This window comes from Abrus precatorius, unplaced genomic scaffold (assembly GCF_003935025.1).
Source record: "Abrus precatorius isolate BTA unplaced genomic scaffold, Abrus_2018 Scaffold5, whole genome shotgun sequence".
NCBI classification, from domain to species: Eukaryota; Viridiplantae; Streptophyta; class Magnoliopsida; order Fabales; family Fabaceae; genus Abrus; species Abrus precatorius.
Genome location: NW_020874395.1, coordinates 4,374,703 through 4,446,791, shown reverse-complemented (window position 1 = coordinate 4,446,791; position 72,089 = coordinate 4,374,703). Strand labels below are relative to the sequence as shown.

The 72,089-nt window shown below is 29.6% G+C and overlaps 4 protein-coding genes, 1 non-coding gene and 1 pseudogene across 8 annotated transcripts; 3 read left to right on the top strand and 3 right to left on the bottom strand.

Moving 5' to 3' along the window:
* The window catches only part of LOC113866532, a 4,380-nt pseudogene extending 4,113 nt beyond the window's left edge, over nucleotides 1-267 (bottom strand).
* Nucleotides 268-4,875: 4,608 nt separating this feature from the next.
* LOC113867145 (caffeoylshikimate esterase) lies at nucleotides 4,876-10,158 on the bottom strand. The gene is made up of 9 exons (XM_027502215.1): nucleotides 9,959-10,158; nucleotides 9,571-9,770; nucleotides 8,016-8,045; nucleotides 7,747-7,873; nucleotides 7,503-7,649; nucleotides 6,549-6,679; nucleotides 6,330-6,467; nucleotides 6,053-6,151; nucleotides 4,876-5,305 (listed from the first exon to the last, which is right to left on the bottom strand). The coding sequence occupies exons 1-9, from the start codon at nucleotides 10,026-10,028 to the stop codon at nucleotides 5,072-5,074; spliced, it is 1,176 nt and encodes a 391-aa protein (XP_027358016.1). The 5' UTR covers nucleotides 10,029-10,158; the 3' UTR covers nucleotides 4,876-5,071.
* Nucleotides 10,159-21,870: 11,712 nt separating this feature from the next.
* LOC113868245 lies at nucleotides 21,871-21,977 on the top strand. Its single transcript, XR_003505267.1, has one exon. It is a non-coding gene; the product is annotated as a small nucleolar RNA R71 (small nucleolar RNA).
* A 14,788-nt stretch (nucleotides 21,978-36,765) lies between these two features.
* Nucleotides 36,766-38,995, top strand: LOC113867480. Its single transcript, XM_027502840.1, has 4 exons — nucleotides 36,766-36,840; nucleotides 37,569-37,762; nucleotides 37,872-37,935; nucleotides 38,351-38,995. Exons 2-4 carry the CDS (start codon nucleotides 37,602-37,604, stop codon nucleotides 38,645-38,647), a joined length of 522 nt encoding a protein of 173 aa, XP_027358641.1. The 5' UTR covers nucleotides 36,766-36,840; nucleotides 37,569-37,601; the 3' UTR covers nucleotides 38,648-38,995.
* Nucleotides 38,996-45,377: 6,382 nt separating this feature from the next.
* On the bottom strand, nucleotides 45,378-46,857 carry LOC113868182 (ribulose bisphosphate carboxylase small chain, chloroplastic). 4 transcript variants are annotated; one of them, XM_027503784.1, is made up of 3 exons: nucleotides 46,496-46,857; nucleotides 46,184-46,318; nucleotides 45,378-45,873 (listed from the first exon to the last, which is right to left on the bottom strand). In XM_027503784.1, the coding sequence occupies exons 1-3, from the start codon at nucleotides 46,676-46,678 to the stop codon at nucleotides 45,643-45,645; spliced, it is 549 nt and encodes a 182-aa protein (XP_027359585.1). In that variant the 5' UTR covers nucleotides 46,679-46,857; the 3' UTR covers nucleotides 45,378-45,642. The 4 variants fall into 4 exon arrangements, with proteins under 4 accessions (XP_027359585.1, XP_027359586.1, XP_027359587.1 ...); XM_027503785.1 differs by having other exon boundaries at nucleotides 46,172-46,318; nucleotides 46,496-46,731; XM_027503786.1 differs by having other exon boundaries at nucleotides 45,378-45,852; nucleotides 46,496-46,731.
* A 12,596-nt stretch (nucleotides 46,858-59,453) lies between these two features.
* On the top strand, nucleotides 59,454-59,966 carry LOC113866531. The gene has a single exon (XM_027501360.1). The coding sequence runs from the start codon at nucleotides 59,454-59,456 to the stop codon at nucleotides 59,964-59,966; it is 513 nt and encodes a 170-aa protein (XP_027357161.1).
* Nucleotides 59,967-72,089: the final 12,123 nt, after the last annotated feature.

The following is a 72,089-nucleotide window of genomic DNA, read 5'->3' as shown; positions in this document are numbered from 1 at the left end:
AGAACGACAAAGATCTATCTCAAAAATCAAAAGGTGCACAAATATCAATTTTAGATCTATCTCAAAAATCAAAAGGTACACAAATATCAATTTTAGTAAAGTCACATTCACTCAAGTTCAAAACTTCCAAGATAAAAATAGAAAAAAAAAATTGGAGATGACAATAAAAGAACTGAGAGGATATTAAACACTGGGAACTATACCTTCAATGCTAATGGAGAATGACAAAAGAAAGAAGTAAAAGCCATGATTGAAGCAAAAATAACTGGGACACTGAATTTTTCATCAACAATGACGACTTCATAAATATATATAATGCACATAAGATAACGGTGACAAGACTTTCCACTTAGAAACAAGGTAGAAAGACAGACCCAAAAGAAGAAGAAAAAAGGGTAAGTGTCCACTAATTGGAAAGTGTTAAGAGTTGTATGGAAGACAGGGCACGTAGCACCAAAAAGTTTGCTAAACAACAGGACAATATTTTATTTTATTACGTCTAAATCATACTCTTTTACAAGAGAGAATTTTATTTGAGCAAAAATAATCACAGCATGCTAGAATAAAATTTTCTAATAAATATTTTTCATACATATATAAAACTCAAACTTGAAACTTTATTTAAAAAAAATAATTAAATATCATTTAAATTAAGAGGAGTGTTAGAATAATACGCTGTGATATATTTTTTATTTTTATGTGATATTTAATAATAATATATACCGAATGAGATTTTTAAAAAAATTACAGAGAACTAAAAAATTGTTAATAATACAGATATAAATGTTCTAAAAATCTTTAAAATACTAAAACTTACTATTGAAAAATTTTCAAAAAATTATAAAAATTTTTGAAGGATCATTTTATTTTATTTTTCATATTCTCCTAATTTTTTAAAAATTTTCATATTTTAGAATTTAATAAATTTTTCTCACAGAAACATTTACAGTTATTTTGACTAAAATTTATTATATTACAAAATATAAAGAAGCATAATTAAATTAAAAAAAAAAATAAGACTCATATAATCTTTAATAAATTTTAATTAATAAATTAAAAATATATATATATAAAAAAGGGTGTAATAAAGTAACATTTATTTTTAATTCAACAACATACGTCTTCGGCTCCACTTTCATCATCTTCTTTGTGTTGCTTTATTTGTGGGTCTTATAATTCAGTTCTTTATTGGATGGTTACGTATCTGAAGTTGACCGACTCAACAAAGTGGGTCATTTTACCAATTATCTGTTTATTTAAATAATAAAAAATTAAAGTTTTTTGATAATTTTTTTTATGATAAAAAAGAAATTAAAGTTTTTAATATTATAAATAACTAAACTTTCATAAATTTACATTTACATGTTTATTGTATTCTCTTATACAAGTTATTTTACAATTCTTTAGTGTCTATGTAAGTTGTTTGGAAAAAGACAAAAGTATATAAGTATGTCATATAAGTTAGGGAGAAGTTGGGACTGGGATTCTCTGCAGTATATTTTTATATAATTTTTTTTTATCTTGTCTCTTTAATTGAGTTTGCTTAGATAATTGAATTATAATTATTTAAAAATAATGTAATTTATGAATTTAAAATGGGGTCTTCATATTATATACTTCAAAATTATAAACAAATAAATTACAATTACTTTTTTGGTCATGATATGAAATTTGTATTTAAGATATAAATGTATATTTTTACTTGTACATAACTACACATAAGCTTGAATGAAGGGTTTGGTAAGTGTGCCTAAGAATAAAAATACATGTGTTTAATAAAAATATAAAACATGATTATTACCTTAATTTAATATCAATTTCATCAAATTACAAAGATTGCCTCTATCATTTATCTATCCCAAAATGTCAATCTTCAATTTTCTTTCAATATCAAAATTAATATACTCAAATATTGTGCATGTTATAAAAATTTTGAATTTTATGAATGAATCAATTTATGATGCTTATGTTAAATTGATATTGTATATTATTAAACACATGAATCAACTAGTGTAAAATTATTCTATTTTAATACTTAGTCTTAACTTTGAATTTCAGTTAATATAATTGTGTTAAATATTTAAAGAGAGAAATTTACCATATATAATAGTCCTACTTCATAAAATATCATTTGTAAATGATATAAATAAAAAAAATTAAAATATACTTTTTCATTGCTTAGTATGCAATATTTATTATATTTGATGATTTATTTCTCTAGTTTAACTAAGTAAAAATAAATTAACATGTAATGTTAATCACATTAAGACAATCTTAAATTTATTTTAGCATTAACATAACGGTAGTTAATTTATTCTAAAGGACTTTAAGGAGGGTCTTAGGATACTAATTAAAAAATAAAAAAAATTATATAAAAAGTACTATACATACTTTATTTAGTATTTTTTTAATTTTAAGATATCATCGTCAACTTTTTTTCCTTTCATTTGACTAAGATAACTTAAATATTGTATTTACATGAAGTAATTTTGTCAGTACTATTGCAATTTCCTAAATATATTAGAAATTAAGCTCATTCAAAATCAAGTATACAAACATTTAGGAATAGCAACGGATATGGTATGCGGATGGGTATTATACCCATATTTTTAAGAAAATATTGGTACCTAACTCCATACTTATGTGGGTATAAACATTAATCCTTACACCTGTATCCGTGCTTATTTGAAAAAAAAAATTTATAAAAAAAAAATACGCTTATATAACTTTATATAAATATTATAATAATACAAAAATTTAATACGTAGTTATCGAATAAAGTACAAGCATAGATAGAAAATAAATATTCAAAAATTGTAAGTGTTAATTGTATTTTAATACAATAATTTTTTAAACTAAAATTCTTAGAAATCATAAGCAAAATTAAACATTCAAGTTATTTGTCAGCAATGAGGGTCTTATGTGAGATCCGACCGAACGACAACAGCAGAGCGATGACGAGATAGATCTCTACAATGAGTGGCCTCTCATATGGGATTACTTGGTGACCTCTTGTGACGACATTGACAACTACCTCTAATAAATAGCGATTCATGGTTGCTGCAATTGGTTTGAATGAGACAGACATTGAGAATGAGAATAGAAACAGATAAGCTTAAGTACTAAATGACAAAGAGAAGTTGACATATAATACAATTTTTTTTAAAACTTTTAAATTAAAATTGTAAAAAAAAAATAGATTTAATTAAAATAATATAATATAATTAATAATATACATATATATATATATATATTAATACTAGTATTTTAGCTTATGTACTACACAAAAGTATTTTGTCAAAAATACAAATTTTTAAAAAATTATTTTAATGAATTAAATATTTATAATGTATATAAATTTTAAAAGAAAAAATTTGAATAAAAGATAAATGGTCACAGTAAAATTTTATAATAAAAAAAATTATACTTTTTTATCTGAAAAAATTAACAAATAAGAATTAACAATATTTTTTTATATTTTATTTCTTTCCAAAAAGTTCTTTGAATATAAATAAATGGTAAGAATAATATTATTTAGATTCAATAAATTGTAGTTGTACTTGTAATGTACATGTTGCATAGGAAAATATTATTTTAAATTAAAATAAAAAATAAAATTTAAATATTATTAATAAATAATAAACTTACGGTGATAATAGGTAATTATAAAATTTATAAAATATTTACAATATGATTTATCATTCACTTTATGATTTAAATATCAATATGATTTTATTAACGAAAATATTTGTGTGAAAAATATTTTATATGTACATCATGTATAAATAATATTTTTAAAAAAGTCAATCTCATATCAACTATATAATAATTAAATTGTATTAGTCTAATTAAATAATATAAAATAGTAAATAAATTTTTTTATTAAAAATATGAACTAAAATAATTTTTTTGGTTTACTTTATTATTGAATATATTTTTATATTTATCTTATATAATTTCATATAAGTAGTATAATAATACAAAAATTCAATACATAGTTGCAAAACAAAGTTTAAGTATAAACCAATATATATATATATATATATATATATATATATATGTGTGTGTGTGTGTGTGTGTGTATCCCTGCGCGAGCGTGTATGTATGCTAGTATGAGACGAGTACTTAGATACTCATATCTACACCTATCCCCATTAAAATTTATAGATATTTATCTATACCTATACCTATACTCATATAGCATATAAATACCCAACTTGTTGCGAATAAATTTTGCAAATGTCGATCAAGTCCTTTACTCATTGTCATCCTTACAATTATTCAATTAAATACACACAAAAGATTTCCTCATAAGTGTTTATTCCAAAGTTTCTAACTTTAATTTTTTCTTTGCAAATGTTGCTTGATTAGCACCAAGGCTAACCTTTTGTAGCTAAAAATATATTGATTAATTAAATTGAAGGTCATTAGGATACTAATTAAAGAATTAAAAAAAGGTGTTATACATACTTTATTTATTATTTTTAATTAATATATTCAAGATATCCATTAAAGACTTTTATTTTCTTCATTTGGCTAGAACAACTGAAATATTGCATTTGCATCAAGTAAATTCCGTTACCCCTGTTGTAATTCCTTAAAGACTAGCACGAAGAGATTCTCCACACAAGTGCATATTCCAAGTTTGAACTTTAATTCTTCTTTTACGAAGTACTTGTAGGTGAAAAAATATTGATTAATTTTTAAATATAAGCTATTTTGGATATAATAACATAATCCAAACTCACATGTGAATTGATAGCTGCTTGGTAAGTCACAGACCAAGAATGTGCAGAATACTTAAAGGGAAAAGGCAATAACATGCAGTCACATGACTCATCTACACCATGCCAAACAAGGCAGCATAATAGCCATTACTTTTGTGTTTCCTCTATATTTCTCTTTTTTTCCACTTTATTATATAAGATATAAACATCATATGTTATTCACATGAAACAAGGTTATGATCTAATAACTTCTATAGAAGCAATAGCAACTTTCTATTTTCCTTTGCTTACAACAATCTGAGTGAATATTCTTTTGAATCAATAGATAGCAAAAGTAATCAGTATTAATAGAAAAAATGATTCTGTTTCAAGCTGTGCTCATCAAGCCAAGAAATGATGTCACCAAAAACTTGAATTATAATTTCATCAGGCTCACCCTCAAGAAGAGAATGGTAAGCATCCTTATAAAGCTTAAGCTTCTTATCAGAACAGTTTGCTTTCTCATGCAAGACTTTGCTCACTGATGGATCAGTCACAGTGTCAGCCTCCCCATGAAGGATTAATAATGGTAGAGAAACCTGTAATCACAGCCATTGCATGAGAAGATGAATAAATTTCATTGCACTTATAGAATACCTCAGGGGAAAGAGTAAAATTTCAGATTTAACAACAGTTCTAAAATTGAACACTCAATCACAAAAACACAATCACTCTACAGTTACAATCTATTAAAGCTCCAAGATATACTGTCATGCAGAGAATGACACCATTTATAGTGCTGTTAGACATAGTATGGGCATTGTATAAGAAGTTTCTCACATTTGAGCATAGTAGCATCTGCTACAGTACCATAGTTAGCTCATGTTTAGAGAGATGAATTATTCTAAGTAGATTGATATGTTGTAAGAAGTATGTAGGTATATTTATTGCCTACTTAACAATGAAAATGGGCCAATTAAGCTTACTGTAATTAAGAGAGGAAGACCAACAGAAATGTCCTATTTATGCAGTAGAGCGGTGTCTTAAGAAGCCAGAGCAAAAAGTAGTCATAAAAGGATCACTGTTTCTACAGTAACCTCAAGACATTCTTAAACATCTAGAAATTTCTAAGGGTCTTCTCTAGACACAGTTTTAGGGTTTGTAGCTCTTAGATTAGAATTTATATGCACTAGTTTCAACTATTGAACTAGGTATGGATGAAATATTATCCTATTCTAGCATCTTTCCCACCATAAACTAATGATTCTTTTGAACCTATGACCTTGGCCAAAATTTCCACTAACTTCAACCACCTAGTTTAGATGAATCAGAATATCAGAACATACTTCCTCCAATCGCTGTTCTATTTCTTGAGTAGTTTTAAGCATTTCTACGGCAGTCCGCAAGCGTGGTTTATCCTTGTAAGCAATAACATTATAGGCAGCCTGCAGAGACATTACAAAGATGTCATACCAACACACAGATTACCAATATGAAATGCATGATAAGGATTGGACAAAATTGGAGTCAATAGCAATAGGAGGTGTGGAAGGAAAAAGATGGATCTTTGGATTCACATTAGCAAACCAAAAATAAAATTTTGTCTGATTAAAAATTACAAACCTGTTCCTTCTTCTTCAAATCTCTGAAAGCTGCCTCTGCTAAATCCTTTTGTGGAACCAACTTATGCCTAGGAAGAACATTGGCTATGCCAATCAGGATATGAGTGAGCAACTTTGGTGGAACCATGTCATCTGCAATCTACACAGGTTTTCAGGTCAAAGGGAGATCAAAGGAAAGCCCATGAGAACTCTTAGCATGATTGTGTTTGAGAAAACATACCTTACACATAGGTGCAACAAGAATGGCACCATCCCATGCCTTAGGTTGTTTCAGGTGTACTTTTAATGCAACAGCTCCACCCATGGACTGTCCAAATAGGAAGCTGGGAAGAGATTGGAACGGTGGATTTTCTGCAATAGAAAAAACCAATTTTTTTGCATGAATACAGTAGTATCATACTCCCTTGGGATTATGTTATTCAACTCGTTTCCAATGTAAAATGAAAATACATGTAACATTTACAATTTGTGAAGAATGAACTTTCAGTGTTTCCATGTTATAGCCACAATTCTTGTTTCTTGGCATTGTAGAATATTTGACAGCCAAGCTACCCACATTTCTTTGAGCACATAATGAGACTTGTAAGAGACAGTTGAGGTATTTCCTTCATCAGAAACAACTTAAAGCTTTGCAACCCATCATGAGAAGAGTTCACTGATAATTCGCAGTAATTTTATTTGCAAAATGTCTATTTGAGACATGCACTTTAGCTACTACCTAAATTGGAAGATATATTAGCTTCATAGCTTGAACAAAAAATGAGATGAAAAATTTCAAGCTGATGAATTTGAATTTTCATAAAGCTCAATAGTTTCCCTTTTCAAATGTGTAATAATAATTAATCTCATGTCCCCCTTAGTTTGCTTTTCAGAAAAAAATTCCATGAGAGCTCTCTAAAACATTTTGATGTCTATTCTAGCTATCCTCCTACCCAATACCACTGCAACACACAACTTATTAGTTAACTCTCATTTTTTTGGATATTCTCCATGCATCTTTCTATTATGGAACATTATTTCATATATAGATGTAGACTGCTTTCAGAAGGAAAACTTCAAATACTTTAAACAACATAAGTAAATACTAGTTCACAGACCGCCAGGATTCAGCATAGTATTGCATTCCATGATGACTGAGAATTTCGTGACTGGGGGTTGATGGGAGTATCAGTACCTTTGATTTTTGTGTAGTGTTCAATGACATCATCAACGAGCCCGTCAAAACTGTGAATATAGGCATGGAGACCTTCTGAAAGACCAAATCCTGGATAATCCATGGCAAAAACTCCATATCCAGATAAAGCCAGTTTTCTAGCTATTCCTGCAAATAATTTCCATGATATGATTGAGTTGCTAATCCTTAAGGTTACTGAATGTAGGTACTAAATAGCTACCAGTTCTTAATACCAGCTACATGCCTTCAAAGAAAAAAGTGCAAGTGTCTCCATAACCATGACAGTAAAATACTGCTGCTTTTGGCCTAGATGCACCAGGAAGCCAACTTTTGCAGAAGATTTCAACGCCCTTTGAGTTTTTCTCATATGACTGTTGCATATCACACACATCAAGTGATCATCACATACAAACAACAAAACAGGACAATAACAAGTTGGCATTCATGATGATTCATAGCTATAGTTAGACGAAACATAAATGGCATGAAAACATTTTAGACTAAACTTCTTACCTCTTCCATTTTTATTCCACCAGATGGAGTCTGCAAAACAGCAAAGCATAAAAGAATTGATATTAACATTTAAAGGAAATCAAATTTTAGTTAAAGTGAAATAGAACATCAGATAAAATGATCACTGCACCATGTACCCTAAAAAAACTGATCCCTTCACCAAAGTGTAAATACCAAAAGCCAAGACTCTGGAGATGTCTACAAATTGATGGATTTGAAACAGCAAGGAGAGAAAAAAAAAAATAGTACCAATTTCATTGTATATGATAGTGTGTGAAGCAAAATGAGTAAGAAAGAATGAGCAGGCCACAATACTAGAGTCAAAAGGAGAAAAACCAAAATAAAAAAATAAGTTTAACGAGTATCATTCACTCAACTGTCTTAGGTATCATAAGTTCTCACAGATTGTTGAGCAGTCTATTAAATATAAGCGAAATGCTACAAATACACTTTAAGAAATTGGGTCATGTTTCAAATTTGCATTGGAAATTGGAGCAATTCTAATGCAAGTACAGTGCTCACAACTATAAAAAACTTGGACTAAGATTAAGATAACTTCAGCATCGCATTTGCCATGCTCATGCAAGAATTGTTCCAATTATTATTTTAAGGATCTTGTTAAGTTTTTAATTCCTTAAATAGTACCCTTAAGACGTTGGTTAACATTGGTTTAATTTTATTATCTTAAACATTTGATTGATTGTATCTATTAGCACTATATTTATGCAAATAATTACTCTAGAAATTGACCCTTTTTTATTTAATTATTGAGTAGCTGTGAAACATGATCACATAATAATACACTAAAAAGTGTTTAAAAGAGTGTTTTCCTAGGATTTCGCCTCTTACATTGTAATTGTATTAAAGTAAAGAAGTTGCAACTCAACTACATTCTTCTTTATCATTTTTGTTAATTTCAGTCTTTTTAAGATTGAGTTTAAGCATCTGATATATATTATGAAAGATACAAAAGTATAATATATTTTTTTTTTCTAATAAAAGCTTCATGAGTACTTTTAGATGCTTAATTCCATTCATTTCAGTAACAAAACCGTTTTTCCTTGAACCAAGTCAGCTACATTTAATAGCTTGAACAGAACACCTCCCTAACCCGCCGGCTTTACCAAAGAAGAAGAAGAAACAGAAAAGAGACTTTCCCTCTTTAAAGTTTTAACCCTCTATTAGAAATCTCAAAGTCAATGTTTTAAATCCACGTAACCATGTTAAGCCAGGTCTCAACAACCATCTATTATACCAATTAATGTCCCCAGAACTATAGAAAGAGAAAAGAAGACATCTTTTTGCTACATATCCCCTGGAAAATTACAGTGAAAAATCTGCAAAAGTAAATCTATTGTAAAATTCAAAACTAATAATATTAAAATAAACGTGAATCTATGAACATTTAAACAAAAATCAAAACACGTGAACAAAAATTTACTCAGAAAACAAAACCAAACAACTATTTTTAAAACAAAACACCGACAAATAGTAGATTGATTTCATCAACTCCTCAAACAACGACAACATAAAAGAAACAAAACCAAAGACAAACCTTAAACAGTATATGGTCAATCCCAAGCTGAACATCCTTGAAGGCCTCACGAGCACGCCTTCTAGCATCCACTCCATCCATCTTAGTATTCAAAATCTTGTGCAATTCATCATCAACCCCTGGTAGCCTCATTCTTGATACCCTTATCACCTCTCTCCTAATATTCTTCTTCTTATGGATACAAAATGCTTCTCTGAATTCTAAAGCACCCCAAACACTTTGATTTAAAGACCCAGAAACAGAATCAAAGGAAACAGACTTTGACACCAAAGCCCATAAGATAAATACGTATAATATATTAAATTAACAGAAACAAACAAAGGTAATGGGAATAGAATATTAAAAAAATCAACTTTGTATTTCACTTTTAGATTTTTAATGTACCCACCATTCAAAGGGTGGCGCATGCATCTGTAATGCTTTGTTGTGGGTCTTAGTGCAAATATGGATTTAATCATTACTTTATTGGAAACAAAATGAAATAGGATCCGCAAAATATGGAAAATCTGACTCAGGGAAACAAGGATAACGACAGCGAAAATATATTAAAAAAAATGCGATGAAAAAATAATTAGCTAAGGAAAAAAATTAAGAAAAAAACATAAAATAAGAGAAAAAAAAGTATTTTCTTTTTGGCTTTCATTTGGAATTTGCCTCACTAACGTTAGAAAATTATTTACTAAGAGAGAGATGAGATTTTTCTTAGGGTGGAAGGATTTGACTAAAGTTAAAAAGTTGAAATGGGTTTGTTTGTTTGATTATGAAATTGAATTTGAATACGTTAGCTAAGGTTAAGATTGGGAAGTGGTGGGTAGAAGGTTCTATTCCAAGACTGATGAAAGAAGAAGATGGTGGCGTCTCAGATGACGCCACTCAGAACGAGAAATTAAATCATTTTTTTTTTCAATTCAAATATAGACTTGTTAACCAGTGTCTCATTAAGAATTTGATGAAAATTTTATTATAAATTATATCAAAATATATTTTTAAAATATGAATATAAATATAATTTTTTGATAAAATATTTTACTTTTTATTTCTTAACTAATGTCCTAATTTTTTTTTTTGTTAAAATATAAGTATTTAAAGACACAACTTATCCGTATATTGTACAGATTTTAATATTATAATTATAAAATATATTAAAATATTTAATAAATTTTTTATTAATATTAATAAATATTTATTTAATTAAATAAAAATGAATTAAAGAGATTAAATTTTTAAAATAAAAATATTTAAATTATCCTTTGATAAGATAATGAAATTTTACGTTAGTATGCTGTAAATAAATCAAAGAACATATAAAAAGCAAAATTTAAAAGTTTAAATTATTTTAAATAAATAGATCGAATTTAAATTCAATTTCTCTAATTAAACACATACATTAAAATTTTAATATAATATCATAACTTAGATCTAAAAAATTAAAAATATCCAAATTAATAAAAAGGGTCAAGTAAAAATATATATATAAAAAAAGTACAAGCTCAAGTAATAAAATAAATGAATTTTTTTTATAGGCAAAACATATATTATTAAAGTAAGTTTAAGTGTAATTCAAAACTCATATATATAGAGAAAAAAAAATTAGCACTTACACAAAAAAATAAAAAGACAAAAATACACTCATGCTAAATTAAGGCAGATACAATTTCTTAAGTTCAATATCAATCAACTAACAAAATAGCTTCTCCTTTACTAACAAGTGATAACCACTTTCAGGATCTCAAAATAATAGAATCTACGACTTCCTTCTCATCTAAAACACTATTAGAAAACATCATTTTATTTCTATATAGTTACAAAGATCACATTGTACTTATTCAGACAATTAATAAACATATCACTTCTATTTTACTACAACTAACACCAACCCAAGTAAGTAAGTAAGTCGATAAATATGAAGGCAAAACCAGATTTGATATGAAATTGAGCATGTTAAAAATAAATGACTTGGAAGTTCCTTCAAATCATGGTAGAAGCAACAAGTTACATCATCAATTTGAACACCACAATCAATCAGTAAACATTTACAAGGAAGTACTTTTAACAGTAATTGCCAAGAAAATACTACACTTAAGTAGGACTTTTCCGCTCCATGACCTCTGCAAGGCATCCGTCGTAACTAATCAATACTATTAGGACCACCAAAAAGTTTAAATAGTCATAAATATGCTGATTACACTAAATAATAGCATGAAGAATCTGCCATCTATACCCATTTATCTTCTTGTAGCACCTTAATACAAATCTCATCAACAAGCTCCAACAAAAGATTAAAACTTGAGATCTCATGTTGAAAGAATCCTCTGCGCCAACTAACATCTCAAACCCACCTTGTGTCATCATGAAAACCATTTTTCAATATATAAGATTCAACATTCCTCGCTACCGCAAATAATCGCGAAAATGCCTCATACAATCACACCCCGCCTACCTACTTATCTCTCCAAAAAAAGGTATACAAACTTGCACTCACACTCCTATCCAACTTCTCATCCAAGCATGAATTCCCTTGATGAATAATCTCCAACAAATCACGCCACCACAAAGAAAATATGTTGTATATTGATAGATGTTGAATAGAAGAAGCTAATCTGCCATATTGTTTGTAGGCAAATGTACCTATCAAAAAATAATAAAAGGTTTTCAAATTAATAGTTCCCAAGTTATCGTCTTACCGAGATTATTTTCAAGTACCAAGAATAACTTAATTTGATTGTTTAAAAGTAACAGAATTGTAATGGATAAAAAACATAGCTTAATTTTAACAATAAATTAAAATAACAGTAATACAATGTATGAGAGAGATCAGATGAGATGAGCATAGAACTTATCACCTACTACACTTCTTTATGTTCTAATTAATTTAACCTGATATTGGTATTCAAATATTTGTCAATCACTCATAATTAGTTCTATTAACACCCAATGATTACGTAATGTCAATATTAATTAGTCGAGAAACCATGAAGATACTATGAGTTTGTTAATTCAATAACGATTAAAAGAAAGGAATTGAATGTGATTAACCTAGTCCCTTATCTTGTTTTATCCTATAGTTCCGTAATTACATGTAGTATGATCGCCTACAATACAACTAACTATGAGATGATAAGGGTGATTTGTAACATTCTAAATCTTTTAAATTTTAAAAGCTGCTTATTTCATTTATACAACTAAGGATACTGTATAAATATTTCATATATGAAAAATATTGTCAGTATAAATAGATAAAATATCTATTTGTAATTAATATCCTTTACAAGATTTAATAATACAAAAATTATTAAATAAATAATAGTAAGCATAAATTATAATTACTCGAAATAAATTTTTACAATAATGGTACAAAACCTGCAGTATTACATGTTTCCTATAATAATTTACAAACTGTTTGGTAAAACAAGTGGGACTCAAAATAATATGTACATGCCCAAAATTAATACATCTCAAAGACAATTTAAGTCCCAGAGCAGCCCCAAAATATATTCCAACACTAAGAATTCAGTACTAGTCGATTCCATGCCAGATTTCTATATCTGCCAAGTCTTTAGAATCGAGATCACCATTTAATCCAAGATAAAGATCGCTTAGATCAGTTGTAACTTCAGTACCAGTAAATCTTTCAAAAGTTCATTTGGATGGTCTTCCAAGATAGTCATGATCGTGATAAGTAAATAGATATGTGATGGCTGCCGGGGTTCTAACAGTACCACTATACATATAAATACACAAGGTCTTATGTATTCTATTCCTAGGAAAATCAAACGGAATACTACAAAAGAAATCCATTTTTAATGAAACAAGAATTCTAGGTTCAGTTTCTACCAAAATAACAAATTTAAAGTAACACAGTCGTTGATATTCATTAAATACATAATTTAACCTATAATGTACTGAACTATCTACTAGTCTAACTCTTTTCTGAGGCGCTGTCATCCTGATATCCTAAAAATATTAGTAAGGATGAGCTTTTATTTTATCATTTAAACACAATATTAATTTAAAGACCAACATTATAGCACGATCACAATCATAGAACACAAGGTAAGGAATCATAAAATCATGAATCTCAAAGCAATATATATCACATATACATATATTACATCACAACTCCTTACATTTCTCTCTTTCGGATATGCACTCTTAGTGCACTGTAATCACAGATATACGATGCCTTAGCAGTTCTTGAGGTCTTACACAACTAAGTAAATAGTTGCCAGTTAGCTCATGCATACGGATACAACATATACAATAACGGTCCCCTTAACAAAGGTATAGCCAGGAGTCTAGTCAGGAAACGAGTGTGAAGTCATGTGACGCATTCGCTTTCAGAAAGAATGTGTACATATGCGTGAATGTCGCTCACCACCTTACATTTTTCCCAGATTTTCTATCGTCTATAGACTCTATAACCCCAGTGTATCTCTGTAACTATTCACACTAGATCCATTCAGCTTTTTACACTTATCTCATACTTTCCTTCATACTAAACTCGTTATTCAAGTAAGAGATTTGTGCTTAGTAAAGCACTTTCAGACTAAGTTCCAAATAATAGACTACTCAAACATATCATTAACACCCAAAATCAGTCAAACATATCTTCATAACAATTCAATGTCAATCAATCATTAGAATCATACAAGAACTTATACATAGAGTACTCTCATGATTACAAAATAGTTATTATGCTTAAAATCACAAAATAAAGCCCTCCTTACCTTGAAAGAAGGTTTGTGAGGGGTTTTGGTGAAAGGACCAAGATCTTCCTAGATATCACAAAAGAGAACATTTTGAGAAGGGAGAAACTTAGAAAACAATCAAAAAGAGAAAACAAAGCTCCAAGAACTTACTTGGAGTTGATTGATGTAGTTCCCAAACTAGGATTTGAAAGAAAGTTGAGGTTATAGGGAGATTTTCTGAGAATGAAGGGTTAGAGGTCAAGAGAACGGAGGAAGAGCTCAAAACTTGGATTGTAATTCAAGTTTTCTAACTTGAAAACCCTTAAATATCTCTTGACTCGCGACAATCTCGCTGCAGCAAGTTATTCCTCGCTACAACGAAAAATTAGACAAAATTGCACTTTGCTGTCTGTCATTCTAGCTACATCAAGAGCTCCTCGCTACAACGAGAGCATTCTCGCTACGACGAGAAGATCCTCGCTACAGCGAGAGAGTATTAGAATGCTTGATTTCTAAACGCTCTTTCTCGCCACAACGAGATATCCTGCAATTTACATTATTTAAACTCTCTAAAATTCAAATAACTTCACAAATACACCCAACATTCAATGTTATAATAATAAATATAAAAATGAGGATGTTACAACTCTCTCACCCTTTAAAGAATTTTGCCCCTAAAATTCGCTAGCTTAAGAAAAGATGAGGGTAGACTTCTTTCATTTTGTCCTCAAGCTCCCAAGTAGCATCCCTTTCATTATTTGCATTCCATATTATCTTCACTAACGAAATGTCTTTACCCCTTAGTTGTTTGATTCGGCGATCAACAACCTTTATTGAAAAAACATCATATGACAGATTCTCTCGGACTTGGATCAGATTGAGTTCAATTATATGAGAAGGATCAAGAATGTATTTTCTGAGTTGAGACACATGGAAGACTGGGTGCAAATTTGAAAGACTTGGAGGTAAGGCAAGCTAATAGGCTACAGGGCCAATTCTATTCAGGATTTCAAAGAGTCCAATGAACTTAGGAGATAACTTTCTAGATTTCAAAACTTTACTAACTCCAGTAATAGGCGAAACCCTTAAGAACACATGGTCGCCAAATTGAAACTCTATAGGCTTTCTCCGTTGATTATAAAAACTCTTTTGCCTATCTTGTGTGATCTTTATCTTTTCTCAATTCACCTTAACTTGGTCATTTTGTTTCTGAACTATATCCGGTGTGTAGAGAATTGCTTCTCTAGCATCATACCAGCACAATGGTGTTTTGCATTTCCTCTCATATAATGCCTCATATGTGCCATCTTGATACTAGTGTGATAACTATTATTGTAAGTGAATTCTACCAAAGGTAGACATTCATCCCAAGCTCCCTGTTGCTCCATCATGCAAGCTCGTAACAAATCCTCCAATGATTGGATGGTCCATTCTGTTTGCCTGAGCTAAGCATCAACTTAGTTCCTAAAGCTCTTGGTAGACTCTCCCAAAATTTTGTTGTAAACCTTAGATCTTTGTCTGATACAAAGCTCGTGGGTACTTCATGCAATTTGACTATCTCCTTTATATACACCTCTGCCAATTTCTCCAACTTGTACCGCATATGGATAGGAATGAAGTGAGTAGTCTTAGTCAAGCGATCCACAATCACCCATACTGCATCATGATTGTTCTTGGTTCTTGGTAGACCGATTACGAAATTCATGGAGATATTATCCCACTTCTATTCGCAAATTTGCAATGGTTGCAATTCTCCTGGCATACGCTGATGCTCTGCCTTTAACTTTCGACAGGTTAGACATTTTGTGACGTATTTTGCTATCTCTTTCTTCATTCCATTCCACCAAAAGTCTTTTCATAGATCTTGATACATCTTTGTTGTTCCTGGATGAAAACTCAGCTTGCTCTTATGTGCTTCCTCCAATATCATTTGTTTCAACTCTGCATCTTGGGGAATACATACCCGATCCTTGTATCTTATTAGTCCACTTGCATAATGACAAAAATCTGAGCTCTTTCCCTCATTGGAGTAATGATTTTTATATTTTCACTTTCTTTACTCCTCTTTTCTTTCATTCTAATATAACCTTTTTTTTTCTTTTCCTTTTTACTATATTTTTCCTTTTGCAACTTACACACACCTTTTTTTTCTTTTCTTTTTTTATTTTCACATAAGAGATATAGAGAAGAATTTTTCTAACAATTCAACTTAATTGCTCCAGTTACAAACCCAAGGTCAATAAAATATTTCATAATTTTAATATAAAGGACCAAGAAAAATCAATAAAGTTCAAAGTAGGCAACTAGTTGTTTATCTTTCTCAAACATGCTGAAGGCCAAAAAAAATAATCCTAATATGCTTCAATCATATTTAAAATGCAATCAAAAGGAGTAGTCTCAAATCAAGTTCTAGAACATAAATCTTAAGGGAACAATCACATAAAGTAATGAAGAAATGGGGTATCATTAATTAATTTAGGAAATAAAAATTCCTATAAAGGCTCAAAACTCACATACGTAGGTTAAAGTTTAATGTATAATAAAAAGCTAGATATCTCAATTATATATATATATATATATATATATATATATATATATATTCTAATGACTCCTAAACTCAATGGAAATTACTCAATCATGTTCTTATAATTTTAAAAAAAACTGGGTTCCTTAGGATAAAATTTTCAAAATTTTCTCAGAATAGAGGCACAAGAAATTACTTGAGAACAAGTAATGAGACAAGTAATAATGGAACTCCCCTCATACTTAAAGCAAAACATTGTCCTCAATGTTTAGAGGGAAAAAAATAGAGATGAAGATGACAAGAGAAATAAAGAGTAAGATACTCCCTGAATGTGAGACAAATTGCGTAGAAAAGCCACCCTGTTCTAAAAAAACAAGAACACTAAATAAATAAAAGTGAAAAATAAAACACAGGTTGCCTCCTGTGAGCGCTTATTTTACGTCACGAGCCTGACGTCCTATTAGACTATTGTAAGAACGTAGTTTGTTGGGTGAAGGTCACTCCATCTGTGTCTAGCTTGGCCCTCTGACCATTGACTTGAAACGTCTCTCTCCCAGCTATAAAAACTTCTAAGACCTCATAAGGAAGGACCTTGAGTACTGTATAAAGGCCATTGCACCTGGACTTTAGTTTTGCAAGGAATAATCGCAGTCGTGAGTTGTAGACTAACATTTTTTCTCCTTCATAGAACTTACGATGTAAGATATGCTTGTCATGCTACTTCTTAGTGTGCTCCTTGTACAACTTGGCATTCTCGTATGCCGTAAGGTGCATCTCATCGAGCTCATTCAGCTCTAATAGTCTTTTCTCACCTGCAGCCTGCAAATCAAAATTAAAGAACTTCAACAGGTAAGTGACAAGCTTTTCCACAAATCAAACGATAAAGAGACATGCCAATAAGAGTTTTATAGGCAGTATGATAAGCCCAAAGTGCATCATTTAATTTTATAAACCAATCTTTTCTAAAACTATTAAATGTGCGCTCCAAAAAAATTTTCAACTCCCTGTTAGATACCTCAACTTGTCCACTGGTTTAAGAGTAGTAAGGAGTAGTGACCTTGTGGGTAACACCATATTTTTATAAGAGATTATCAAAAAGTTTATTACAAAAATAAGTACCTTCATTGCTAATAATTGCCCTAGGGGTTCCAAACCGAGAAAAAATATTTTTTTTAAGAAATTTAGTAACCACCCTAGCATCATTAGTTGGTAAAGCAGCCACTTCCACCCACCTAGAGACATCATCCACAACAACCAATATGTATTCATTATTAAAAGACTTAGGAAAAGGTCTCATAAAATCAATACCCCAAACATCAAATATTTCACAAACTAAAATATTGTCGAGGGGCATATCATGTCTTCTAGAAATATTACCACTCCTTTGACATTCATCACATGATTTCACAAAACCATAAGCATCTTTAAAAATTGTAGGCCAATAAAAACCACTTTGCAAAACCTTATGAGCAGTTTTAGTGAGGCCAAAGTGGCCTCCCACCTCTCTAGAGTGACAATGCTCAAGAATTGCAATAAATTCACTTTCAGGAACACATCGTCTAATTAAATTATCCCCACAAACTTTGAACAAATAAGGCTCTTCCCACAAGTAGTATTTATCATCAGATAAAAATTTTCTCTTTTGTGAGGATGAGAGTCCACGAGGAAAGATTTTACCAACCAAGAAATTTACCAAATCCGCATACTAAGGTGCCCTAAAAATATTAAAAATTCTCTCATCAGGGAATGTCTCTTTAATTTCTACCTTGGTGCTCTTCCTCACCGAGGGGTCTAATCTGGATAAGTGATCAGCAATAAAGTTTTTACTCCCTTTTTTATCTCAGATCTCTACATTAAACTCTTGTAGCAAGAGAATCCATCGAATAATCCTTGGCTTAGCATCCTGTTTAGCCATCAAATATCTAAGAGCAGAATGGTCAGTATAAACAATGACTTTAGACATAATTAAATAAGGGCAAAATTTATCAAATGCAGGTATCACAGCTAGCATCTCCTTCTCAGTAGTGGTATAGTTCCGTTGTACTCCATCCAAAGTTCTACTCGCATAATAAATGGCTTGAAAAATCTTGTCCTTCCTCTGGCCCAGAACTACTCCAACAGTTGTGTCACTAGCATCACATATAAGCTCAAAGGGTAAAGACGAATCAGGAGAAATAACCACAGGAGCATCAATTAACTTACTCTTAAGGGTATTAAAAGCATATAAACAAGCATCATTAAATTTAAACAATATACCCTTAGCCAACAAATTAGAAAAAGGTTTTGTATTTTTTTAAAATCTTTAATAAACCTTCTATAAAACTTTGCATGCCCTAAGAAACTCCTAACAAATTTGACACATGTGGAAGGGGGAAGTTTAGCAATAACTTCTACCTTAGCAGGGTCTACCTCTATATCCCTACTAGAAATTTTATGCTCCAAAACAATGCATTCATCAACCATAAACTGACATTTTTCCCAATTTAAAACAAAATTGGCCTTTTTACATCTTTGTAAAATCAAATCAAGGCTATACAAACAATTATCAAAAGTATTACCGTAAACAGAGAAATCATCCATAAAAATCTCAATACAATTTCCAATAAATCAAAAAATAAGGCCATCATGCATCTCTGAAATGTCGCGGGGGGCATTACACAAACTAAATGCCATCCGTTTATATGCAAAAGTACCATAAGGGCATGTAAAAGTAGTCTTTTCTTGGTCTCTAGTGCGAAAGGTGTTTGCATGTAACTCGAATAACCATCCAAACAACAATAAAATTCATGCTCCGTTTATTTTTCTAACATCTGATCAATAAAAAGAAGGGAAAAATGGTCTTTCCAGGTGGCCTCATTGAGCTTCCTGTAGTTTATGCATATTCGCCACCCAGTTACTTTCTTTACGGCAATAAGTTCCTATTGCTCATTCTCCATAATTGTGGTTCCTTCTTTCTTTGGTACAACCTGCACAGAACTCACCCAAGGACTATCAGAAATAGAAAAAATAATGCCAGCATCTAATAACTTAATTAACTCCTTTTTTTACTACTTCCTTTAGACTGGGGTTAAGTTTCCTTTGAGGTTGAACCTTGGGTTTGGATTCCTCCTCCAAGTGAATCCAGTGGGTGCAAATGGAAGGACTAAGACCCTTAATATCATGAATGCTCCATCCAAAGGCCTCCTTGTTCTCCCTCAAGACTCTCATCAATTTCTCCTCCATAATATCTGTCAATTTAGAAGAAATTATTACAGGAAGAGAAGAGGGAGGAGATAGAAAATTATATTTAAGATTAGAGGGAAGAGGTTTGAGCTCTAATTCAGGGGGTTCTTCAATGGATGATTTAGGAATTTGAATATCTCGTGTTCCCAAGCTTTCAAAATACCTAGACGCCAACCATCAACTTCAATTCCCGCTCTCCAAAGTTAAAATTTCATCTATTACTTCCTTTGTTTCTATTAGAGCATCTTTCTCAAGTGTGAGAATTTTCTCTAGAGTATCATCCCTCAACCTATCAATTAATTGTACAGAGTCTAAAGAGGAAAAATAATCATTTAAAGAAATAAAATTACAAGAATAAAAACTATAAGGGTGTTTAAGAGAATCAAAAACTTTAAAAATAACTTCTTCATCATATAGCCTCAATGTGAGCTTCCCTTGCTAGACGTCTATAATGGTCTTTTCAGTGGCTAAGAATGTTCTCCCCAGAATAATGGGAACCTCATTATCCTCCTCCATATCTAGTACAATAAAATTTGCAGGGAAGATGAATTTGTCTACTTTACCAAGACATCTTCTATTATATCCCTTGGGTAAGTGATGGATCTATCTGCTAATTGTAAAGAAATAGAGGTAGGTTTGGGTTCTTGCATACCTAACCTTCTAAAAACAGAGAGAAACATTAAATTTATGCTAACTCCTAAATTACATAGAGCTTTATCAAAATAAGAGCTACCTATAGTATAAGGAATAGTAAAACTCCCTGGGTCTTTAAGTTTTGGGGTAGCTTTTTCAAAACGATTGCGGAACATTCCTCATTAAGCCTTATAGTTTCAAATTCCTCTAACCTTTTTTTATTGCTTAATATTTCCTTGAGAAACTTAGCATATTTAGGCATTTGAGAAATGGCCTCCACAAAGGGTATGTTGATATGCAACTTCTTTAAAATTTCAAAGAATTTGTTGAACTGTGGGTCCCTCTGACTGCTTCTCAACCTCTGCGAAAAAAGGATTTGAAGTTCTTAAGGCCTAGACATTGTTGATGGTGCTTCTTTCTTTTCTAGTTCTATTTCTATGATGTCAGCGTGACCATGTATATGAGAGAGCACAGGCGTACATATAGTGGTATTTTGTGACTTTGGCATGTTTTCAGGCAATGTCTTTCCATTTCTCAATGTAATTGCCTTGGCATGTTCTTTGGAATTAGGCTCAGGCTGGGAGGGCAATGTCCCTAGCGCTCTTTGAGTCAACAAATTTGTAAGTTGTCCCAGTTGTGATTTTATCTCGAGTGTTTTAGAGCTTATTTCTGAAAACTTCTTGTCCATTGTTCGGGCTTATTGCTCTATCTAAAGACTTTGTTGTTCCATTTAGGACTCAAGCTTTGAAATCCTCTACTCTAATTGAAAGGTTTAGGGCTCTCTCCTTTCTTTAGTCCTTGAGATTGCATATAGAGAGACTAATAAGCATTTGAATTTTGACCTCCTTGACTATTCTCCCATATGAGTTCGTGGGTTTGCTATGCCATCTAGAATTATAACTGTTGCCCAAAAAGTTAGCCTCCTTGGTCTCTAGAGATTTTGTTGATTGATCTTGGGCCCTTAGTAAGAATTCTATTTGCTTTGACAGAGTTTCCAGCTTATTTGTAATTGAATCACTACTTTCTGCCAGGTAGATTGAAGCGACTTCCTTCTTTTTGCTTCTATAATAGTCTGTATGCCATTGAAAATTACTAGATGCTATCTTTTCTATCAATGTATGAGCTGTAGTTGGCCCCTTGCATAAAAAGGATCCTTCAACAACTGCATCGATTGTAGCTTTATTAGAAGATGAGAGTCCAGCATAGAAAATTTGCATTTACTTCTACACAAGGAAACTATAATGTGGACATCTCTTTAGAAGTTCGCCAAAGCGCTCATATGTCTCAAATAGAGATTTAGACTCACATTGTTGAAAATTAGATATCTCTGTCATTAGTTTCGTAGTGAGTGATGGTGGAAAATATTTAGCCAAGAACTACTGGGTTAGGCCATCCCACGTTGTAATTGAATTTGATGGAAGTTTAGAGAACCATGCGTTCACCCTTTCTGTGACAGAGAATGGAAAGAGGCGAAGCCTTATAGCATCTTTGGTGACACCGTTGTATTTGATGATATTCGTGAGTCGGAAAAAATTTTCAGATAAAGGCGGGGTCTTCATTAGGTCACCCCGAAAACAGTGTGGAGTTCTGAACTAGATTGATCAAGGCCAACTTTAATTAAAAATTATTGGCCTCTATGTCAGGTGCTACAATGCTCTCGGCATCACCCTCAGCAGATGTCATATACTCCAAGATTGGTCGTTCTTCTGCCATCTTTTTCTTTTCTCTATAGTCCTTCCTTAGCCTACATGCAGTCTTCCTGATTTCTGGATCAAAAGCGAGTTCTGCAATAGGTTTAGAACGAGTGAGCATAAAACAAAATAAAAATAAAAATGTTTAAATCAACTAAATACTTGATTATTTTTTATATTGAAAACTAATTTCCGACAATGGCGCCAAAAACGTGTTCGTAGGCAAGTGTACCTATCAAAAAGTAATAAAGGATTTTTGAATTAATAGTTTCCAAATTATCATCTCACAGAGATTATTTTCAAATACAAATAATAACTTAATTTGATTGTTTAAATGTAACGGATCAAAAATAGAGCTTAATTTTAATAATAAATTAAAATAATAGTAATACAATGTATAAGAAAGATCGGATGAGATGAGCCTAGAACTTATAGGTTCACTTACTACACTTCTTTATATTCTATTAACACCCAATGATTATGCAATGTCAATATATTTTTTCCTAAGCAAACACCCCCAATGATCATGCAAGGTAATTGGTCGAGAAGGCATAAAGATTCTATGACTTTGTTAATTCAATAACGACTAAAAGAAATGAATTAAGTGTGATTAACCTAGTCCCTTATCTCGTTTTATCCTATAGTTTCGTTAATTACACGTGGTATGATCGCCTATAATGCAACTAACTATGAGATGCTAAGGGTGATCAAATCTTAACATACACAATATAATCCAATAGAATAAAACCAAATATTAAAGGAAAACCAATACCAACATTAAAGTAAAAATCACATAAAGTTTGTAGTAGGATTTACCATAGCCCTAGCTATAGGTTTAGTTTCTCATAAAAAATAAACTACGAAGAACGTGTTAAATAAACCCATAACCACAAAGGAAAACTCAAACAAAAGAAATTCAAAAAGGTAGAAGATGAAGAAAGTTCTCGTTCTCCGAAGGGGCGCTTAATCACTTACTTGGACTCCAAGGGAAAACTCATCGTCCCTGCCAATGGTCTCCAATGATTCTCAAAGATGAGTTTGATTAGAACTAAAAAAAGGAAGAAGGTGTGTAGAGAAGTAGAAGTGTCTCAAATGTGAAGCATAAGGCCTCTTTATATATGTTGTGCCTTGAGTTTCCAGTCGGTTGAGCTCTATTTTTCAAATCAATTTTATCCATAATCAGAATCGCTCCAAATCGTCATATCTAAGTTAAAATTTTAAATTCAAAATTCAAATTCACATAGCACTGTCAAGGACTAAAAATATCTAATTTTTATCCAAAATATCTCCATAATACACTAGTAATAACTTTAAGCTAAACTGCAATAATTGCATATATATATATATATATATATATATATATATAAATAGAGTTTAAGTGTATAAATATAAGTCATAAAATATATCAAAATATGAATTTATCACATACTTAGCTTCCAACACTCGCACCCACAGTGAATGTAACATCCTACTTTTAATTTTTTAAAAATAGATAATAATTTGTTATGAAATAAAGGGATAAACGGATTTTACTTAAATTATGTAATATATTCACAAATTTACACAATATAATAATCAAAATGTAGCTATAATTTGATAATTATACTTATAGTAAAATAATATAAAGTGTGCAAATACCAAATCTAAGTTATACGAGAAAGTATACCTTTTACAAACTATTAACAAGTACATCTTAGATTTAGAATACATAATTACAAGTCAAAATAAGAAAAGTTTTAAGAGCAATTGTGATCTATGGTCAAAACACTGAGAGTCTGATCTTAATCATCATTCATGTTCCTTGAAATATTTGTAAGGATGAGTTCCTTTCTCATCATTAAAACATAAACAACATATATACATAAATCTATTTACAACTTCATGTTTATATAAAATCAATTAAAATACCATATCATTAGTATGACTCAGCACATCAGCACTTTACATGTATTAGTAATATAACAAATTCACTTCATTCTCAATTAAACAATTTTTCATACATTGTGATCATAGTTCATAGTTACCTCCAACATTTCCTGAGGTCTTATACAATGGGTAAATAACTGCTGGTTAGCCTATGCATACAGATACAATGTACATACTTATAAGGTCCCTTAGCAAAAGTATAGTCAGACGTGTTAGTCAGGAAACTAATGTGTGGCCATGTGATGCATTCGTGTAACACCTTAAATTAATTTTTAAGTAATAATTTAGCAAAATGGGAGTAATAAAATTTTTATTTAAATAAAAAGATCTCATCATAGAGTTTCATAAAACAGTTCAAAACAATAAAGGATTACAAATTTAGATCAAGGACTAATTCAGTTACATCATAATTTCAAAATACAATCTAAGTCCTATAGCAGTTCATCCTTCCTTCACTAAGCCTGATCCTTTCCCCTAATTTTTAACCACAGAGCCATATGATCTGACTTTGAAATAGGGAGATGAATAACTGAACTATTAGAGAATAACATCCTCCAAGAGTCATTAACTACAACTCTATCAATTCTCTCTTAATATCACCCCTGTGCCAGGTGAAGGGATTTTCCTTAAAACCCAAATCCTGGAGCTCACAGGTATTAAGACAAGCGGCAAACTGATTAAGAAGATTTATATTAACAGGCTTGCCCCCATATTTTTCTTTTTCAAGGAGAACAGAATTAAAATCTCCAGCCAAGCACCAAGGGCAGTTCACAGTAGAACTAAAGTTAATAAGAGACTCCCAGCATTGAGCTCTAAGCCCTTCCTGAGGACTGACATAGACAGAAGACAGGATCCAATAATTGTGATCAAATTTAACCCTTAAGTGGATAAAAAACTTATTCTTTTCTAAGAAATCAACCTTGATTTTCCTAGAATTCCAACAAACCCAAATTTCCCAGAGAAACCCACTACATCAACTTTAACACAACCATCTAGATTAAATCTTTTAATAACTGCTTCAGCTTTGCTAAGATTAATTCTTGGTTCAAAAAGGGCCAGAAAGTCCAGATGATGAAGCTTAATAAGGTCATTTATAAGCCTAGGGAAGGTCTTTTCCCCAGCACCCCTACAATACCAAAAAAGGAAATTCGTGAAATCAGTTTTCAAGATTGGACACATCCTTAGGATGCTGGGATAATCCTAAATTCTCAGAGTCAGAGATATTACTGTCAGGTATATTTAATTCCTAATTTTTTCCTATATCTAGATCCATTAAAAGAGTCCTATCGGTGGTCTATCAATAGGGTCCAGGTAAGGAATTTCATTTCCTTTCCAAATAAAGTCAGGATTAAGTCTTATAATGTCTTGAATGTTATGACTAACATTCTTATTCTTTTCTAGAATTTTCGCATAAGTGCTCATTAAAAACATAGTTTCCTAGTCCTCCTTACTAGGTTGGAAAACCTGAGTATTTTGATCCTTACTTATGATAGTGTCTTGGTTTTGTATAAGTCTTAAATCCTTGCCTTTACTAGTACTTCCATTTTTAAAATTCAATTTATTTTTGCCCCCTCGCTTGCCAGTATCATTAGTTTTGATAGAATTATTAGGCTTGTTTTGCTGCTTAGAAACTAAGTGATCTTGAGTACTAGAGGACTTATTCTGAAATGATTCTGAACATTCAAAACTGTTATTTTCTGCTTCCTGATCTATATCCTTAGTATTAGCACTTAAAACATCAAACCTGGATCTAGATACAATATCCTTTACATTCCCATTTTTGGAATTAATCCCAAGACCTGCTGGGAAATTAGTCCTTCTCCTAAAATTTTTCTTTACTAGCATCCATGGACCAAACAGGTCTTCCTCCTTCCTATCTTCATTAGTAGGTGCATCTATTATCATATTCTTATCCATGCTAGCACAGTTACCTAGACCACCTTTCTTTCTATCAACAATAATTGACATACAAAACTCAGTCTCTATATGTTGCTGACTAGGTTTGACAGACTTTGCACATGTCTCCTGGTGATGACCATATTTACCACAACTGAAACAAATCAAATGTAGCCCCTCATACTCAACCTTAAATTCTTGCCCTAAGGCTTTGAAAGCTGGGATCAGCTGCTGCTTGAGATCTATTTCTATACATATCCTAGCGAACTTTCCCCTAGAGAGAAGCGATGTATAAGGATCAACTTTTAACATAGAACCCAGACAAGAACCTACCCGCCACAAGAACTTATTATATAATTCTAAAGGCAAATCAAGAATCCGAACCTAGACCGCGATACACTTAAGATTATAATTTTTAGTTCTAAAAAGATGTCTCCACCTTTGGACTAAAAGGTAGTGGTCCAGAATCAACCATGGCCCCTCAAAGAGAGCCAGTTTATAATCCTCTATACTTTCAAATTTAATAAGGAAGAACTCATTGTTTAAATCTAAGATTGTTATGGACCCATTTTTGCCCCAGAGACTATTTAATTTCTGATTAAGATAGTTAAAACTAACAGTTTTACCAAAAAGCTTCACTATTAAGGTGTACCTCCACGACACACACCACCCCTCATAGTCCTCTAGAGGGACCTTGAGATCCGGACACAGATTTTGAATAGTATTATGAACAGGCCATTATCTTCATTCTCATCCAAAATATTAAAGTCATCTAAAATTGATTTTATGATTTCAGCATCATTTAAACTGAGATCTGAGTCATTTACCCCTATAACTTTATCCTTATAAGAACAAGGTTCAAAAGATTGAGGGATAGAAAGTACCTGATCTGACGGCATATTACCAGACGCAAGACCTTCTTGCATGCTTTCTTCCATCGATTTAGACAAAACATCCACCGTTATCTTCACCTTTTTAGTGCTGCGATCCATCAAATCTGTCTCCTCTTTGGATCTTTTCTCACCTTCAATACGTTTCATTCTTCCAAACTTCTTGAACCAAGACAGTTAGTAGGATCTCTTCCTTTCCAGAGAACAGATGCCAGATCCAACACCACTCAAGCACGATCTGGCTTGGGAAACTAGGGTGAGAGCCCTAGCGGCGCTTTCCCTTTTCTTGAGAGAACGAAATCTAATCTTGGAGAAAACACTAGAGGAAGTTTCTCGAGTTTTATTAGGATTTTTTTTAATCGCTATCCTATAATTTAATTTTTATTACAGGATAAATATGACGAAATAATTAAAATAATATATAAACAAAAAAGAATAAATTCAAATGTTATGCTACTTTTAAATAAATAAGTCACTTAAATTAAAAACTTATTAAAACATACTTGAAAAAATTTATAAAAGAATGATAAAAATAATTTATTCTAAAATTTTTTTTATATAATTTATCATATTAAGTTTTTTTAATTTATTTTTAAAATCATATGATCAAATTTGTGACATAAATTTTCATAGAAGTTTCTCATAGATTTTATCTTTTAATCAGCAAAATTAGGCCATGCATGGTTTGCTTATTTTCTACTTTTATTTTTTATAAAAAAATAAAATAAAAGAAAAAATATGTCTGGCTGGATTTTAGAAAATAATTTTCTTGTAAACATTTTTAAAATCTAGCCCAAATTTTTTAAAAAAAAACTTGTTTTTAACTTGTTTTTTTATAAATAGGTACACTTAAAAACAAAAAAAATAAAATGTAAGTGACATAATTATAAATATTATTTAATTTTAATTAGACCATATTATATTTACTGACTCACATCTTACTTTTTTTATATTTTTTTTATTCAATTTTGTGATTTTTTTTCTCTCTCAAGTACTATTTGTCTTAGGTAATTTTTGCCTTCTACATTCTCTTTTTACTTCTTCTTTACATCTATTCTTTTTTCTACTTTAATTTCTTCTTCTTTTTGTAAAATTTTATTTTTTTTAAATATAGTGACAAAATTTCTTACTTCCACCATTCTTGTAAAGTTAGATATATAATATTTTTTGTCTATTATTTTTTTAATTTTTGTTTAGTTTATGTTATTGAAATTTTAATGAACATTATTATTTTTTATATCTCTGCATATAGATTTTTAATTTTCATATAGTTTTGATGTCATTTTTTTCTTTAAACTAATGTTCAATTTTCGTATAATATAGATGTCATCATCTGCATATGAGTCTTACAAAAATAATAATTGTACTTATTTATGTGTATATAAAATACGTTAATTAATAAAAATTGAAGAAAACGAATGAAATTACTTTCAGTATTGGCAAGAGTTAGTTCAAAGGAAAACTAAAACATATTGTCTTAATAATAAATTATCACTTATAAATTATTTATTTATTTGCCACATTTATTTCAAAATCAATTAATAATAATTCTTATTTTTATATGTGTGTTTGATATAAAGTTATTAGTACCAAATGAGAAGAAAAAGTGAGAAGGAAGAAATCATGGAATAGATAACCCAAAACAAGAAAGCTTTTATTGATGTATTTTATGAAAGAGTAAAAAAAAATGCAATTACATAAGGGTACATTTAAGATAACAATTTGAGAAGATATAAAAAATGAATTATTCAACTAAACTGGAGCAATTTATACTATAGACAAATTGCTAAAAAAGTTTAATTGGACATACCTTTAACGTTGTGAATTTTTAATTTTATTATTCCACATAGAGTTACATAAAATTTTGAAAGTAATAAAGCGAATGCTCCTGAAGAAGTATAGAAAGATTATATCCTGAAAAAGTATAAAAAAAATTGTATGTAGTAAGTTCAACTTTATTGTTTTAAAATAATGTCATTTTAATGTATAAATATTTTTAATATTAAAAGTGTTCATTTATTATTTGCAAAAAAGAAGTTTTACAAATAATTTAAGAAACATTAATTTAAACATGACTATAATATACTTAGTGAGATATTCAATTCTAGCACAACAATTAGAAAATTCCTTCAAGCTTCTATGAACGAGCTGCTAATTTCAGAATAAAGAAATAGAAAAAGACTTTCTTTCAAAAAAAAGTGTTCATATTAATTATGAAACTATTGATGTAAATAAAAATGATTTGCAAGAACTTGAAAAAAAGAAAGAAAAAAAGCCACAAAGACTTCAAGTGGGCTTCAATGTTAAAGAGTAAGTAGATAAGTTAAAATAAGCTCTAAACCAATGGAGTGAATTAATAATTATAAAGGTAAAGACAACTAAAACAACAATAAATGTATCTAAAGTTTTATTAATTTTATTTATATAAATGAATAAATAATTTTTAAACAATCTATAGTTATACTCTTTTCTTATTTTTTTTATTATCATACTTGTACTTGTTATTTAAAAATATAATTTATATTTTAATAATATTAATTTGAACGTAGGAGTACATAGAAACATTATTAGAATACTCATAATCAAATAAGATAAAATTGAAAAGAGTATATAATTTTTAATTTTTCTTAAACTCACTTACAAAATAAATCTATTATAAAAAATTAATTAAACCAACTACATTTTTTAAATCATAAAAATTTGAAAATAAAAATTATTTCCAAAAAATAAAAGTAAAAATTAAAAAATAGAAATATAAAATGTTTTCTAAAATCAAAGATATCCTTATTTTGTAAGTGTCTAATTAACTTGTTATTACAATTGAAGACTTTTTGAAGTTATAGTGATCAAAATTTTGTAATTATTATTGCTCATAATATTAATAAAGATAGAAATATATCAAATTATCTGACAGGTCTATAACTTAATATTTTTAAAGTCTAATTCAACTGGTTCTATATTAAATAATAGGTTTAATTTATATTTTTATAAAAAATTAATTAGTTGAACAAGTCAGATTTAAACTTAAAAATTTTTTTATTAATATTTTAAATAAACATTAATTTCATTAATTTTGTACATAAATATTATCAATTACTATATAAGCTAAAAAAATATTAATTTTTAATAAAATATTAATATTTTAAAAAATATTTATAGAAAATAAAATTATAAAAAGATAATTTCTATGAAAAAAAATTATACATCGAAGGTCACTTAGAATATTGGAGCTTTGCTATTTTCAAACTCTTTTTCTTTATAATGGTTGTTGAATAAAAAAAAGTGTAAGCTTTTATCACCTTACAAACATTAAACATATTTAATGAAGGATTTTTTTAAGAAATAAATAGAAAAAATTGCATATTTATTATATTAAAGTTAGTATAATAAATATTTTTTAATTATTATTATTATTATTAGTTACTTAGTTATAAAGATTGGAGTTAATATTTTTTAATAATTAATATATTTTTTATTCATTAATTAAAATATTAGACACTTCAAAATTATTCATAGCATTTGTTAATAAACAAAAAAAAATATTTTTATTTAAAATACGTTAAAATACATTAAAAATTATAAAATTGAGTACATTTTTTTTTCTGTTTTTTAATAAAATCTTTTATTTAAATTTCATAAGCGAGGCACTATGTCCAAGGGATTCAGTTAATTAACATTGTACTAAATAAAAACAAAATGTGAAAGGAAATTAAAGCAAAAATCTAATATTTTAAACTTACAATTGGACATGTTCACTTTTATCGTAGACTTATATTTATATCATTTTTACAATAAATTTTTATAATGATATTCTTTATATAAAATTAATATTTTTGTCCTCTAATTTAAATTTTAAATTTCATTTCATTTTTTAACTTTATTTTAATTTATTTTATTCCTTTAATTTTTAAAAATATTTTAAATAATTATTTTTTAAATGTTAATTTTGTTAGTCTTTTTGTCTTATTTTCGTTATGTGTACTGTTATTGTCGTGTTGATCATTTTGTTTCTCAAGCTTATATGCAGTGTTTGTCGTCTTATTAATTTTATTTTCATACAATTTAAGTAAACTAATTAATATTTAGTTTATGAAAAAATTATTATTTAATTTTATCTTTTATTCAAATTAATTAGCTTTATTTTTTTATTAATATCACTCATTAATCTCAATATTAAAAATAAGATATATTTTATAGATTAATATGCAAGTAAATTATAAAAAAATGTATGCTTTAGTCTTATTAATTTTTAAAATTTACAATAATGAATCATTCATCTTACGATAAAAATGTAAAATAATTTAAAATTTTATCAACGGTAACGGTGTAGTAAAAAAAATAATAAATATTTTCTTAAATTTCTAAAATGACAGATAATATTGAACAATTATTTTTTAAAATTATATAATAATAGAGTTTAATTTTAACTTGGAATAAACTTAAAATTTTATATTAATTTTTTAAAAATCAATACATTAATTACTTTAATAAAACGTCCTTAATATGAAAAAAGGATTTTATAAAATGATTTTATTAACATCAACCATTAATACTATATTTAAGCAATTAATAATATTAATATCTTATTAAAACAGTATTTTTAAAATTTTGTGTTATTATTATGAATTATGTAAGCTTAATATTAAAGTTAAAATTAACAAAATTCTTTGTAAAAAAGAAATTAAGTAAGGTTCTAATTTTTTTTGTTACTCATCTGATTTAATCTAAATTCGATCCAGGTCGCGCATCTGAACATGGTAAGTGAGTTTAGTAGTAGAGATTTTTTATATACACAAAGACTTAAACCTGAGACTTTACTTAAGTAATACTAAAATTTTAATCTTTTAAAAATGTATAAATTTTGGTTTGATATTTCATTTTAGTTTTTTTTAGAGAAATCTTTTAAATGTTAGTTTTTAAATACAATATTTTATAATAATTTTTATTTTAGTGTTTACTATTTATCTATATATCGTTCAAATTGACTCATGACATGAAGTTAATATAGATAATGATGTTTAGTTTATACTTTTATTTTTTCATATTTTATAATTCTTTTCAAAAGTCTTAATTTTATAAATTTAAACTTTATTAAAAATAAAATATGATATCGTTATTATCATATTTATATATTATTTACATTACATTTCAATTAAATTATATAAAAAATTTAAATATTATAAAATAAATAATAAATTAATATTTTTTTGTTAAGCATCAAAGTTTGATTAAAGATGGAAAAAAAAGTACTTCAACTCATAGGAGTTAACAATATATGTCAAGGGATTAATCCAATTCCTATATACAATTGAATCAAAGGTGTGTGAAGTCACTTTTAAGAACGATACTTAATATAATCAAATATTTCACTAACATTTAGTACACGTTAAAAAAAATATTATTTTGTTAAAACTAAATTATGCAAATCACGCAATTACAATTCTCTTCCATCTTTTTTTTTTAACATTTAATTTCACACATGCTCAGTAATATCTTATGCAAATTTTCAGGTAAATATATATTAACACCAAACCATTAAAATACCGTATATTACAATCTCATACAGATATCACAATGCAAAAAAAAAGTGTAATACGTCCTCATCTACTATATAACACAAACTATAAACTTATAATAAAATTGTCAATTCATGTTTAGTTAAATTCTTCTCTACTAGAACTGCATTAAATAATATATGCCACTAAACATAGCTCTAAACTATTAACTATAGTGAAAAATTTATGAATATAGTTATAAATGTATTGAAGAATCTTTATTATTATCACATTGATTATATTCTTTATTACTATCACACTTCCATATCGATATGTTATTCACATTTTGCTTAATACAAGCACTAAACATAGCTCTAAACCACTAATTACAGTGAAAAAATTATAAATCTAGTGATAAACATTAAATATTGTATTTTGTATTACTGTCACAATTCAACATGTCATCTACATTTTCCCTCACCCTCTTAGCTTTTATAATCTTTCATAATTGTTGAGCTATCTTAAACTGTTCATTATCTACCACTTGTGTCTCTTTGTTAATTGACGATGAAAACAATTTTAAAAATAAATTTACCAATGCAATATTTTTTACTCATTTGTCTTTTTAAAAACTAAAGAAACAACCATCATCAATTAAATAATAAAATAAGTTAATAAAAGGATTAAATAAAAATAAAAATATTTTTTTAAAAATTAAATAAAAAATTTACAAGTTCGTAGAGAATCAATTTTTTTTTAAATAAAAAAAAAAGAGAATATCAGTGGTCTTCATCGTAGCCCGAAGATAGTGGATTCAAGACAGATAAATCATGACAAAAAATCAAAACATGTGTGAGAAAATGCATAATCATTGATCAAAGTCTAGAGTGAAGAAATGCTCTGAGTATTTCTTCAATGTGTTCCCACTTTTTCAGATTCATCGTCGTTTTGACATAAAAGTCAATGCAAGAAATGAGTTTGTCGAGGGTAGCTTGGTGATACACAGTTCTTGGTCTATATATAATCATCATTCCACTCATTCTTAAACAGTGAAATGCTCTTTTTGTCTCTCAAAATCAAGGCCCATTCAAGATCTTAATCATTACTATCCATGCCTTGCTTTTTCTTTTCTTTTTTCAAAATTTGCAAAATAATTATTTTGGTAGTATTTGTTATCCTTTTTATAGTAAATAAAATAAATAACTTATTAAAACTAATAAAAATAAATTTATATTTCATTCTAAAAACATTTGTAATATTAAAGAATTGAGTAGAATAAATAAACATCTTATTATCAAAATAATAGAATAAAATGAATGTATAAAAAAATTAATAATTAATGGTTTAAAAATGAGTTGATATTTATTATGTGTTATAAAAAAATCCAAATTACATATTTGAAAGCATCTTGTGGAGAAATGTCTTAAGAATATTGAATAAGATATTAAAAAAATTATTTCGAGTTATGATAAAAATGTATAATAATATTTTTAATTTTTTAATCATGGGTTATTATTTTTTAATTTTAAATTCAGAATTGAAAGAATATTTTTGGACCTGAAATTTTATTTCATTTTATTTTAAATATGATTTCAAACGCATGAACTAAGATTAGGTAGGCTTGTCTCTAGCAATCTTGGTCACAATGGAGAGCTATGCAATTGATAGGTATTTATTGATAATAAAAATTCTTTAAGTCCGTTTGTTTTGATGTGCAATAAAATTAGTTTTGATGAAATTAATTTTAAAATATTAAATATAATTAATTTTGCATTTAATATTTTAACTAAGATATAATAAGTGTTATCTCTTATTATTATTATACATGGTTTTGCATGTCCCAATGAGACCTCATGATTGCATCTCAGTGCTATTACATGCTTAAGTTGTTTTGAATTTATTTTATCTTTAATTATGAGAATATTACTATTTTTTAATAATATTTGTATAAAAAATGATGAAATAATAAATAAAATAATGAAAATAAATTTTCTGGTTTTTATAGTTTCATTCTTCAAGTGAAACAAAGTAGAGATAAAGTCACAATTTGTAATTAAAAATAAAAAAATAAAAAATAAAAAATAAAAAAATAAAAAAATAAAAAAATTGATTTTTTTTAAAAAAAAAATCAAACAGTCTCTTGTTTTCTTATAGCCCTGTACTCTATTAGGCTTAACTTACGCCACTGTTTAAGTCAATTTTATAAGAAGATTTTATAGAAAAAAAAAGTATAAAAAATAAATATTTTTTATAAATTAAATTAACTTATATTTCTCCATTTTTTGAATTTCTTTTGTTTCATTTTTAAAAAATTTTTAAAAATTTATTTTTAATTTTTTTAAAATTATTTATTTTTATACTTCTTTTTCTATAAAATTTTTTCTACAAATTCACTTAAACATAATCAATCATAATTGTGATTGTATATGTGCTTGTTCTTAAGTTAGGTATCTTGATAATAAAATTGGGTTCGTGATGTTCTGAGACAAATCCAAACTTTTTAGATTTTTCTTTAATTCTTTGCATTTCTTAAAAATACAATCTCGTACAAATAATTTAGAATTTTAGAATAATTATTCACTGAATAATTAAATATTAGGATATATACTAATAAAATTATATCAATGTAAGTTATATTAACTTTTAATAATTATAATTTTTTATTAATCTAATGGTGAATTATAATTATATATTATTTAAAATATTTGTTTTAAATTTAAAAAAATTATAAAAGCTTTAAATAACAAAAAATTAATCATGAATAATGTAAAAACTTTAAATCAAAGAATACTAAAGAGGTACTGTTTTCCTAGTTTGCCTTGTCAATTCTAAACGTTGCAGGTGTATGGTGCCTCCACAGGGGTGAATATAATGTAATTGTAATCTCTCTCAATCCATTGACCGGAGACTTTTTCTGTGGGTCAACGACTTATAAAATAAAATAAAATAAAAATATTAAAATGATATAATTTTTAAAATATTAAAATAAAGTATAAAAAATTGATTTAAATTAAGATAAATCACATTTAATATTGTTTCTTAAATACTCTCGTATAAAAGATAATATAATTATTTAAGAAATAAAAATATTTTTTTATATATAAATCAATTGAAGTTGATTATAAAAAATAAATTTAATTATACATGTAATTCCTTAGATAGAAGGATGTGAATCTGCTCGAGTTAATGCGAGAACTGGATGCGACAAGCTTAAACAAAAATGGATTTACTTAAATGAAAATGTAGAAAATAATAATTTTTTTTAATACAAAATTAGCTTAAGCAAATTTTATTGGCTTGAGCGAATTTTATAAATTGTTTAAGTGAATTATTTTGGTTTAAGCAAAACTTGTACAGGATATGTAAGCTAGCTGTGAGGAAATATATGACTAAGGATAAATACAGATAAGAAGAGCCGTGACATAGGAGTGGTGGTAGAGGGTGAGAAGTATGAAGAGTTGGATACGAAAAAAAAAAATATAAGTATAAAGTAATGTGAGAGTAGAAAAAAGAAAACAAGAGTTGGGCATGAAGTAGAGAAAAGAGAAAATTGGTGATGAAAGGAAAAAGAAAGTTGAATATAAATGTTAAAATGAATTGAATATAGAAGTTGAGAAAAAAGTATTAGACATGAGAAAAAAAAAGATTGAAAGAAAAAAAATATAAAATTCACTTAAGTTAAAATAATTCTCTTAATAACTTCTAATTTGATAAATCACAAAAAATAAATATACTAATAAAAGTTATAAATTCAATAAAAAAAAGAATCTATAATATTATAGCTATTCAACAATTCTCATTTTTTATACTTTTTCTTAGCTGCTTGACTTAGATATTTAGTTTATCATTAGGTATTAGCACTATAACTTTTAATTTAAATAATTTTAATTTTAATTAATTCGTAATTGAGAGATTTATTTAAACAAAAAATTATTTTTAAATTAAAATAATTTACTTAAACATAAATTACTTGAGTAAATAAAATTTACTTAATCTAATATTATATAAAAAAAATTTGATTATTTTTTACATTTTGACTTGAGCTCATTTTTTTTTCATTTTCAGATTAATTGGGCAGATCAGCCTCTTGCATAAACATGGGGTGGGTACAGTCAAAAAAGAATATATGACAAGTGGAAGCAAATTAAACGTTTTTTTTTTTTTTTTTTTCATTTTTTAGACAAACCAGACAACGTCGTATATCTTCACTATATATTGAATCCACGTCCCATTGTAGTCTTCCTCTCTCCTTCCTCGTAGCTACCAGCTCCCTGTATTCTTCCTTTTTCAGGATTCTCTCCCAAGGTTTCTCCCTCTCTCTAGAATGTTCTTGTTATAGATCTGACTCAGTTCCCATCATCATCGTTTTCTTCAAATTTTAGCAAAGATGTCTTCTTGCTTTTGATTATCAAACATGACATGTTTCATAGCACAGATCTGCCCTAATGTTAATCTACCTTTGTTTTCTTGCCTTTTTTTTAACTGTTTGTTATAAAAATTGTTTTTTTTCTGTGGTAATTGAAGATTTGTTTGAAATTTCCCTTCTTGGGTTCTGGGTCTTGTTGCTTTTTGAAAATGGAGAAATTGATGTTTTTGGGGGTTAACTTGAATGAAAAATTGTTTTTTTTTGGGGTGTGTAGTCAAGGGTCTTAGTGACCGGGAAAAAAATTTGAGGACTTTCAAGGTTTGAGCTCAGATCTGGTGTTGATTTGTGAAAATTACCTGTAGGATTTGGAAAATTATGGAAGGGTGAAATGGGTTGTGGAATTTCTTTGCAAAGTTGTGTTGTCTGTTGAGGGTGAATGGATCTCTTTGCAATTGGTGTTGGATTGTAGCAAATTTTGAGAATATGCTCTTAATTTCTTTGTGAATAACAAAGTTCCATTATCACATACATGTGACCTTTTTCTAGGGTGAACGGATCTGTTTGCAAATTGGAGTTGGCGTGTGTTACAATTTTTTAGAATATATGCTGTCAAAGCATAATATATGTGACATTCTGAGTATCAGCTTGTGAAATTTTGTCTTTGTAGGCGTTCTTCTGTGGAATAAAACCGTTGTTGAAGATGAACTGTTATAGTCTTCAGCAGAACGCCTTTGCAGCCTGTGAAGAGATGAGAGGTTCTGTGAACTTGGCCGATCAGAAGGAGCCTGTCATATGCCCTAAGCCGCGCCGAGTCGGGGTGTTATCTAACACGCCTGCGAGGCCCTTAAGATGGCATTTCAAGTAATTATTTGAATCCATGGCTTCCTTTTTGAGTTTTGATGATATTATTTTGTTTTGGAAGCATTTGAAGATCTGATCTGTTGTGTGTTTCCCTTATTTTTTTTTGTAGTCAACAGGCTGAGGGTTCTGATTCAAAAGCTGGGGCAGAGCTACTAGACATTATGTTCAAAAAGGTAAATCATGTCATGACTTTATTACTAATCTTCTGATTTATGTTTAGACCTAGGAACATAAAATGTCTTTGTATCCTAGTAATTTGTAATTTTTTTGGTATAATGTATGATTTGTTTCTCTAAGGTATACAATGTTTTGATCTAGTTGAACCTTGTATAGTGGTTTCGATGTGGAAATGCTGAAATTTCCATGAACATGGATCCAACATAGAAGTTACTTACAACTAGTAGCTTTGAAGTTAACATGAATTCATACCCATTCAAACGTGAATCCAAACATGCTAATAGTCTTGTATGAAGAATTGGTTATGATTGAGGCATCATTTTAATAAATTTCAAACTGAGATTTTGGTGTAGTGGATGTTTTCTAACTTATCTAACATTGACTTCTCAATTGGTATCTTGATTTCAACAGGAGAGTCATGGAGATGAATTTGCAAATCAGGTAGCCTCATCTCCTCCATTTTTTTGTGGGTCTCCTCCGGTCCGAGCTGCAAATCCCTTGGTCCAGGATGCTCGATTTGGAGACGAAAAGCAGATTCCGACATTGACAGTTTCATCGCCATCAGGTTTACTGTCTCCGTCGTCAGCATCACGCAAAGGGGGATGTGTTAGGATGAGTTTTGGACTTAAACCGGCTGCAGTTAGAGTAGAAGGATTTGATTGTCTTGGCAGGGATCGCCAGAATTCTAGGATCCCTGCTGTTGCTTAAACTCCAATCAGAAAAGTGTACATAGAGGAAGCTAAGTGAGACGACCAGTTATAAAAATGACTTGACATAACTAGGAAGAAAAATCTTTGAGTAGTTTAAGGAAAATGCTGAAAAAGCAAACCTTGTGTTCTTGAGAAGGTTTGATATGTAAAAAGCATGTTCTTTTTGTAATATAAGGAGGTTTGTTCTGAGTGTCTTCTAATTTTTTTAGGTCATCACCTCGAGAATGTCCTGTATAGAGAGTTGGTGATTTTGCTTATCATCCTTGTAAATATGTTTATCTAAATTTCAAAGTATTTGTATTTAATGAAATTAAACTGGTATTTCTAATGAGAAATGCCATTTGTTTGCCCCCTTATTCTAAGTTTATGTTTATTTTTTTACCTTTGATTTATTAAAAAAGGCTATTTTTATTGTTAGGTCTTCTTTTAAAATTTTATTTTAAGGAGAAAATACTTAAAATAAGTTGGGTCAAATACTATTTTAATTAGATATCAGTCGTAGCAGAAGATTGTAATGTTAATATTCGCATTAAAAAGAATTAGTAATAGGAATGCTAGTAAAACATTTGTAACAATTTTTTTTTGTTTTTGTTATTAGATTATATTTTTAAAATGTTTTACTTTTTCTAAAAATCAATTTTTAGAAGGTTGAAATGTGTTAAAGAATGTAATTAAAGAAATATGTCATTATTGGATCGTTATTTATATTTTCTTGTGTTAATTATTAAATATAAATTGCTCAAAATATATTATATTTGCGTTGACAAGGGAGTTCTAGTTGATGGTGGTGAATTTGATGCCTTTTTTCTGTGGTGACTGAAAAAAATGCCATTTTTTTAATAGCTAATACGATTTTTTTGATCTCATATGTTTAATAGCTGAATTTAAGCATATAAAAATGACAAATCCTTATTTAAAAAAGTTAATATAAATATATAATTTTTTATTATTTAAAAATATTTAAACACATTTCTAAGGAAGAGAAGCTTTCACTTCATTTTTTAATGATAATTTGTTGCTGACTCATCTGAACGATTGTTTGTAAGTCAACCACAAATTTCGACTATTGCTGAAACATTGAGCAATGTTTGTTGCTGTTTTTGTTAAATCACAATCTAACTTCACTTTTCTTAGTTATTATTTGCTTTGTACCCCACGAGAGAGGTAACATGTCTCTTCTAGTATGGTAATTGATGCAGATATGTTCTTACCCATTAATATTATCCATTTAGTTAATGAAACGTGACTCACTTAAAGGCTATTCTACACTTTAAGAAAATTATTATAATATAAAATATACATTTTTTAAAATTTATTTTTGGCCCATTTGATAGTTGGCAGTAATTTGATTTTCAACATGCATGCATGCATTTCATTTCAATTTGTTGTCAACGATCATTTTCTTAATTTTAAACTCTTGATTATATTGTATCAGGGCAATTTATTTAGATGGAGAGTTGACTTATTGTATATTTTGTATTGAAAAGTTGTCTTATTTCACTTAAAATAAAATTACTGATTCATTTAATTTTAAAAAAAAATTTAAGTTAAAAAGTTAACTTGATTCAATCTAGGAGTTATACTACTTCATACAAATTGATTATCAATATGTAAATTAAAGGATGTATCATCGAGTGAAAGGACATTACTGTTTACATATAAATAGATATAAATTTATATGTTATGTTTAGTGGTGAAGATAGAAATGACTCTTATAAGATATCAAGTGAAATATTGTGAGTATTTATTAAATAACTACTACTTAAAATGACGTGACTTTTTATAACATGATATCAATTAAATTAACCTAACTTTTTATAAATGGACAAAATATTTATAATTTATAAATAGGGTCATTCTTTGATAATACACTTTAAATTTTTTTTTTTTAAATTCATTCACAAATTTATTTGCTTTTATCTTTCAATGACACGAGATAAAAATAAAATTATTATGTAAATATCATTATTTTCATGGCCTGAGTTTTTGAGAATATGAACCCATACTCAACCATTTTCATTGTATCATGAACAAAAAATTATCATTGATCCAAATTGCCCTAAAGTTTTGTTATTAGTAGGTGTGATTTAAGCTTACAAGAAAAATACTAATCTAAGTTTTGAAACATTGTGTACATTTTTTTTTTAAAATTCATTCTTCTCGTCTACTCTTTAAACGTCCATTTTCACCAATAATGACTCAAAAACCTATAGTATAGATTCGTTTACACTTTTTTGACTCAATTATTTTGTGAATCATGCCCATAAATCAAAGGCAAGAATGTTATTAGAAAATTAAGCATAAAAGAGAATTGAATGTGAAATTTGTAAGATTTGACAAAAATTTGTTAATTAAAATTAAAAAAATTGTTTAATAATTTACTCTTTAAAACTAATTTATAGGAGTAAGATACCCTTATATAAAAATTTTAGCTATATTCTTAATCAACGTGGACATCTTATCAAATGTTGATCCATGTTCAATCCATGCCCTTATATAACACTTTTTTAACAAATAACAAAAGCTTGTAAAAGAGATGTCATATAGATGGATTTGTTTATGAGTTATGACTCGTGCGACCTGTGTCTTAATCAAAATGATTTGTGAAATTTACTAATAAATATACAAAAGATGGTAATACTAAAAAAAAAAAAAAACACAAAGTGAATTTACAAATTAAGCACACTACGTCAAAAAAGACAAATTTTGATGCTCAAAAGTTAGCAATTTTGTTCAATGTGACATGATTTATTGTAGTTACAGTGTCAACGGATTTCTTTTATCAAGATCTATAAAGATTTGATCAAATGAAATTATCTTTAACATTGACCAATTTTATGATATCATCACTGAATAGGCATCGATGCGTTGTCAAAATGAATTGACAAGATCCTTCTTTTTTACAACGTCATTAATTTTAATAAAAAATTATCAAGAAGAAACCAATTTGACGATGATAACAAATAGTGATAGTTACAAATGATGATTATAGTAACATGGTGGAGGAAACAGTGATGAAAAAAAAGAGTCATTAGATCTAAATGTAATATTTAAAAATGTAGAGATTAATTTTAAAAATCCTAAAATTGAGAACAAGTAAAAAATCTGGGAGTACAGACATTCACAAACATAATGAGTGCAGGTTAGAATGACCCCATTATTTCAAGGAGAGGGGACAAAAGTAGAGATATTATTTAAGCAAATTAAAGTGACTTGGAACAAGTAATATGTGAGCATAAAATGATTGATGGGTGGATTGTACAATCAAGGTCAATTTGATCTTTTCTTTTCTTTTGATGTTTAATGATAGGAAATTGATATCAATGAAGTAGATGGAATGGGCAAGTTTGAAGAATCTAGTTCTCCAGTTTCATTAAGATTCTTCTTCTTCTTATTTTTCATTATCTAATGGATTATTTGAGATTCTAAGTAAAATTTAAACGATGGATTAAACTCTTTTGAAATAAAAAACATCTAAAATAAGAAAGTGATGCTTTATCTGTTCTTTATTTAAATTAGAATACTTTATAAATATAGCTAATCATGAATCAAATTTGATAAACTAGTACTTTTTCACTTGACAGATACTCTTCAGAGGGGATACCTTCTAATGAAGTCCAAAAAAATATTTTCTTTCTTCCAAATATCTAATTAATGACCATGGAAATAATAGCCTAAAAAAATAAACAGAATTTCTTAAGGTCTATAAAAGGACAAGATTTATTTTGTTCAACATAAAAAAGGAAAAGATTAAATACATAAATTACAATCCCATTCCACACACACTGAAAAAAAGAAAAAATCATCTCTAGGCCCATGCATGCTATTGGGGACTTTGAGATCCAGTCAACCCTAAAAACCTATACAAATGATAAGCCTGGTTGGCCTTCATAACATGGCAAGGCCCACGAGAGAGACACATCTTTGAAAGACAACATTGCCATTGATTGATATTGATACATTGTTTGAACATCACATTGGTCTTCATTTTCTCCACTTCCCTTGTTTTCACCTGCGCCACACTTTTTAAGCCTGCAGCTGAGCCTAACACATACAATTCAGTCCTTATCTTATTGCCCTAACAATAATGGTCCCTTTTGTTTTGTTTTGGTCCCATCACAAGCAAGTGGCTATGCCTTGCTTCCCTGATCTTTGATTTGTTTATTTTCTTTCTTGTGCAGGAGCTGCAGAAATTCTTAAGTACACATAGAGACCACACTTAGTTGAGTACAAAGGATCGGAAAGTACTGCACTTATTCCACTAAAAACATAATCCTTAGATATAATTGGTAGATAATAAAATCCCATGTTGATAGGTTAGTAACAAGTTAAATGATATATAAGTGAGAAAGTCACGAGTTTAATTAGTTCAAGACACTTTAGATAAATAGCCGAATTAAACTTAAACACACTTTCTTTCACACTCTTGAATGGGGCTTGCACACAAATTTTGATTGTTTTAGATTTTTTTTAAAAAAAATTTCACTTATGTGAAGGAGAAAGAGAGAGAGAGAAATTATGTGAAGGTGTATGAATATTGTTACTGTTACAAAGATAAAGAATCTAAGTTTTGTCCCATATAAATATCTCACCCTTAAGAGTACACTTAGGTAATAAGTTTTCCTTTGGCACACACCAAAAGCAAATTGAGAGAGACTCAAGCCCCTTAACATAACATTTCTCATATAAGCACTTAGGCAATGTACTCTCAGGTTGAAGCACTGAGTATTTACTCCATACTGAAAGCTATTTTCATATTTAATTTATGAAGTATTTTCTGTAGCTTAAACTTATAAAATCTACGATATATGAACCTATAATAGGTTGAGAGAAAAACAACAAATTGCTAGTATGTTGTTATCTGTTTAGAATCTTTTTATAGCTAGCTATTGAACCTTCCACTCACAAAATGTAATGGAAACAACCAAGCAAATAAAAATCATATCACGTTACTCATTCCTCAACCTCAGATATGCTATGAAATTGACTTGTTTTTGTTTTCCGTTTTGGCTATGACAGAGTCACAATGCCTGGACTCATCAGTTAGTATAGACCGCACAATTATATGGTACTTATCCTATCAAAATAACAATTTTTAAATCCCTTTTCTTCCCAAAATTTTGGAAAAATTTAAAACTTCTTTGAAAACTTTTGAAAACAAGTGTGCTGATATGTCATAGAACTTATTTGAAAACTTTTGAAAGAAAAAAGAATATCGTGTCAGAGAAGTTAGAACGGATGAGACATTTTAAAGCATTATTGTATTTTATTTTTGAAATCTTGATGGAATAGTAAGGTTGTTATGACTTCTGAGGAGATAAGGTTATATCCATATAACTCTTCCAAGTTGTAATATTAAAAAAAATCTCTTTACTTGTTTTTTATTTTTTTTTGCATTTAACATACCTTACTACAATGGAAGGCAATTATAGCTTGTCCTATATAATATTCCATTTTCAAGATTATATTTCCATGTATATACTATATAACAAAGGAATGTCTATTGTCTGTGTCATTCAGATTTAGTTAAAATTTATAAAACTTTTCTAAATTATTAAAACTCTTTAAATAGGAATGACAATATAAATACATAAGAGTTGTAATAGATCCTCCTGCATCTAAGGATAATGGAAAGGAACGAAACTATATTATTGATTTTTTGTGTCAGTATGTCTGTGACCAATGAAATAAAGAAAATACAAATGAATATTTGAAAAAAAAATCCTACTGACTTGTATATTCATATCCACTAAGATTGTGGACTTTGTCATGTTTGAGATGCATGGTGTGGTCGTGTGAGTAAAGGAGGTGAGGTGAGGTGAAACTTCTTATCTGTTTCTTTATCTTAAAATAACCTTGTTCACAGATGTTGCTATCACTAGTGGGTCCAGTGTTAATGCAACCTAAAGGGTATCGAAATTCAATCACTAGTCATAATTCAGAACCGCTAAATGATATATCAATTGCTAATCCATGACTACCAACAAATTGAAAACAAAACATATGAGATTCATCTTCAGATTAATTGTTTAGCTAAGGATCAGATTCTGACTATTCTAGAAAAATTGTACTTTTGGGTAACACTAGAGATGACCAATCCGATTGTGCTTGATTTTGTGCCATTTCCAAATTATGATTTGTAAATTGCAGTGAGGAGAGTGAGAAATGGCATAAATAAAATGGTTGTGTTCCTTAGTGGTTATTCCTTGGAAAGTAATGTTCATGAAGCCAGCAAAACTTTGAATTTGCTTCCTCTTTCTTTGCACATACCAACCCTTAAGTCTTGCATATATTAATCGTTAATGTTTTATGGAGTGTAGTTTTTTTTTTTAATTTTTTTTTATGTTTTGTTATTTAGAATTAAAAGAATGGTAATGAAGAGGTGTCCCATTAAAAAATAACAAAGGTTTTGTACTATTAAGGCAAGCTAAGCTATATACTATACAAGTATCTGAGTTTCCAAACTTGGGTTTGGAAGTTCAGTTGTTTCCTGACATTAGTACAAGTTATTACTTAGATTCATAACAAACTTACCCTTAGTTAAACTTTGAAGCGGTTTGTTTTCAAATTAAGTTATGATTATGAACTTCCTTTCTTGAAGGGATCTAATTATATGAACATTTATACATCAAATGTGTGGCAAAGTAAAGGCCAAACTCAACTATGCTGTGGACTTGAATAACACAACATAATGAGTTCATATATTAACCATCATTTAGTGACACAAATAAGTTCAATTTAGTGAAGAATTCAATTGCAACCCAGTAGAGGGAAATCCAAGGACAGGGGGTTGTTGAAGTGATTTGGAAACAAAGCAACAACAACAACTTATTCATTAGTTCTCATCCATTCATTTCCATTGGAAATCCGAAAACAGAAACCAAAAATACAGGATGATGAAATCTCCAAAAGCAAAAACAAATGGGAAATTGGTTTAAGTACAAACAAAGTGAGGTGGCTACAAATGATTTGCAAATCTTTTCTTCATCAAATTTAGTAGCCTGCTGGCTTGTAGGCAATGAAGCTGATGCACTGCACTTGGCGAACATTGTCGAATCCGATGATTCGGATGAATCCATTGGGGTACGCCTTCTTAGCCTCATCAAGCTCCTTCAACACTTGAACAGAGTCAGTGCAGCCAAACATAGGCAGCTTCCACATGGTCCAGTAGCGTCCATCATAGTATCCAGGTGACCTGTGGTTCTCACGGTACACAAATCCGTGCTATAAACAACACACACACACACACACCCCAAATGAAACAAACAGATCAACCATCAACATTCATAACCATGTGCTTCTTGGAAAACATTTCAATTTTGCAAAATAATCACTTCAAAACAATTGTTTCTATACAATAAGTTGAACCAGTGTGCTTAGAAACACGTTTAAGAATCTTTAATCGCGAAACCAACACAAAAGTTACAACTATTGGTGTTGAAGTAATTCATGACTATTAAAACATGAAATCAAACACATTCTAACACTAGTGAAAACTAAGAATTTAACCAAAAGGGTAAGCAAGTAAATTGACCTCCAACTCGAATTCCAAGCAAGGAACCCATCCCTTCCTAAGAAGGTAATCTATTTCCTTTGCCAATTGTTCTTGAGTGAGGGGTGGCAGGTAGGAGAGAGTCTCGAACTTCTTCTTGCCTTGTGTAGGCCACACCTAGTGATTTGCATAAAAATTGAGTGAAGGGGTTAGCAAACTTGTACTTGTGCACATTTAGCAATGACTAACTAACATGTTAAGTAACCTTATGGTACATAAATTATGTGTAACATACATGAATTTTAATTTAAAAATATTGATGCATATTTTGTATATGGTGTTTGTCTTAATTACCTGCATGCATTGCACTCTTCCACCATTGCTTGCAATAGAGGTAATGTCATTGTTGGCCTTTCTGGCACCTGGGAAACCAGCCATGGACTTGAGGCCAGAGAATGGAGCCACCATGCTAGCCTGTGCCGGAGAGGCACGGTTAACGGTGGTAACAGCTGGGGAAGAGATCATTGAGGAGGCCATTTCTTTCTCCCTTTCTTCTTCTTGTGCTTCTGTTGCTAGATTGCAAAGCTTCTTCTCATACTTGGTATATATAATGGTTTGATTTGTGCATTACTAATCCAATGGTGTGGAATAGAGGGGATTGGTTGCTCACAAATTAGAACCATTGGATTGTAAAAGTGATGACATTACAACATATTGGCCACACGAGAGAGAAAAATTTTGAATGGTAGCCTTATCGTTTGGTACCATTATGAAGTGCCACGTGGAAGAAACTCCATTATCTTATCTCTTCCTTGGAGGAACGTAAATGTGTGATGGTGGTGGAATTGATATTATTTGTGAGTGGTTTGCCTCATGCCCCCATTCCATATTGGCCTAACACATATTTTTGTGACCATAATTTCTCATGTATGAGTTAAGTGAACACCCTTTGTCCCTTTTCTATAGTAATACTTTAAATAATATATTTTAGAGGTAAAGGTGAATTTTTATGGGAAAAAATCAAGAGAACCATAACAACTGACACTCTTATCCCTTTTGTTGGGTAGCTGAAAATATGGTTCTCTCTTTACCATTACATTGGTAAATCCTTCTAGTAATACTCAATTTTCAGTGGAGTAATTTTTTTATGCTAGATTTGTTTAGAAGTTACAGTGGCAAGGTAGATAAGCAAAATGTGTATATGGCATGCAAGGGGTGGTAGGGAGGGTGATGGGGCTTATCATGCTAGGTTGATTAATGGCCAAGCATACATTTTCAAAAATAAGATCCACAAATGGCTTTTGTCATCAGTAAATCGATGCACTCAACCAAACGATGCAACAACCTTATCTTAAAAGTGCATTGCATGAGATAACAATTATAAAGCACAAAATTAGAAGTCATGCATTAATCAACGAGTGCAAAGAGTGCTACTCTCATTATTTAATCTGACATACATATGAGAATATCCACTGCCAACAAAAGAAATAGGCAATAGGTTTTTTGTGTGGAAGTTCGTGACTGAAAAAGTGTTAGTGTTTAGATGAAATTGCAAAGTTTCTCAGTTTGGTATAGCATTTTGGTTTCAAGATGTTAGTTCCAGATTATTCTTTATCGGATATTTTCAAATCCTTGCATGGTTGAATGTTACTCTTTCTTCTGATCCACAACTTTGTCTGTTTGTGGGGATTTTCCTTCATTCATATCCCCTCAAAACGAAAACAAATATCTACATGATTTTACTACTATTTCACATTGGTTAGTGGTTAAAAACTAAAACCAAGTTCTAAAGGAAAAAGGAAGGCAACAGAGAATATATAAAAAGGAACCATTGAGCTTCTGAGATGAATGACATGAATAAGATATCAATCCTATAACTTTTTCAAATTTACTCACACGCACACCAACCATATGAATCCTTCAATGTTGGACCCAATCTCTATCTCTTTTAAACATTCTCCATTTTTTCAAATCATATACCCAATACACTCCCTTCCTCTGGAATTTGGGAATAAAATCAGCACTTCAGTTATCCACTCTATGTAATGAAGCAAATAATGTTCACTCTTACAAATTATAAATAACTCTCCTTTATAGCTACTAATTCATCTTTAGCATCTAAAATTTTAGGTGGAAGAACCTTGAAGCTATGTACCACATTCAACATTTTATTTTGTTAATGAGACTCATAACATTGCTTCGCCTTTAAGAGCCAACATTTATGGCAGCTTTTACTCAATCAACATTGAACTTATGGTAACCCTTTTCTCCTTTTATAGCTTTATTCATCCATTGGTTTTTCACACATTACACCTTAATCCAATGTAACTCATTTTGTAGCCCAACTCTCAATAAAAGAAATATCAATTATTATAACTTCAGTACACGAGGAAACATTACTTCAAAAAATTAATTTTCATTACAGTTCAATGACTTCAGCACTACATTGATCTTCTTATTCTAATTAACGACTCGTAGCATTTTATTTTCTGCTTCAGCTTAGGGCAACTTTACTGGTGCAACCGTGTCTCTTTTATATTAGTAAACAAAAAATAATTAGAGTTCATGTTTTTCATTTTAAAACGTTGTTTCTACAATATACAACATCTTACACAGGGACAACATTTTGCAAAATTTGAGATGGGTAACTCAATTTGGTACCCCAATAAAGTTGTTCTAAGTAACATATGTAATGTTGAAGAGAGCATAAAATGAAATCCTAAGCAGAACATAACAAGCGATAAGTAGTGGGGAATGCTATATAAAGAAAAGCACAGAGGTTGTCGAATCATTAGACTTGAACCGTTTAAGCATGAATACTTGTATTTTAAGAGGAAGGTCAACAACACAATTTCTAAGAGTATGTTTAGAAGATAATTTTGAAAGAAAAAGAAGGAAAAAATATAGTTTTAATTTTAAATTAAAATAATTATATACATTATTTATGATGATAATTGTATAATAAATATATTAAATTTATGTTGATATATTAATTTATATCTTTTATTTGAAAAATATTAATTTTAAATATACTTATTTAAAATATAAAATTTGTTTTTCTCTCTCCTCTCCTCAAACTCTCTCTTATTAAAAAAATTCTAAAAATATTAAATTAAAAGTTAGAGAATAAAACTCATATCATTTTTATAATTTTTAATAAATTTTAGTTAATAATAAAAAATATATTAAAAAATGAATTGGTCCACTTTCTTTTTATTTAAAGTATCAGTAATAAATTATTTTTTAACAGTTACAGCTCTCTGACACTCATACAACTCATGTCATATATTATTCCAAGTTCTTGGTGAGTTAAGACACATAAATAACCCTTTTATATAACTTTTTGTTCACTCAAAACTTCTAAAAATAGTCAGTTTATCAACTTTGACAATTTTTTTTTATAAACATATAAATTTCATTAATTAAGTACTAGGGTGCTTAACCCAATCTATAAATATTAAGTATCATATAATAAATCTCATAGAACAACTTAAAACAAATAATCTCTCTTAAGCCTAATCTTCTCCTATGCAATAAAAAATAAACTATCATCCAAAGTAATAGTTTTCAGTCATCTTGTAAGAAAGAGCAAGTTTAGACTAAGAAGGGTTTAGAGTACTAAATAAGGAATGAGAAACATAATATTTTAGCACGAGTTGTGAGTGCTTGTTATGTTTTCAATTTAATCACTTTTAATACTTTCAGGGCTTCCAATTTATAATTAGAAAAAATAATTTTATTCTAATGCTTTTAAATGAACCACAATGTCAAATTTCAGATAAACAGTTAACTTTCTACTATTTTTTACCTAGAAACAACTCAGAAAAATCAATAGTGTTTTGTATTAAAAAAATATTATGAATATAATGGATGATTCAATTAAGTTGAAATGTTCTTTCAAATAGACTTTATAAAATTACAATTTATGAATAAATGTACAGTATTCTTTATTTTCTTTTTACAAAAAATAAAAATAAAAATACAATCTATTATTCTTCAAAATATGATTTAATTCCTTTTTAATAAAATTAGCTTTAGAAAAGAAAAAAAATTATGGATCACGTGTCACATAAACACGTGGACTTTAGCAAGTTAATTGTGTCAATACGGTGAATAGGTTATTTTGTTAGTTGGATGCTTTAAGAATATTAGTATTATGAAAAAACATTTAATTATTTAAATCTGAACAGACATCCCATTGAAGAATTGTAAACGAGTTGATAAACATTTAATTTCTTTTGATTCTCTAAGGAGACTATCAGTGATCATTTTGGCAGAGTATTATAAGCTTTGATAGATAAGACATTTTTGAAACAACATGATGGAACACATGTTCCTCCAAAGATTCTTAACAATAATTGGTTCTACCGATATTTTTTTAAGGTAAAGATAAACTTTGGACTTATATTTTTATCATTAATAAGTTGATGTCATACATGTGCTTAGTTAAATAAAAGAATGTGAAGACTATATGGGAGCTAGCAACTACTTGTACCCATGTGCATGTTAAAGTTCCAATGTTTGTCCTAGGTATTGCGGTGGGAAGTCTATCCTACACAAAACGTATGAGTTGCATGCTTTTTATACTTTAAATTGAAATGTGAATATTCTCTTTAAATTTCAATTTCAGTAGTTTCTGAAAAGTTCTAAAAAATATTTGTAAGTTTCTAGATTTTCGAAATTAATAATATTTTAGAAATTTATGAAAAAGAATAATATTTTAGAATAATAAAAAAGCTTGTCTCAGCAAATCTTATAAATTTAGGTTATTTTAGTTTTTATTCTACTTGTTTTCTTTAATGAGTATAACATTGTTTAATGTTTTAACAATTAATCTCAACTTGCATTAAATTATTTTACATTTTTATTAAAAATGTAGTCAATCCATACGTTGAATATTTAACTTTTTCTTCAAAATGCCTTCTAATAAAAGGATTAAAGCAAATATTTTATAACGTGATGACAATGTGTTGACAAATCTTAATAGTCATGTTGTTGTTGATGGCATAAAACACGTATATGAGTGATGTAGTAATGCTGTAATGTTCTATAATATTTCTTTAATTATAATAAAATTAATTTTATATTTAATGTTAAAATAAAAGAATAATATACCACCAAATACGTAGTGGTTCTATTGAGTTTGAACAAAGAAAAAATATTGTCACAATCAGTCGGTCACAATGGTACGGTAAAAACTGTGTTTAAGAAAAATATCTTTCAAAAATACAAATATTTTTTTAAAAATTAGAGGAGTCGCCACCAAAGTTTATTTTAAGAAAACTTTAAAAAAACTTTAAAATAATATGATCTTTGAAATAAATAATGAGTTTGGGAGTCATTTATATGTAGGGAAGATATTAACACCCTACAACGTCCGTTTAAAAACTGTTACCTAAAATTAATTGTGCAAATTCATTTTAATTTTGAAAAATATTTATTTAACTCCAAAACATTAATTATTTTTATTTTTAAAAAAAATATTTATTAAAATGTTAACTCGGTATCTTAAAAAAAAGAAAAATTTATTTTGAAAATTATTTTGACTTGAAAGGTCTACTTCCCGCTTTTACGTATCCCCAAGTGCAATAAAGAACTCAAAATCACATAGTTCTATCTAAAAATTATAAAGTTAGTTGATTAAAATTAAGTTTAGTAAAAAAAATTATTTTGAAATTAAAATTATTTTCATAAAATTATAATGTTTAGGATACAAGATAACGCGATTATACATGTACCATATGAGAAACAATACTGACGCTGAAGGAAGATCACACAATTATATTACAAATTGTTAAAAATATTTTATTTGCAAATGAAATATTTTAATTTTGATTATGATTAATGTTGAAAGAAAATTTAAGATAGCAGAAACTATACATAAATCTCTTATAATTTATTAGACAATTGAAGGCAACGTAAATCACACATTGATGTTACAAAATTTGTATAATAAAATAAAGAGATGATTGGTTATTTAATTTATTAAAATTAGAAATATGACTTAAGAAAATTTAAAATATTAAATTAATTCTATTTATTGAAAATAATAAATATATTTGAATTGATTGAAAAAATTATTTAATAAAAAAAAATTAAAACTTGGTTTGATAAATATACATTGCATAGAACCCAAGGTAAAATTGGTAAATAAAAGTCTTTACGATTTAAAGCGTATAAAGGTAGAGATGCTACACAATAACACTATAAATCGCGACATTAATATGATGAAAATATTATAGATGATCGATTTTAATTAATAAAAATAATAATGATAAAGTTGATTACTTCAGAAATCGGATAAAATTTTTAATACATTAATATTGTGTATTTATAGCGACCTTCAATTTCAAAAACTTTTCTCCCTTTTTTCTCTAGATTTTACTTGTGTATTTATAGTGACCTTCAATTTCATGTTTTACGGTTTCATAAAATGCCAAATCTCTGAGCTTTTTCCTTTTTTATGCTTAAAATTAATTTTTGATATTGGGGTATAAGCACTGTATAGTGTAAGCTTCTGTTTCAGGGAATCACTCATTTTTTTAAAAATTTTCTATTTTTCTGTAAAATAATTATGTTTATTTTTATAATTTTTTAGAAAATTTGGAAGCAATCCCTGGGAGAAAAAAATTGATATTCACAGTTGTCCTTCTTTACTTAGTTCACATCAATTAGAGACATTTTGAAATTAGAATTGATGAGAACTGAGTAAAGAAATGAATCAATTTTTGTCTAGAAGAAGCAAAGTGCAAAAGGAATGTAAAGACAGATATAGTGAATACCTAACTGTCACACGAAGCTGTAATTTATGGCAATTTGCGTTAAACAAAATTTTGAACTGACATTGAACTTTGACTAAAATCAATGGTTGACATATAGATACTGGGCTTAGGTTTTGACAATAAAACAGAAATGAGTCAGGTTATGGATTTTGACAAAAAGATAAAAGGTGTGAGTCAAGTTCTGGGCTATGGAAGAGAAATAAAATGTATCAGTCAGGTTGTAGGCTTTGACAGAAAATTGTGTTTGAGCTTTGACTAAAAGGTAAAAGGTGCTAGTCAAATTTTGGGTTTTGACGAAAAAGTTAAATGTGCCAGTTTGGTTTTGCACTTTGACAAAAAAAATGAAATGTCTCAGGTAGATTCTGGGTTTTGATAGAAAAGTTAAATGTGCCAGTTTGGTTTTGCACTTTGACAAAAAGTGAAATGTGCCAGGTAGGTTCTGGGATTTGACAAAAAAGTGAAATGTGTCACATAGATTCTGGGTTTTGACAAAAAAGTGAAATGTGTCAGGTAGGTTCTGGGCTTCAAAAAAAAAAGTGAAATGTGTCAAGTAAGTTCTGGGCTTCGACAAAAAGTTAAATGTGTTAATTTGGTTCTGGGCTTTGACATAAGGTAAAACGTGCCAGTCAAGTGCTGGACTTTGAAAAAAAATGAAATGTGTCAGTCAGGTTCTAGGTTTTGAAAGAAAAGTGAAAGGTGTCAGTCACGTTTTGAACTTTGACAGAAAAGTAAAATGTGTTAGTCAAGTTCTGAGCTTTAAGAAAAAAATAAATGTGCTAGTTAGTTTTTGAGCTTTGAGAGAAAAGTGAACTGTGCTAGTCAGGTTCTGAACTTTGACAAAAAATGTAAAGAGACTTAGACAAGAAAGGTAAAGAAAGTTGATCAAGATCTGGATTGCAAAAGAAAATAAAAAAGATAGTCAGACTCTGGAATTTAACGATAAAAGTAAGACAGAAAAATAAAGAGATCAGTCATCTTCTAAATTCTGTTGGAAGGTAAAGTACCAAGTCAGATAATGAATTTAAATTAAACTTCAAAGGGTGACAATGGATAAAAACAAATACATGCTAATGTAACGATGTGATTGCACAAACTGGATGAATGTTAACACTTGAAATGAAGTTATTGCATGATCAAGTCAAACGCTCTGATGAGATATTAAATCAAAATAAACTTTTTTTTTCGAAGATTTTAATTTTTCAACCTTATCAGAACATGCATCTCAAGGTTCATGAATGAGTAAGCTCTTCGGTCAGTATCAATTCTTTCATGAAATATGAGCTGGGTGAGACATCAATCAATATAGACTACCATTTATTTTTGAATTGTCATAAGGAGTCAACTTCTTCTGTCATACTGAACTTATTAGGTGCGAATACCAATTTTTCTTTTTTTACCTCACAGGGATTACCTCCAAAATTAAAAAAATAAAATAAAATCATTTTACAGAAAAATGGAAATTTTTGAAAAAACAAGTTTAGCTCACGGAAATGGAAACCTACAGTATACAAGCTCGTACCCTTACATCAAAAACTGATTTAAGCATGAAAAAGGAAAAACTCAAGATTTTGGCGTTTTGTAAAAACCCTAAACAAACCCAATATAAAATCTCAAGTACGACATCTGAGAGAGGGGAGTTTTTCTTTTTCTCGGGGAAAGAAAGCCAAAAATTTCAGAAGAAGAGCAAAAGGGTGAGCTTTCGGAAACAAAAATTGAAAGAGCAGAAAAAATAACAAACAGAGAAGATTTGAGGAAAGATTTGGAGAAGAAGAAGAAGATTTTTTTGAAGACAAAAAACGAATAAAAGAACAAGAAGATATCAGAAATAAGCAAGAAGAAGCAAAAAAAAAATTCATTACCAGTTCTAGGTATTTCTTTTTTGTCTTATTACTTTGTCTATCATCAAATACCTCTGTAAGACAACGGACGACGAAAATAAAATGTTTTAGAGAGAGTTGGGTGAATGAGAAACAAAAGCAAGATAACGAAAATGCAATCTGAAATTCTGAACAATATTTTTAACTTTTGTTGCTATAAATTTTTTTAATAGAATATGATACTTTTGATGCAATGTAATTGGATTGGACTTTAGAGCACGGAACCATAGCACCCTACTATCCTGCAGTGTCGGCCTAAGTCTTTTTTTTTCTCTCTTTTTTTCTTTCCTTTTTCTTTATTCTTTTAATTTTTTTTCTTTCTTCAATCTAAAATATTTTGTTTCTTTATACTTAGTTACGTTACATCTCTGCAGCATTTATTTTAATTTATTTTCTGTTTTTTTCTTTTATATATATATATATTTTAATCTTAAATGTTTTATTTTCTCTTTCTCATCCATTATGATATTTTGTTTTATGTTTCTTTTTTTTCTTTTTTTGTTTTTCTTTTTTTTCTGGCTATTTAAAAAATGAAATTTATTATTTTTATTATTTGTATCTCAGATTATATTTTAATTAATTTATCTTAAATTATATGCTTTATTCATTTATTTTATTTTATTTTTACTATTCTTTTAAAATTAATGCTATTAATTTTATTTTATTGTAAAATTAACAATAAAATTTTCCTTAATTTTTTATATTATCTCATTGTTCATACTTTAATTATTATGTTAATTATTTTTCCTTTGAAATTGTTATTTTTTTATTTTTGTACATTTGTAGAATATAAATGGTGACTTAATTTTATATTTATGATTTTTTTATATATTATAAATTTTTTATATATATAATCAATAAACAAATAAATAATATAATTGCATCAATTTATAATATTAACGTGTAGCTTCTCTACCGCCGTATGTTATAAATTAACAAAGTTTATGTGTGCCTACGTTACCGAGACTTTAGGCAATATTAATTTATCATATGTTATTAAAATTTAATTATCTTAATAATCAATCAAAATCTATTCTCTATAATTACTATTTTACTAATCAATCAATTTAAATAGAATTTATTTTATTAATACAATGATTTATAATGCTAATGTGTAGCGACTCTACCTTTATGCATTATAAATTATTAGAACCTATGTGTACCGACGTTACCCTAGGTTCTATACAACATAAATTTATCAAACAAATTTTTTTTATTTAATATTTTTTAATCAATTTAAATTTATTTATTCATTTCATTAAATGAAATTAATTTCATATTTTAAAATTTCTTGAATCATAATTCTAATTTTGATAAATTAAATAACAAATCATTTCTCCATTTTTATTATATTACAATTTTTTATAACATCGATGTGCGATTTACATTGCCTTCAATTGTCTAAAAATTATAAGAGATTAACATATAGCTTACGCTATCTTTAATTCTCTTTCAACATTGATCATAATCAAAATTCAAATTCAAATACTTGATTTACGAATAAAATATTTTTAACGATTTGCAATATAGTTGTGTGATCTTCCTTCACTTTCTGTATTGTTTCTTGTAAGGTACATGTATAACTGCGTTATCTTGTATTCTAAATATTAATAATTTTACAAAATAATTTTAATTTCAAAATAAATTTTCTTTTACTAAACCTAATTTTAATCAAATAATTTCATAATTTTTAGATAGAACTACGTGGCTTTGAGTTCCCCATTGCACTCGGGGATATGTAGGAGCGGGAACCGGACTCGTCAAGTCAAAATAATTTTCAAAAATAATTTTTTCTTCTTCTTTTAAGATATCAAGTTATCAAGTGGTGCCACATAGGAGGACTCTTTTAAAGGTGTTAAATGAGGCTCATGTCAGCCATGATATCACTACAAAAAAATTTGGAGGCATTGTTGATAATATTTTTTCAACCAATTATCTCACCTTTACTGACGATGAGATACCTGCCAAAGGAATAAGGCACAATAAAGCACTACATATTTTTGTGAAATGTCGAGACCACATTATCGCTATAGTGCTTATTGATAACGAGTCTTCTCTGAATGTGATGCCAAAAGTAACATTGTCAAAATTACCTTGTGATAGGTTGTATATGAAGCCTAGTGTCATGATAGTAAGGGCCTTTGATGGAACAAGGAAGGAGGTCATTGGAGAAATTGAAATTTCAATCCAAATTGGTCCTTGTACTTTTCAAATTTTGTTTCAAGTAATGGATATTGCACCAGCTTATAGTTGTCTTTTGGGAAGGCCTTGGATTCATTCTGCTGGAGTTATACCATCCACATTGCATCAGAAATTGAAGTTTATCATTGATAATAAGTTGGTGATTGTCTCTGGTGAAGAAGATGTGTTGGTGACTAAGCCTTTGTCCACTCCTTACGTTGAAGCTGCTGAAGAAGCTCTAGAGACCTCTTTTCAGGCTTTAGAGATTGTAAATGCTACTTATGTTGGAGAGGGAGCCCCAATCGTAAAGCTTCAATTGTCTAATACATCCATAATGACTGCTAAAGTCATGCTTGACGGAGGTTGTCAGTATGGATATGTGTTAGGACAAACCATCACGAAAGCAACAAACTGGTTACAACTCCATGAGAATAAAGATAGATTTGGGTTGGGATACACGCCCACTAAAGCTGATAAGAGGAGAGTCATGGAGGAAAAGAAAGAAAGAAGATTAGCCAGGTTGGAAGGTAGGGAGCCTAAGACTGAAGGGGTCCCCATTTGTGGTCTTTTGAATAGCTTCTATAGTGCTGGATTTGAGTTTGAAGACTCAATGGCTGCTGCTGATGTGGATGCACTTGAAGAAGAGGTTGTGGACCTAGTTCGCACTTATCCGTCGAACACAGAAGTTGGCAATTGAGAGATCATCGAGTTACCTGTGATTTTTAATAGGTATTCAAAGTAATCATTGAAGCTAATCCTATTGTTTTGTCCCAAAGTTTTAGGATATCATTACTTTTTGAAAAAAAACTGATATATGTTTTCTTTTTGTAATTTAAAATATCAGTTTGTTTTGTAAGTTGGGACACATGTTTCCTTTTAAGTATATTTAAATGAAATGTAATTTGAATTCTCAGTAATCTTTCATATCTTTTTTTATTTATCATTTGAATCTTATCGTTTATTTTCTTTTTGTCTCAATTCTCACACAATGCAGATCCGAAAATGACATGTCTGAAAGTAACAGTGCTAATATCTCATCCACTAATTTTGATTGTCCTATTAATCAAGCTGTCGAAGATGATAGTGACGGTGATTTATCCTCAGAATTTCTAAGATTGGTTGATCAAGAAGTGAAAGAGATCCAACCTCATGACGAACCCAGTGAGACGATTAATTTGGGGACTGAAAATGATAAGAAAGAAATCAAAATAGGTACCCTCATGAAAAAACAAGAGCGCGACAAGTTGATTAAACTCTTACATGATTATAGTGATGTGTTTTGCATGGTCTTCTCAAGATATGCCAGGCCTAGATGTGGATATAGTCGAGTATAAATTGCCGCTGAAGCCAGAGTGTTTCCTAGTTAAACAAAAATTAAGGAGAATAAGACCTAAGATGTCATTGAAAATTAGGGAGGAGGTTAAGAAGCAATTTGATGCGGGTTTCCTTGCTGTTGCAAAATACCCCCATGGGTGGCCAACATTGTGCCAGTTCCTAAGAAAGATGGGAATGTTTGAATGTGTGTTGACTATCGAGATCTAAATAGAGCCAGCCCTAAAGACGATTTTCCATTGCCTCACATTGATGTGCTAGTAGATAATACAACTCAACATTCATTCTTCTCTTTCTTGGATGGTTACTCGAGTTACAATTAGATCAAAATGGCTAAAGAGGATATGGAAAAAACCACATTCATTACACCTTGGGGCACCTTTTGCTACAAGGTCATGCCTTTCGGCTTGAAAAAATGCTGGGGCAACATATCAAAGGGTGATGGTGACATTATTTCATGATATGATGCATAAGGAGGTTGAAGTTTATGTGGATGATATTATTGCCAAATCAATGACTGAAGATGACCATGTTGTAAATTTACACAAATTGTTTGAACGGTTGAGGAAATTCAAATTGCGATTGAACCTTGCTAAATGTACCTTTGGGGTGAAATCAAGCAAGTTGTTGGGATTAATAGTCAATCAAAAGGGAATAGAGGTTGATCCTGACAAGGTAAAAGCAATCATTGAAATGTCATCGCCTCGCACTAAAAAAGAGGTCCGCAGATTTTTGGAGAGATTGAATTATATTGCCCGATTCATATGCCAACTAACTGCCACTTGTGAACCAATTTTTAAGTTGCTACGAAAAAATTAGCCAGTGGAACGGAATGGAGATTGTCAAGAAGCGTTTGAGAAGATAAAGCAGTATTTACAAAATCCCCCGATACTAGTGCCTCCAGTGCCAGGGAGACCGCTCATTATGTATTTGACAGTGTTAGAAGGATTCATGGAATGTGATTTAGGTCAACATGATGAATCGGGTCGGAAAGAGCATGCCATTTATTATTTGAGCAAGAAATTCACTGATTATAAAGCTAGATACTCTTTGTTGGAGCGAACCTGTTATGCCTTGGCTTGGGCAGCTCGCAGGTTAAGGCAATACATGTTGAGTCACACGACTTGGTTGGTGTAAAAAATGGACCCAATCAAATACATCTTTGAGAAACCAGCCCTTACTGGAAGGATTTCTCGTTGGCAGGTCCTATTGTCAGAATATGATATTGTGTATGTTACTCAAAAAGCAATCAAAGGCAGTGCTCTCGCAGATTTCCTAGCTCATCAACCGGTGAATAATTATCAGTCAATACAGTATGAATTTCTTTATAAAAATATAATGGTGTTGTTTAATGAGAAAGAATCTTCAGCAAAAGACGAATGGGTCATGATGTTTGATGGTGCTTCTAATGCACTCAGACACGGAATTGGTGCTATATTGATTTTCCTAGAGAAGCAATATATCCCGATCACAGCTAAATTATCATTCGATTGTACGAATAATGCAGCTAGATATGAAGCATGTGCTATGGAAATTCAAGCAGCTATAGAGTCTAAGATCAAAATTCTTAAGGTGTATAGTGACTCAGCCTTGGTCATCCACCAGCTGAAAGGTGAATGGGAGACTCGAGATGCCAAATTGATCCCTTATTAGGCCTATATCAGAGAATTAGTAGAGTATTTCGATGAAATTACTTTCCAGCATATTCCTCATGAGGAGAATCAATTGGCTAATGCTTTAGCCACTTTATCATCAATGTTTGTAGTGAGTAAAAAAGAAGACATGTCGTTCATAAAGATGTAACAACTTGATCATCCTGCTTATTGTCAAATGATTGAAAAAGAATCTGATGGTAAACCTTGGTATCACGACATTAAAAATTTCCTAAAACACCAATAATATCCATTAAATGCTGCTGAAAATGAAAAAAGGACGTTGAGGAGGTTAGCAATGAGTTTCTTTTTGAATGAAGATGTGCTCTACAAAAGGAATCATGATATGATTTTTCTTAGATGTGTGGATGCTTTAGAAGCATGAAAGATCATGGAAGAGATTCATGAGGGTTCATTTGGGACTCATGCCAATGGACATGCTATGGCAAAGAAGATTCTACAAGCTAGATATTATTGGTTGACAATGGAGGCCGATTGCTTTCGTTATGTGAAGACATGTTATAAATGCCAGACATATGCTGACAATATTAATGTTCCCCCAACAAATTTGAATGTCTTATCATCGCCTTGGCCTTTTTCAATGTGGGGAATTGATGTTATTGGACCCATTGAACCTAAAGCCTCTAATGGTCACCGCTTCATTTTATTTGCTATTGACTATTTCATAAAATGGGTTGAGGCTGCCTCGTATGCTAGTGTGACCCAAAATGTGGTGGTGAGATTCATTAAAAAGGATTTAATCTGTCGGTATGGCCTCCCAAGCAAGTTGATAACATACAATGGCACTAATTTGAACAACAAAATGATGAAAGAATTGTGTGACAATTTCAAGATTTGACATCATAATTCCTCTCCCTATCGCCCAAAGATGAATGGAGCAGTTGAAGCAGCCAATAAAAATATTAAGAAGATCATCCAAAAGATGGTAGTAACATACAGAGATTGGCATGAAATGCTGCCATTTGCCTTACATGGATACTAAACTTCAGTTCGTACTTCAACTGGGGCAACTCCATACTCTTTGGTATATGGAATAGAAGCAGTACTTCCTATTGAAGTTGAAATTCCTTCTTTAAGAGTAATAATGGAGACCAAGTTAGAGGAAGCAGAATGGGTACAATCTCGTTTTGATCAATTAAATCTCATTGAAGGGAAACGGTTAAATGCGTTATGTTATGGTCAACTATACGAGGGGAGGATGAAGAAGGCTTTTGATAAAAAGGTTCGACCAAGAGAATTCAGTGAGGGAGATATGGTGCTCAAAAAGATTTCGCCAACGCATAAAGATTATCGTGGCAAGTGGTCTCCGAATTACGAAGGACCATACATGGTGAAAAAGGTTTTCTCAGGAGGAGCTATAATCCTCATAAACATGGATGGACAAGATCTTTCAAACCCCATCAATTCTGATGCTGTCAAAAAATACTATGCTTAAAAAAAATAATTAAAAAGAAAAAAGAAAACAGCTCGCTAGGTTGAAAACCTGAAAGGGCGACCTAGGCAAAAGTTAGAGTGACCTGGTGAGTTGAAAACTCGAAAGAGCGACTCAGACAAAAATTAAGGTCAAATAAATACTAAACTGAATTGAAAACCTGAAAGGGCAGTTCAGAAGGTACACTAACTTCAGTTGCAAGAAAGCGGTTCAAGTTGGAGAATATGATTGGCAATTTTGAGAGGTTGAAGTTGAATCAAACGGAAGATGGATTCAAAATACCATACTGGGGCAATTTTATTTTGGCAGTTTTGTTAATGGATGATCAATTTACATGAGATATTAGCACTGCTCATCTGGAAGACATCACTTAATTGGCATAATACTTCACTATTTTTATAGTCATTTTGATCCTTTGATGTATTTGTTTTTTCGTTACTCATGTCGTAAGTCTTCTTTGTAAATTCACCATTTCTTTATTTCAGTCATTCTGTTTTCTAAAAAATATTTATCTCTGACTTTTGCCATCTTCCATTCAGCTTATATACGTCACTTTGTTTACTCAACTTCTTCAACAATATTAACCAACATTTTTATTGTCATTTCAATAATTATATACTAAAAGGAAACATGCAAACTGTTAAAAGGGTAATAAGAAAATATGATTACAATAATAAGCTTAAAAAATTCACACAGTAAGTTTGATGAATCTCCTGATAAGTTTAGCGTGACAGAAGAAGTTGTCTCCTTATGACAATTCAAAAATAAATGGCAATCAAATTCGATTCATGTCTCACCCAGTTCAGATCTCACGAAAGAATTGGTCTTGACCGAACAATATACTCATTCATGAACCTTGAGGTGCATGTTCCAATAAGGTTGAAAGATTACTATCCCCCCGAAAAAAAAAGGATAGAGAGTTTGTTTTGATTTAATAAGTCTCATAATAGCATTTGACTTCATCATTCAATAACTTCACTCCAAGTGATAACATTCATCCAGTTTATGCAATCGCATCATTACATTGGCATGCATCTGCTTTTATCTATTGTCACCTTTTGAAGTTTAATTTAAATTCATTATCTGCCTTACAACCTTTATGTTTAGTCCAAGACTATGATTTAACTGAGTTCTTTACCTTTCATCAAAATTTAGAAGCTGACTGATCTCTGTATTTTCTGTCTTACTTTTACTGTTAAAGTTCTGAGTCTGACTGTCCTTTTATTTTATTTTGCAATCTAGAACATGATTGACTTTTTATTTTTCTATCTGTCTTTTTACCTTTCTTACCCAAGCCTCTTTATGTTTTTTTCAAAGCCCAGCACCTACCTGGCACATTTCACTTTTCTGTCAAAACTCAGAACCTGCCTGACATATTTCACTCTTCCGTCAAAGTCTATAACCTGCCTAGAACATTTAAATTTTCTCTCAAAGCCCAGAACCTAACTGGCACATTTTATTTTTTCGTCAAAGCCCAGAGCTTACCTGGTATATTTCACTTTTCTGTTAAAACCCAGAACCGAACAGACACATTTTATCAAAGGTTGGCATATGACTAGCACCTTTTACCTTTCAATTAAAGCCCAGAACCTAACTGGCACTTTCCACCTTTTATCCTATTGTTTAATCCAAGTATCTGTCTAGCAACCTTTGTTTTTAGTTAAAACTCAATGTCGCTTCACAATTTTCGTTCAACACAAATTGTCATAAATTATGACTTTCCCTAACAACTGATTATTCATTATATTTCTCTTTGTATTCCTTGTACCTTTTGTTCATTTTAGACAAAAAATTGATTCACTTCTTTACTCAGTTCTCATCAAGTCTAACTTCAAAATATCTCTAATTGATATGAACTAAGTAAAGAGGAGCAACTGTGAATACCAATTATTTATTTATTTTTTTACCTCATAGGGATTACCTCCAAAATTTTTAAAAAATCAAAAAAATAAAATAAAATCATTTTACAGAAAAATTGAAATTTTTGAAAAAACAAGTTTGGCTCACGGAAATGGAAACCTGCAGTATACAAGCTTATACCCTTACATCAAAAACCGATTTAAGCATGAAAAAGGAAAAACTCAAGATTTTGGCATTTTGTAAAAACCTAAACGAACCCAATATAAAATCTTAAGTAAGAGATCCGGGAGAGGGGAGTTTTTCTTTTTCTCGGAGAAAGAAAGCCAAAAATTTTAGAAGAAGAGAAAAAGGGTGAGCTTTCGGAAACAAAAATTGAAAGAGCAAAAAAAATAATAAACAGAGAAGATTTGAGGAAAGATTTGGAGAAGAAGAAGATTTTTTTGAAGACAAAAGAACGAACAAAAGAACAAGAAGATATCAGAAATAAGCAAGAAGAAGCAAAAAAAAATCATTACCAGTTCCAAGTATTTCTTTTTTGTCTTATTACTTTGTCTATCATCAAATACCTCTGTAAGACAATAGATGACGAAAATAAAATGTTTTAGAGAGAGTTGGGTGAATGAGAAACAAAAGCAAGATAACGAAAATGCAATCTGAAATTCTGAACAATATTTTTAACTTTTGTTGCTATAAATTTTTTAAATATAATATGATACTTTTGATGCAATGTGATTGGATTGCACTTTAGAGCAGGAAACCACAGCACCCTACTATCCTGCAGTGCCGGCCTAAGTCAATTTTTTTTTCTTTCTCTTTTTTTCTTTCCTTTTTCTTTATTCTTTTAATTGTTTTTCTTTCTTCAATCTAAAATATTTTGTTTCTTTATACTTACACTACTAGAAAAGCGCTTAATACAGACGGATTTTACAGACGGGGTAAAATCCGTCTGTATTACAGACGACTTTACAGATGGATTTGTGAAATAATTTATTTTTTATTTTCTGAAAAATTTGTCTATAAATCTGTCTGTAATACAGACGGATTTTATAGACGGGGTAAAATCCGTCTGTATTTAGCCCGCCTTTTGGCGCCAAACGTTATAGACAGCAATTACAGACGGATTTTTCCGTCTATAATTTGAAAATAGGATGAAATATTATGGCAGAAAATTACAGATGGATTTTACCGTCTGTAAATATGGCGGTTTTAGCCGACCTTTCAGGTGGCACATTACAGACGGATTTTTTCGTCTGTAAATGGGATTGACGCATTTACAGACGGAAAAATCCGTCTGCAATGTGCCTCTTGAAACGCACCGTTTCATTAAACCCATTACAGACGGATTTTTCCGTCTGTAATGACTGAAACCCATTAAAACCGCGTCTCCTCTTCCCCTCCCCCATTATCAGAACCCTCTCTCTCTCTCGCTCCCCCCTCTCTTTCTCTAAGAGCTCAGTGTTTTGGCCATTGTGAGTTGTTGAAGCAACCATTTGAAAGTTTTTTTGCATCATTGTATTCCTGGTACGATACTCTAACTTTTAATCGGTTTAGTTTTTTAATTTTTTATGTTTTTTAGAGACTTAAAATTTCTAAGATAGAGTTGTAGGATTGGAGATTGTATGACTGGGGGGAAGGGCGTAGAGGTCCTTCTCCGAACCTGATTATTGTGTGCTGTGGGATTATTTGTGTTTGTGGAGTTTGTAGAATATGCATGTTGTGGAGTTACAAGGGGATGTGCTCTAGAACGGTTTAGGATTGTGATGTGTTTGTGTTTGATGTATCGAATAATTTATTGTTATATAATTTATTAGTTGATTTTAGGTGAAATTTTCATTTTTGTAAAAAAATAGTAAACAAATGTAAGGAAATTAACATGTATTAGGGGAGATTCTGCCAAAATTTATATTAAAATTTTCTGTAATGTATTTTAGAAGGTTGATACCACATTGTATATTTGTATTAGGTTTATATAGTTCTTGAGGAAGATGTTTCTCAGAAATCGTCAGTGGATGTATGATAGGTTGCCATGATTATTTAATTTGAGTTATCACCAATATTATTCATATTTTAAACAAATTATAGTATTTGTCTCTAAACATATATATGGTTTGATTCAGATATGGCAGGTAAAGGTAAAGGTAAGAAGGGTATTACTCAGCAAACTGATCGTGGCAACACTTCTTCACCTACCACTCCGACTTCGACGTCCACACCAGCAACAGTGCAGACCTCCCAGGTTAGGGGACAGGAGCAATTTATCATGGTGCCGAATCCTGGGTATATTGCTCCTCTCCCTCCAGTACAGCGAGTTTCACACTCTGCACCCCCTACTACACAGGCCACACAGTCACCTGCTACACAGGGCACAGGAGATGGATCCACTGCTGTCCCATCTGTAAGCGGGCAGCAGTCATCACAGACCCAGGCATCATCGAGATCGTTAGAAACTTTGAGATGGGATGGGTCCACTTGGTAAGTAATTCAATCAAATATGCCTAACATTGCGTATTTTATGTGAATGTTAGTAGTTATGTTTTATTTTATTGTGTTTTCAGTTGGATACCACCACAGAAAGGTCTTCATCAGGTCACAGATACGATTAAGAAGATGTTTGATGCGCTTTACAGAAGTTTTGCAAAGGTGCCAAATGATACAAAGATAGAATGGTTCAAAGATTGGAAGGTAATAATAGTATATTAATTTTAACCAAGTGTAATTACATATGACTGTTTGTACCTCTTCTCAAAGAAATTGTGTTTCTGTAGAGCAACTTCTCCATTCCCCCCCAGGACGAAAAGATGATTTTCAAGGCCTGGAAGAGTCGCACTGCAAAGCGACTAAGACAGATGTACATTGAGGCTCGCCAGGACCCTTCTACTGCTGATTGGATAGCACCCAACTTTCTTCATGCCTTGCAGGAGTATTGGGGTACAGATGAGTTTAAAAATCTCTCTGTAAAGAACAAGACAAATAGGGCATCTAATAAAGGGGGGTCACTGCATACTGGTGGGTCTACGACTTTGGCTGGCAGTAAGGCAAACTTGGTATGTGATTTTAAAATTCAGTTTACTCTATCTATAATTTCATATTTGAGATTGTGATTTATTTCTAATTACAGGAAAAGTCGTTGAAGAGGCCACCTACTACTGGAGAGTTGTTTAAAGAGACACACACTCGCAGGCAAGACAAAAACCTGTGGGTTAATACACGATCTAAGGCCACATATGTAAGTCATAGTTATTGATAATATATGTTATTATTAGCGACTTATTAAATAGTTCTCCAAACTAATATCTAATTATCTGAACTGAACTGTAGGATGACTATATTCAAAGGCTTGAGGAAGCATCTTCTCAGAATCCAGAGTCAGTAGATGAGGATGCTATGTGGTCACAGACAATGGGTGGCCTTTATAAAGGTCGCATTTATGGCATGGGGGGCCGCTTTGCAGACTCCATGTCCCCTGCATCTGTCACTGGAGATGCCCCTTTCTCTTGCACCTGAGGATGTGGAGGACATGGTCCGCACTCAGGTCCATGCCCTCAATGAAGAACTCCAAAAGCAGAATGAGGAGATGTGGAAGAGCAAAGAAAGTGCATGGAAGAAGAAGTGGGCAAAGAAAATGGAGAAGAAGATAGAGAAGAAGGTGGCGTCGAGAATGCAAAGGGAGGTCCAGCAGCAGATGACGCAGCAGCATATGCAAATGCAGCAGATGCATGCTTATTTTGAGCTCATGAGAGCAAGCAGCTCCACACCTCTTCCTCCTCCTCCACCAGCTCCAGCACTACCGGTTTTCACCTCCATGTATCATTCCTCTACTGACTCCTCTTCTACTGATGATGATGCTCCTTCAGATTCTGACCATATAGATTATTCCTGATGAAGACTTGTATTTTATTTTTAAATATATTTATTTAGATGCTTTTTTTTCTTCCTTTGTAACAACATTTAAATTTTATATTTTATAAATCATTTTGGAATGTTTAGATGCCGAATCTATAGTTTCTATTTTGTTTATAAATTGTGATAATCAAGAACAGCAGGAAATAACTATCTATACAAATAAAACAATATCAATTATAGTAAAATATATCACTGACGGATTACAGACGGATTTTTCCGTCTGTGAATTACAGACGGATTTTCCCGTCTGTGAATTACAGACGGATTTTCCCGTCTGTGATTTACAGACGGATTTTACCGTCTATAACATATAGACGGATTTGAAAATCTGTCTGTAATTATTTACCGACGAGGATATTATAGACGGTTTATATCCGTCTATAAATCTGTCTGTAATAGAAAAAACCGTCTGTAATGCTCTAAAAATCCGTCTGTATAAACAGACTTTTTAGTAGTGTTAGTTACGTTACATCTCTGCAGCATTTCTTTTAATTTATTTTCTATTTTTTTCTTTTATATATATATATATATATATATATATATTTTAATCTTAAATATTTTATTTTCTCTTTCTCATGCATTATGATATTTTGTTTTATGTTTCTTTTCTTTCTTTTTTTGTTTTTCTTTTTTTTCAGCTATTTAAAAAATGAAATTTATTATTTTTATTATTTATATCTCAGATTATATTTTAATTAGTTTATCTTAAATTATATGCTTTATTCATTTATTTTATTTTATTTTTACTATTCTTTTAAAATTAATGCTATTAATTTTATTTTATTCTAAAATTAACAATAAAATTTTCCTTAATTTTTTATATTATCTCATTGTTCATATTTTAATTATTATGTTAATTATTTTCCCTTTGAAATTGTTATTTATTTATTTATTTATTTTTGTACATTTGTAGAATATAAATGGTGACTTAATTTTATATTTATAATTTTTTTATATATTATAAATTTTTTATATATATAATTAATGAACAAATAAATAATATAATTGCATCAATTTATAATATTAACGTGTAGCTTCTCTACCGCCGTATGTTATAAATTAATAAAGTCTACGTGTGCCTACGTTACCGAGACTTTAGGCAATATTAATTTATCATATGTTATTAAAATTTAATTATCTTAATAATTAATCAAAATCTATTCTCTATAATTACTATTTTACTAATTAATCAATTTAAATAGAATTTATTTTATTAATATAATGATTTATAATACTAATGCGTAGCGACTCTACTTTTATGCATTATAAATTATTAGAACCTATGTGTACCAATGTTACCCTAAGTTCTATACAACATAAATTTATCAAACAAATTTTTTTTTATTATTATTATTAAATATTTTTAATCAATTCAAATTTATTTATTCATTTCATTAAATGAAATTAATTTCATATTTTAAAATTTCTTGAATCATATTTCTAATTTTGATAAATTAAAGAACAAATCATTTTTCCATTTTTATTATATTACAATTTTTTATAACATCGATGTGTGATTTACATTGCCTTCGATTGTCTAAAAATTATAAGAGATTAACGTATAACTTACGCTATCTTTAATTTTCTTTCAACATTGATCATAATCAAAATTCAAATTCAAATACTTGATTTACGAATAAAATATTTTTAACGATTTGCAATATAGTTGTATGATATTCCTTCACTTTCTGTATTGTTTCTCATAGAGTACATGTATAACTGCGTTATCTTGTATTCTAAATATTATAATTTTACAAAATAATTTTAATTTCAAAATAAATTTTCTTTTACTAAACCTAATTTTAATCAACTAATTTCATAATTTTAAGATAAAACTACGTGACTTTGAGTTCTCCATTGCACTCGGGGATATGTAGGAGCGGGAACCGAACCCGTCAAATCAAAATAATTTTCAAAAATAATTTTTTTCTTCTTCTTTTAAGATATCAATTAACATTTCGATAAATAATTTTTTCTTTTTTTTCCTCTTCTTCTAAAATGTAAATAATTAATATTTAGGGGTTAAATAAATATTTTTCAAGATTAAAATGAATTCACACAATTAATTTAAGGTAATTATTTTTAAACGGACGTTGTAGGGTGGTAATACCTTCTCTACACGTAAACGACTCCCGAACTCATTTTTGGTTGCAAAGATCATTTCTTTTAAAAGTTTTTCCAAGGTTTTCTTAAAATAAACTTTGGTGACGACTCCTCTGATATTTTTGAAAGCGTTTTTCGCCGTACCGTTGCGACTGTATTAGGAAATTTATCAAACTTATTGTGTGGATTTTTAGAGCTTATTATTGTAATTATATTTTCTTATTACTCTTTCAACAATTAACATGCTTCCTTTTAATATATAATTACTGAAATGACAATTGAATTGTTGGTTAACATTGTTGAAAAGTTTGACTAACAAATTAGTGAGGTGATGCACATACTAAATGAAAGGCGACAAGAAACAATTATTTGAAAAAAAATGGAATCACTATAATAGAGAAGACATGGTTAATTTGCAAAGAAGACTTATGGAATGGGTAATAGAAAAAATAACGGCATAAGTAATGGAAGAAATAAATACGTCAAAAAAAGAATTAGAATGACTACAAAAATACTGAAGAATCATACCACTTAAGTGACGCCTTCCAAATGAACAGTGATAGTCTTTTATGTAAATTGACCACTCATTAACAAAACTTTCAAAAATAACATATCTCACTCGATTCAACTTCAACAATCCAAAATTGTTGCAGTTCAGAATTTTATCATGTCATATTGCTCCAATTTGTATCGATTACTGGATTTGACTTCATCATTGTGAAAATTGCCCCAAATTAATGCTTCATTCCATCATATTGCCCCAGTGTGAAGGATTTTCTTACAACTTTTTTCTTTTGCCCACATCTCTTCTAAATTTCCCTTTTCTGGTTTTCAATATAATGTAGAATTTTAGTTGACCCTAATTTTTGCCTGAGTTGCTCTAAGTTTTCAACTCACCATGTCGCTCTAACTTTTGCCTAGGTCGCCCTCTCGGGTTTTTAATCTAGCGAGCTACTTTCTTTTATTTTTCTTTTTCTTTTTTTTAAAATATATGTTTTATTTTTGTTTTAAGCATAATATTTTGATAGCATCAGAATTGATAGGGCTTGGAAGACCTTCTTCATATATTTTTGTGAGGATCAAAGCTCTTTGTTGAAAGCCTTCCATCAGTTGATTTTTGTTAACAGCTTGAAGATTGACTTATAAATGGCAATTACTTGGCATATAAATTAGAAAATATAATTCAATCTTTCCAAACATTTATAGACCTTTTTTTCATGTGAGGGTGTAACATTCCAATGATTGTCTTTACCTTGACAGGATTAACCTCTATTCTATTTTGATTGACTATAAGCCCCAACAACTTGGCTGATTTACCACCAAAGGTACATTTAGCTTGGTTCAACCGCAATTTGAAGTTCCTCAGGTTTTATTATCCTATATTTTTGCTTAATTGGAAAACATTCGGGCTTCAATGGCAATCCATATTCGACCATGCTAACACTCAAATCCAACATATCTTGATATGATCATACAAAAATACATCACCATAATCTTTGCAAGAACTTAATCAACTTGTCACGCTCTTGTTCTTTCATGAGGATACCTATTTCGACTTCTCTCTTATCATCTTCAATCCCTAAATTAAACGTCTCAGTTTGTTCTTTATGGAGTTAGATTTCTTTTGCATTTTACTCAACTAATCTTAGAAATTCTTATGATAAATCACAACCACTATCATCATCTTTGGTAGTTTAATTGATGGGACAATCATAATTACTAAATGAAATACTAGCACTGTTACTTCCAAGCATATCATTTTTAAATATGTATTATATGAGAGTTGAGATAGAAAAGAGAAAATAAACGACAAGATTCAAATAATAAGGAAGGATGATTCAATAGATTACTGAGAATTCAAAATGTATTTCATTAGAAATATAACTTAAAAGGAAACATATGTCCCAACTTACAAGATCAACTGATATTTCAAATTACAAAAAGAAATCTTATATCAGTGTTTTCAAAAAGTAAGAATATCCTAAAGCTTTGGCACAAAACGATAGGATTGGCTTCACATAATTACTAGGAATAGACATTAAAAATCACATGAAACTCAACGATCTCCCAATTCCCAGTTTTTGTGTTCAGCAGAAAAAAATCATACACAAAAGTTTTATCAATTTATAACATATGACAATAGAGTAGTTACATGTTAATGTTATAAATTGATGCAAATATTATATTATTCACTTGTTTAATTTTAGATAATTTTTTTTTATATAATTTAACATAATAATAGAAAGGAATAGCACACAAATTTACATTAAATTATATCAATATCATACACATAAAATAAATGGCTAAATAAATGAAAAATAAAATAAAATAATGTAAAAAAATTAATTCTTAAATTCATTTATATCTATTTCATATAATAATAATAATAATAACAACAACAACAATTCAAAAAAATTACACTAAAATTTAATTACTAGATAGCAATAAAATATGAGATGATAAATTAAAAATTTATTATTTTATTATATACATAATAAAATATCTAAATTTATAATGAAACAAAATAAATATTTGAATAAAATATCAAAATAAATAAAACATATTTATATATAAAATTCACAGCAACAAAAATCTATTTTAACAACTGTACCTAAATACATAATAACAATTTATATTTTCAGAAAAAGAAAAAGATACTTGAAACTTGCATGAACAGAATAACAAAGTAAAGAATGCTCAGATTGGAATTTGAAAAGTTAAAAAAGATGACCAAAGGTATTTAACATAATACGTATAGACAAAATATCAAATCCAGATCAGTTTTTTCATATACATTTTTTTAAA

Coding starts and splice junctions, on each gene's coding strand:
- LOC113867145 (XM_027502215.1), bottom strand. CDS start 10,028: ATGATTAAATCCATATTTGCACTAAGACCCACAACAAAGCATTACAGA. Junction 8,046..9,570: donor TTGACCATATACTGTTTAAG/GTTTGTCTTTGG, acceptor GCTGTTTTGCAG/ACTCCATCTGGTGGAATAAA. Junction 6,468..6,548: donor TTGTTGCACCTATGTGTAAG/GTATGTTTTCTC, acceptor AAACCTGTGTAG/ATTGCAGATGACATGGTTCC.
- LOC113866531 (XM_027501360.1), top strand. CDS start 59,454: ATGGACCCAATCAAATACATCTTTGAGAAACCAGCCCTTACTGGAAGG.
- LOC113867480 (XM_027502840.1), top strand. CDS start 37,602: ATGAACTGTTATAGTCTTCAGCAGAACGCCTTTGCAGCCTGTGAAGAG. Junction 37,763..37,871: donor CCCTTAAGATGGCATTTCAA/GTAATTATTTGA, acceptor TTTTTTTTGTAG/TCAACAGGCTGAGGGTTCTG. Junction 37,936..38,350: donor TAGACATTATGTTCAAAAAG/GTAAATCATGTC, acceptor TGATTTCAACAG/GAGAGTCATGGAGATGAATT.
- LOC113868182 (XM_027503785.1), bottom strand. CDS start 46,678: ATGGCCTCCTCAATGATCTCTTCCCCAGCTGTTACCACCGTTAACCGT. Junction 46,319..46,495: donor GAAGAGTGCAATGCATGCAG/GTAATTAAGACA, acceptor GCAAATCACTAG/GTGTGGCCTACACAAGGCAA. Junction 45,874..46,171: donor AGTTGGAGGTCAATTTACTT/GCTTACCCTTTT, acceptor TGTTGTTTATAG/CACGGATTTGTGTACCGTGA.